This window comes from Pinus tabuliformis, chromosome 9 (assembly GCF_031772625.1).
Source record: "Pinus tabuliformis cultivar Carrire ecotype Pingquan chromosome 9, CPIR1, whole genome shotgun sequence".
Taxonomy (NCBI): Eukaryota; Viridiplantae; Streptophyta; class Pinopsida; order Pinales; family Pinaceae; genus Pinus; species Pinus tabuliformis.
In genome coordinates, this window is record NC_142307.1 from 673066445 (window position 1) to 673138533 (window position 72089).

The window sequence follows — 72089 nt, forward strand, 5'->3', positions numbered from 1 at the left end:
CTTCTCGTGAAAGGTGGCTTTCACAAACTTCCCCAAAGTACACCCCTTGCACTGATCTGACTGCGCAAGTGTGCCTTTAGGAAGCCCTGTAGTGATCTGCTGCAGTATCTTCAAGGCTCCATGGTGAAGGTGACCCAATCTCCTGTGCCACAACTCGCCATCATCCCGGCTCACCAATCCTTCTGCCTTGCCTGCCATTGCTGCGCATCCATCTACATGCAACTGATAAAGGTTCCTCACTCGAACCCCTATCTTCCGGGTCTCACCAGTTGTCTTGCTGCGCAGGAAGGCCTTTCCCTCGCTGAAAACAACATCATACCCCTTGTCTTCTAACATCGCCACTGAGATGGGATTCTTCTTCAATCCCGGAACATGCATGACTTCCTTCAATACAAAGGGTTTACCAGACTCCCTCTCAAAGGAAATGGTACCGATACCGGTCGCACTGTATCTACCATCATCGCCCATCTCGATGTGCACTCCAAGATCTTTGTCCTCCAGATCAGAGAACAAATCTCTATCTCCCGTCATGTGAAAAGACGCACCACTGTCCAGAAACCACACTGATCCCATCACACTTGAAACCAAGCATGCGATCAATGAAAAATCAAGCTCAAACTGAGAAGCTAAAGCCTCTCCCCCTGCAGATCCAGCAGCTTGCTTGTTCTTCTTCTTCTGCGGACAATTTGTGGCATAGTGTCCATGCTGGTGACAGTGAAAACACTTCACCTTGGACATATCCTGCTTCTTGCCTTTCGCACCAAACTGAGAAGCTTTCTTGCTCTTCCCTTTCTTTGCTTTGGCAGCCAAAGCACAATTCTCTTCATCAGCTCCCTTTGACGAAGATCCATTCTCACCTTTATTGTTACTGAGTTTATCCTTGAGCGCCAGGTCGCTCTTGCTTTGGAATAACATTTGCAATCCGTTGAAAGACATTGCTGCGTTGTCACCAAGAAAACACTGCTGCAAACTCGAATTCCACCAGCAACCAACTCAACTGCTTCCGATCAACCCTCGCTTGATATCCTGTAAAAATCTCTTCTACAAATCAAGCTGCTCCGATACCATGTAGAAACTTTTTCTACAAATCATCTAGCTCTGATACCATGTAGAAATTTTGAATAATTTAACACATATTCAATGGAGATTATCCTGATCATGTACTAATGCGGAAAACATACACAATACATAAGCTCCTCTACGTTGATCAAGAATATAGCAGCATCAATAACAATAAAACATCAAGAGCATTCACACATTAACACAGTATGTATCACGGGGAAAGCATCTCGCTAAAAACCCCACACTATCTGTATATTAATGATTGAGTCATGTAACATTACACAGCATAATACTTCTCACAAGTATCTCCACCTCTGTTACACACAATACAGCTCAGATCTGATCTCCAAATCTCTTCCACTGCTTGCCTGCCTCCACTGCTCAATACCTGCTCTGAAAACTGATGAGAATTGCTTCCCAAACTCGATTTTCACCTGCAAAATAGTCACTCACTCTTTGTGGACGTGAGCAAAGGCTAAAATTTGGGCCAAATACGTGAGCAAACTCATTGGCATACTCAATCCTTTGATTGTGCAAGATCTGGTGCACAACTATAGTCACAACTGATAGCAATCTGATTCTCTACCACCTGTCCCTATTGAACTGAACATGCACTGACATGCAACTGAGTTAACTGATGTATTCTTTAGTTGTATTATGAGTTAATAATTAGTTTAACAACTCATCATTAGTCTATCTGCAGTTAGACTAACTACAACCAGTTTAACTAAGTTAAACTGAACACAACTCCATCAACTGTACCTCCAGTCCACTAAACTCAACTCACTCGAGTTCTAACTGAAGTCATGCATGCAACAACTCAACTGACTCATAAGAAAAACGAATTTCCTTCTGACAGCTGCATGTGCCACTTCCGTAGCTCAAACTGAAGTGCTCCAAGAGAATAAGATTAAGTTTATAGTCCAAATATTATTGTGAGATAATAATATTTGACTTTTCTATTTTTGACAGCCAGTCTAAAAATAGACTTGATCACTCACACTGTGATCACTCACACTTTCATCAAAAATAGAAGTCCATCTATTTTCCCAACTTGATCAATCATCCATAAACATAGACATGATCCATATGTCTAAAAATAGACATAGTCTAAAAATAGACTTGCGCCAAAAATAGCCTGCGGGCCCACTTAGTGAAGGCGACTCTTTTCACTAAGCTCCATCATCTTGTTGCAATATCAACACTCCCTCTCAACAAGATATGGATTATCAGCAACCCCTATCCTGCCTCGGTGGTACTCGAATTTGCTCCTAGTGAGAGCCTTCGTCAGAATATCAGCATCCTGATCCTCCGTTGGAATGTACGAAAGTAACATGATCCTCCGCTGCACACAATCTCTGATATGATGGTACCTGATGTCAATATGTTTAGATCTATCATGAAATACAGGATTAGCCGAGAGTTTAATGCAACTCTGGTTATCACAGTAAATCACAGTAGGATCCAAATGAGAACCGAACAAACCAACCAGGATCTTCCTCATCCATATAGCCTCGCATGCAGCCAAACTTGCTGCCATATACTCGGCCTCCGCTGAACTGAGTGCCACAGATCTCTGCTTCCTGCTGTACCAAGAAACTGCTGTCGATCCGATACTGAAGACCCCTCCTGATGTGCTCTTTCTGTCTGTTGGGCTCCCTGCCCAATCTGCATCCGTGAAGCCACATAGCTTCACCTCATCCTCCTGTCTGTACCACAAACCATATCCCGATGTGCCTCTCAAGTAGCGCAATACATGTTTGCCCGCCTTCCAGAAGAGCTTGGTAGGCTTAACCATAGCTTGTGAAAGCTGGTTAACTGCATAGCATATATCAGGTCGTGTATTGACCAAATACATCAGCGACCCCACCAACTGTCGATAAACAGTGGCATCCACTTCTTCTCCCGAAGTGGCATCCTCCTTCCTCCAACCTCCAGGAAGAGGAGTATCAACAGGCTTGCAGCCATGCATGTTGAACTTCTCCAGTATCTCCCGAGCATACTTGCCCTGAGAAACAAACAGTCCACCACTGCGCTGCCATATTTCCAATCCTAGGAAATAGTGAAGGAGGCCCAAGTCCTTCATCTCAAACTCTGTAGCAAGATCCTTCTTGCATGACAGTATCAACAGCTCATCACCCGTTAGAATCAAATCATCAACATATAGTACAATGATAAGCAACTTACCCTCCACCACAATCTGGTATAGGTTCGGATCCGCCTCGCTCTTGGAGAATCCAAGTCCTGTGAAATAGCTGTCTATCCGTGTGTACTAAGCACGTGGTGCTTGCTTCAACCCATACAACGCTCTCTTGAGCCTGCACACATGCGACTCGCTGCTGAAGACTTCAAAGCCTTCGGGTTGCTCAATGTACACCTCCTCCTCAATGACTCCGTTGAGGAACGCAGTCTTCACATCCATCTGATGAATGTGCCATCCCATCTGCGCTGAGAGAGCAAGGATCGTCCGTATGGAAGAATACCTTGCGACAGGTGCAAAGGTCTCCTCATAATCGATCCCCTCAATCTGTGAAAAGCCTCGGGCAACAAATCTTGCCTTGTACTTCTCCACACTCCCGTCAGCTGCCTGCTTAACTTTGTAGATCCATCTCGAACCTACCACTGATTTCCCTTCCGGTCTAGGAACAATCTCCCATGCACTGTTTCTGACAATAGAATCATACTCTTCCACCATGGCGTCTACCCATGCGGGATCCTCCACAGCTTCCTCGAAAGAGGATGGCTCAGTCACAACACACTTGCTCATAAGAGCCATGTATCCAGTGTACCGATCAGGTGATTGTCTCTGCCTGCGTTGGGCTGTAGGTGGTCCTACAACTTTCTCTGCATCTTGAGCCAGTCGCTCAGCTTCTGTCAAGCGCTTTCGCCCTCTGATGGTTGGCGCTGCATGAGTGGTCTCTTCCACTCCATGAACCTCGTCCTGTGGCTGATCCACGTCCTGAAGCTCATCCTTAGGAACTAATAGCTCCTCATCTGCATGCAAGTGTAGCTCCCTCTCAAGCGAACACTTCATGGCTTTCTCCTCCTGAAATTTTATATCCTGTCGCACAACAGTTTTACCACTGTCTGGAAAATACACACGATAGTTGTGGGGCGTATCAGTGTACCCCACAAATATCCCAACCTCTGCAGTCGGCTCCAACTTCTTTCTGGCATCCTTCGTCACATGCATGTAAACGTTAGCACCAAAAATCCTCAAAAGAGAAAGATCAGGCTTCTTACCAGAATAAGCCTCCTCGGGTGTACTCATGCCAAGTATCCTATGAGGACAACGGTTCTGCACATAAACTGATGTATTGCATGCTTCCGCCCACAAGTGAAGGGGTAGGCCCTGATCATGCAACATTGCCCGTGCAGCACCCACAATCGTTCTGTTCTTCCGCTCAGCTACCCCGTTCTGCTGTGGGTTATGGGGAGCTATGAGCTCTCTACGAATCCCTTCTGCCTTGCAGAAATCCTTGAACTCGTCCGAGATGTATTCACCACCATTATCGCTCCTAAGAGCCTTCACCTTCTTCCCCGACTCCTTCTCGACCAGTGCTTTGAATTCACAGAACTTTTAATATGTCTCGCTCTTCTTCTGCATGAAGAAGATCCAGCACTTACGAGAGAAATCATCAACAAAAATCACATAATACCTGTGTTTTGCTGTCGAAGCAACTGAGAAAGGTCCACACACGTCTGTGTGAATTCTCTCAAGGATCGTCGTGGCGCGACTATCCTTCTCGTGAAAGGTGGCTTTCACAAACTTCCCCAAAGTACACCCCTTGCACTGATCTGACTGCGCAAGTGTGCCTTTAGGAAGCCCTGTAGTGATCTGCTGCAGTATCTTCAAGGCTCCATGGTGAAGGTGACCCAATCTCCTGTGCCACAACTCGCCATCATCCCGACTCACCAATCCTTCTGCCTTGCCTGCCATTGCTGCGCATCCATCTACATGCAACTGATAAAGGTTCCTCACTCGAACCCCTATCTTCCGGGTCTCACCAGTTGTCTTGCTGCGCAGGAAGGCCTTTCCCTCGCTGAAAACAACATCATACCCCTTGTCTTCTAACATCGCCACTGAGATGAGATTCTTCTTCAATCCTGGAACATGCATGACTTCCTTCAATACAAAGGGTTTACCAGACTCCCTCTCAAAGGAAATGGTACCGATACCGGTCGCACTGTATCTACCATCATCGCCCATCTCGATGTGCACTCCAAGATCTTTGTCCTCCAGATCAGAGAACAAATCTCTATCTCCCGTCATGTGAAAAGACGCACCACTGTCCAGAAACCACACTGATCCCATCACACTTGAAACCAAGCATGCGATCAATGAAAAATCAAGCTCAAACTGAGAAGCTAAAGCCTCTCCCCCTGCAGATCCAGCAGCTTGCTTGTTCTTCTTCTTCTGCGGACAATTTGTGGCATAGTGTCCATGCTGGTGACAGTGAAAACACTTCACCTTGGACATATCCTGCTTCTTGCCTTTCGCACCAAACTGAGAAGCTTTCTTGCTCTTCCCTTTCTTTGCTTTGGCAGCCAAAGCACAATTCTCTTCATCAGCTCCCTTTGACGAAGATCCATTCTCACCTTTATTGTTACTGAGTTTATCCTTGAGCGCCAGGTCGCTCTTGCTTTGGAATAACATTTGCAATCCGTTGAAAGACATTGCTGCGTTGTCACCAAGAAAACACTGCTGCAAACTCGAATTCCACCAGCAACCAACTCAACTGCTTCCGATCAACCCTCGCTTGATATCCTGTAAAAATCTCTTCTACAAATCAAGCTGCTCCGATACCATGTAGAAACTTTTTCTACAAATCATCTAGCTCTGATACCATGTAGAAATTTTGAATAATTTAACACATATTCAATGGAGATTATCCTGATCATGTACTAATGCGGAAAACATACACAATACATAAGCTCCTCTACGTTGATCAAGAATATAGCAGCATCAATAACAATAAAACATCAAGAGCATTCACACATTAACACAGTATGTATCACGGGGAAAGCATCTCGCTAAAAACCCCACACTATCTGTATATTAATGATTGAGTCATGTAACATTACACAGCATAATACTTCTCACAAGTATCTCCACCTCTGTTACACACAATACAGCTCAGATCTGATCTCCAAATCTCTTCCACTGCTTGCCTGCCTCCACTGCTCAATACCTGCTCTGAAAACTGATGAGAATTGCTTCCCAAACTCGATTTTCACCTGCAAAATAGTCACTCACTCTTTGTGGACGTGAGCAAACTCATTGGCATACTCAATCCTTTGATTGTGCAAGATCTGGTGCACAACTATAGTCACAACTGATAGCAATCTGATTCTCTACCACCTGTCCCTGTTGAACTGAACATGCACTGACATGCAACTGAGTTAACTGATGTATTCTTTAGTTGTATTATGAGTTAATAATTAGTTTAACAACTCATCATTAGTCTATCTGCAGTTAGACTAACTACAACCAGTTTAACTAAGTTAAACTGAACACAACTCCATCAACTGTACCTCCAGTCCACTAAACTCAACTCACTCGAGTTCTAACTGAAGTCATGCATGCAACAACTCAACTGACTCATAAGAAAAACGAATTTCTTTCTGACAGCTGCATGTGCCACTTCCGTAGCTCAAACTGAAGTGCTCCAAGAGAATAAGATTAAGTTTATAGTCCAAATATTATTGTGAGATAATAATATTTGACTTTTCTATTTTTGACAGCCAGTCTAAAAATAGACTTGATCACTCACACTGTGATCACTCACACTTTCATCAAAAATAGAAGTCCATCTATTTTCCCAACTTGATCAATCATCCATAAACATAGACATGATCCATATGTCTAAAAATAGACATAGTCTAAAAATAGACTTGCGCCAAAAATAGCCTGCGGGCCCACTTAGTGAAGGCGACTCTTTTCACTAAGCTCCATCATCTTGTTGCAATCTCAACAAATTGGAGCCGTGGACCTGGCTCAAGGGTGTAGAGAAAGCCGGGTTGCTCAACCTACTCTTGGTGCCACATTATCACTGTGCCCCAGTGACTGTCTTTGTCATCAGGTAGCTACTCTGCTTGGTACATGATGGGTGTTTGTGGCTGGAGGAGCCCATTCCCATCACAGACCACTTGATCCATCAAATCACACAACTACCTTACTTAGGGGAGGATCCAGCCAATATATCAAAAGGAAAAGGTGGTGAGTTGGCCCTCGCAGAAGCTATGAAGAAGAAGTTCAAGTTGGAGAAGAAGAAGCGAGGATATGCCATCTCCAGCATTAACAACCCTGCAGTCAAGGTCGCAACACAAATTTTAGCAAGGGAAGTGATGCAGAAGTGCCGGACGGATTAGGTGCCCGCACTTGTGATTGCACTAGCAGCCGAATGCGCGGAAGGATTCCAGTTCAACTGGGCGAATTATCGATGCGGTGACTTCCTTGTGAACTATAACGAGGCACAGGAGCAGGGAAAAATGTTTCACTATGCTTGGATTCTGTTGTCGATCGTACTGGTGCCATGGGAGCTTCCCGAAGATAGCCAATTCCCTTCGGTCACACTTGACCTTCCAAAGGCAATGAAGTACGCTTCGCTGTGGGCGACCAAGGATGCGTAACGTATAAAAGAAAGCAAGATCTTTTGTATCTTGATGGAGATGAGTAGTCGAATGGGGATAAATTGCAATTCGCGGCTGTCACCCACAGTATATGAAAGTTTGCAAAGCTTTGCAGAGTTCAAAGAAAATTTCCACCATGTATTTATCAGAGCACAGAAGGACCCTAGGAAGACATGGCATAACTTACCATATCTAGCAACTGATGATGTTATTTTCATAGTCCTCGAGTCTTGGCCGCCAGAGTAGCGCGCTCTAGCAGGCTCCGCGGTGGAAACGTACAAGTTTGTTGCGTAGCATAAGAAGGAAGAAACAAAGCTCTGAATGGCATAGCTGGCGGAGAAGCGCAAAAAATAGGAAGCGAAGGCTAAGGCCCAGGCAGTGCGCAACGCTGCCAAATTGGCCAAACAACAGAAGACAGGAGGAGAAGAGTGTGAAGGACAAAAGTCACCTTCACCCAGGGCTGAGGCAGAAATAGAGATAGAGAAAGGTGGCGCGGACCCTTAGACGATGTCCACCCAACTCAAGTGTCCTCGCTTGCAAGAGAAGGTAGCCTCATGGAAGAAAACCAAGGCTTCAAAGACATCCTTGGACCCAATCACCCTCACTGAGGAGGATTTCCACGACAATGGAGAAACGGTGAGGGATGTCACCACGAAGGCCCTCCAACAGTTTGAAGAGAAGAAGCAGTTGGTATCGGGGGCTCTCCGGACAGAGCTACAGGAGTTGCAGGTTCACACTCCATAGGCTGGCACAGTGTCCATCAGCCTCGCGATAGGCACTTCAGCTGCTGAGGATATGTTGTGCACATGGGTAACCAACGTGGTACTGCTACCTGATGGGGCACTCACTACAAAAAATGAGGCTGACAAGCCCATGGTTAGCAGTCTAAAAGGGGTAGGATTGAATATGGTCATGTTCCCTCAGGAGACACTCTACCTCTTGCAAGATGGAGTCACCATAGAACTCAGGGCCCGAGAGAGTCGCGCTCTGCAGGTGATGAGCGAGCAGCGCATCAACATCAAGCAATTGGGCTTGTAACATAATGAGGCAATGGAGTAGAATAAGAAAATAATGTAGGTAGTGGAGAAAGCCTTCCGAATGGTCCCGGAGTTGGACATTCAGGCAGAAGAACCAGTAGAGGCTCGCACCAGCAAGTTGGCCACAGGGGTGTGCGACGCTCGAGCAGAGATGGCCTGGGTTCGGTTGGAGCTGAACCTACAGATCACAGAATTGCAGTTGCAGGCTCAGCCTTCAACTCTGCCAGAAGTTAGGGAACAGCGTACCACCATTGTTACAACAGAAGTAGCAGTGATTGACAGTGCAGTGGCAAACTTCATGCACCTTTTTGAACAGTCATTCGAGGTCCTAACCACCGTACAAGAGGACCTGAATGTAGAGCACCTAGAGATAGAGGTGTGTGAGCTACAACAAAGGTATGACGAGGTCAAAGGGACTACGCAGATGATTTCCCTTATGCAGAGGCTTGCACAGATGCAAGAGCCAAAGGCGATCAAGGAACAGGTGGATGTCACTTAGCACAAAGAATCAGCCTTAAAAGAGCGCCTACAACCATGGATAGACGAGGCATATATGATCATAGCCTCCATTGAAGGAAAGCTCTCACAACTGTAGGCAACTCAACAGAAGATTCAGGGCAGTAGTTCAGCAGCAGTCATCGAGCAGCAAATGGAAGAAGTCCAGTAGGCGGTCGCTCAGTGTGTTGCCGAGGTTGCAGTTATCCAAACGAAGCTGGGAGGCCTTCACGCTAAGATCTCTGCACCTGCTAAGTGACTCGAGGGTGAGTCATAGTGTTTGTGTTGGGGGCCTGTTGGGCACGGGATCCCCCAAGGGTAGTATTGGGGCTAAAAGCCCATATTTTGGTCAAATTTTGTAATCCAAATGTAAAGACTCCGCATTTTGTGGTCACAGAGCACATAGATGTTAAAGAGTCATAGGGTTGTCCGCCCTTATTTTGGAAATGTAATGTCGATTGTAAAATATCTACCCATGGTCTGTAGAGCATGGGATTGTATAAATAGAGCTAAGCTCTAAGTAGTTTAGGAATCAATCAATGAATGGAACATGAAGAAATTATGTATGAGAGATAGCTCTGAAGTAGAAGTCTAAGTCTTGGTTCGTAGCGTAGGTAAAGGCTCTGTAGCTGAGTTCACAGAGGCCCAGAAATCTACAGCTGAGTGCACGGACCCTTGCAGCTAAGTGCACAGGGCAATTTGAGTATGTAATTATCCGGAATTATCATTAAAGAGAAGTATTCTACCATTTTTGCATCTTTATTTCCTGTTTATGAATCCTGATATGTTGGGTATGAATTTCACTTATAATTCTTATATGATGCGCGAATATATGTAATTGTGTTGGTTAAGTGAACGCAAGTAAAAAAAATTATTTACATGAAGCTAACTAAGATCTATTAATAAGATAAGAAAGACGCTTATCCTAGTTTGGGAGATACTACAGTTCGTTTCCCTAGCAGCGTGAAAGTACCTCAATTGTAGGTTAGGGCTACGCGAAAGCCCATTGTACCCTTTTGCAAAGGTACTGAAGGGTGGAACAGAGGGTTGAGCCACCCACGTGAAGGCAGGTATAGTTGGAATAAACCAACATCACAACCATCTCAAGGGTGTGGAAACTTGGTTCCATCATTCCCCCATACTACTTCAAGTGAGACTTCAGTCTACGCTCCGCGGGCTGATGCCGAAAGGGCCAGTAGTGTAGGGATTTGTTTGGAAAACTAACGCTGAACCTAAGTCAGGTCCCCTCAAGCCAACAATATCACTGCCTTAACCTCCTACAATGCTTCATCGATACATTCAAACCCATCCTCAAAGCTTAACATCATCAAAAATCCTTGGCACAAAACATCCCATTCTTCAGTGCCATAGCGGAGTTCTATCTCCAAGTACCAATTTATTGGTATAACATCCAAGGTGTGATAAAATAGATGGACCCACTCCTGCTGAAGCCTTGCTCTATACACTTCACTCCATTTGGCCAAATGGTCGCGCGAATCATTCCTCCCATCATATTTTTCTGTTAGCCACACTTGTGGGTGGCCAAACCGCACTCTCATCATTTTTTTTTATATGTGCCAATCATCAAAATTTTCCTTGTGTGTGCCTCACCATCTCGCAGGTGTAGTGTACAGTGCCCAGTCCAGGGCCTGGAAGAAATGTTTCTCTAGCACTTCTCTCTCAAATGCATCCAGAAAATGATCAACATCAGTTAAACCATCATAGTAAGGCAGATTTCTTACCTCTGATGATACACAGCACAACGACTTGGTCATCATATTACATCGCAGCATAGATACTTCATGTAGTCAATTCTTGTAGTGCTCCATTTCTTCATATGAATTTGATGTACAAGAACTCTCACAGTCCCATGTAATACGTTCGTCTACTGTCAGATTCACCCAATCCTGATCTCATGTCATTATCTTGTAAATCTGGTCCAAATCGTCATCACTTTCATAATCACGAACCAGTTCAGCATAGCATGGTTCTTCTGCAGTATCCAATGGCACCACTATGCAGAATGATTTCTTATCAAATATCATCTTCCGCTTCTTCATATTGATTACCCCATTCATGTCACTGGCCCAATCGATCCCAAGGAGCACGGGATAGGGATTGTTGTCATCCACAATCTCTATCACATCAAAATTAACTGGTGCACTTGCGCCCTCAATCAACCATTACCCCCTGCAACCTCCCCATTGGGATGATTTTCTACTAATTCACCATAACTAACTGAATCAGAGACCATTGTATCGCAGGTCTCCCCATTATCTCCCATGTCTGTTTCAGCAAAACATTTGTGTCTGGCCCCAAATCTAAAATAACTTGATCCATCTCATATTCTCCTATCTGTATAGTAAGCCTCATCTCATGCCCCGTTCTTGTCTTATGCCTGCCAATCTTTCTGACTATGCGTGGTTCGTTAATAACGTTTTCCTTCCTAGCACACCTATTGATCAACTCTTGCAGTCCCTTCACAGCCTTTCTATTGCGTATTAGTTTCATGCAGGTCTCTAAAAACGTGGTAATCATGGACGGGTCCATTCTACAGCCAGCTTCTCGTGACTCCCTGAGGTAGAGGCCTTAGCGAAGCTTTTCTTTGCTTCCATAAACATTTCTTTTGCACATTCTAGATCAAACCTGGTCTCCTTTTCTGGCACTTTGTGGACCCACTCACCTTCTTCAGGCTTCTTCCCCTTATCTTCACCAGTCATTGCTCCACTCCGCAACATAATATTTACCTTAGGATCTTCCTCGCGAGGCTCAGCCCTCATCATCTACAAGTTCTGAGTTGGCTGTTGAGGTTGTGCCCCCTTTTCACGTATCTTAGCTAACAATATAGGGAAATCCTCTGTTGCATGGTCAAACTGAGTACAATAGTGGCATGACAAATGTGTCAGATTCGAGCAGTCTCACGCATAGTGTCCTAGTCCCCCACAATTGTAACAAATAACCTACCCTTAACCTCTACCAGGTCCTCCTCCACCTCGGCCTCGTCTACACCCTTGATACCCGCCTCACGCTCCTCCAGTGCCCTGGTCTGGAGGCCACATTTCTACGTTCACCATGTATGCAGGTGTTCTATCCATCATTAATTCGTAACTATGGAAATTGCGCTCATCATGACCCACTGATTGACAAAAGTTACAGAAGTGTTGTTGTGGTGTTTTTACGAATTTCTGCAACCAACGGCAATTGTCTGTCACATGTTTTCTAGCTACCTGACAGATAGCACACCATAGCGCGAGCCCTGTACTTGGCCCTACTGGAGCTTCCGGCCTCAAATCCCTTGTCCCCCATGCTACAACATAATTTGCGAAAACTGGGCAGTGATCTTTGTCATGCCCCTCGCTTTTTCACTTCAGGCACCAAACTTCTTCGCATGCCTCTGGCCGAGTTGTTCTATCTTTCTTCAAACTCTGCATTTCTAGGCAAAGGTTCTGTAACTACACATGAATCTGCTGAACCCCCAGATTAGCATCTTTCATTGGTGTCTCGTGCAATCTTATCACGATTTCCAGAGCTTCCGCTTGGGTCCCAATCTTCTGTTGTGATAGCGCAACCCTTAGATGAGGTAGGAGAAAAGCCACAAAAAATTCGCGGTAATGCCCATCAATCAAATTCATGTTAGCCTCGCGGATCGTACACTTCAATCTTTGATCTAGATCCCAGGGTGTCTCACCAGGATTCATCATGATCTCTTTGAATCCCACAATTGATTGCGCCTTAGACTTAGGTCTATTGAACACAGGTAGTTTTACAGAGTTCACCATATTGAATGGTAGCAGAGGTGGCGGTGGTGTAGGCGAAAGCATATGTGGCAAAGGTGAAGATGAAGGTAGTGTGGGTGGATGAGGTGTTCATGAGAACCCTTTCTTTATCAACTGAAAAATGCTCTGCGAAGATGCCTATGCTACTTCCTCGTTGTCACTCAAAGGGGGTTCAATTAGTGGGCTATATTCAGGGCCTGTTCTTCCCTTGTTCCTGAACGTCCTCCCACTTCGCATAGCCCTAAACATCAAGGTAGCTACATAACCTTCTTTTCACACAAGAGCATCTTAATCCAAGTATTTAACGATTTTAAATACTTACCTCGTGGCCCCTTAAAGAAGGGTCACTCTGCTTCGTTGTAACTAACCGAGGTATCGACCGTGAACTCAGTCATGAACCCTCCTATGATACGATCGAGCCAATGATTGACAATGCGCATGATCTTATCTTTAGAGGCTTCTAATCTCTGCACTAACTTGGGGTCCAGACTATTGGACTGTCAAGCCTCCACCTTCCTTGGTCATATGCCAATTTCACAATCCACTCATACAACTCCACCGGGAAGGAACAGAAGAAGATTTTGTGTATTTATATGTACAGGTATCAGTCCAACCACTGTTCTTTCATCAACCACGGATTCTTATTTTCTTACGCCGTGAATTCGTGGATATTTCTATCCAACCAGTCTTCGATCTCTTTCTTAGTTGGATTCCAATTATGCGACATCACACAGCTTGTGATGCAGATCCCGGTCCCGACAACGGAATCATTTGTTGGCTCGATGGGTCCTAACCTAGGTTCAGTTTTAATTAGCTAAGCAAATCCCTACAATACTGGCGTTTCGGCATCAATCCGTGGAGCGCGGACTAAAGTCTCACCCAAAGCAATATGGGGGGATGCAGGAACCAAGTTTCCACACCTTGAGATGGTTGTGATGTCAGTTTTATACCCTATCGCTTCCTTAGCGCAAACCTATAATCCCTTTAGGGATTATTAATGTACTTCTCTTATTCGTCCTTGAAGCCTCTGGAAAAGTCTCTGATCGTCATTCACAGACCATAAATAGGCAATTCAGACGCTTACGCACCTCTGTAATTATCCTTACTTCTGTGTCTACCCTCATTAGCTTAAGTATTGGTTAATTTCAACATGAATTACGATTATCTTCACGTAAACAGATATTATTACTTGCATTCATATGAAAAAGTAAAATACATAGATTCCCGCATCAATATAGCATTAAATCATAAACCTTGTATTCAACATAATATAATCGCAACATTCATAACAGAAGTAAAATAAATCATACATAGATATCTCTAGAATAATTCTCTTTATTGATGGTTCAGATCTCCAGTACAAACTCTAACTTTCCTGTGCACATAGCTGCAGGGGTCTACGTGCTTAGCTATGGAATTCTACCCTAGGCCTCTGCGCACTCAGCTGTAGAGCCTCTTCCTATGCTAAGACTCTTCACTCTTATCTCTCACCTATGCTAAGACTCTTCACTTTTAGCTCTCACAGACCCAAAAACATACTTAGAACTCTACCAAAAACTTTCCTTAGACTCTTCTAAGACTCCCTTTTTATACATTCCCATGGCCCGTCGACCAAGGGCGGATCCCATCAAGCCGACATAAACTATCTAAACTAATGGCGGAAACCCTTTTTTACTGTTTACATCTTTGCGCTCCACGACCACAAAATGCGGAGACTTTACATTCTTTATAGAAAACATGGGTATTTAGCCCCAAAACTTGGGCCTTTAACCCCAAAATTGACCCTAGGGGACCCGTTCCCAACAAAGCTCCTGAAGGTTGCGAAAAGAGTTATTGATCTAATACAGGAGTGTGACACCAAATACACAGATGTGCCAGAGAAGCTAGTCAACAATGACAATGTTTCTATAGAAATGGATAAATTACAGTTGTGACTCCATATGTAGAATTACACTGGTCCCAAAGAATAAGAAACTAACACTTTAGCTCCTTACAGTGAATTTCATAGTTGTTTGGAATCCCTAGCACAAAAACATGGGTTGCCTTCAATGGGTCCACTTGGATAAAAAAGAGACAATGATACCAACATGCGGGAAGTAAAGTAGTTTGTCGAGCAGATCAAGCAAGCATAAAAACACCAAGGCTTAAAGAATACAAAGTGTGTTATTCTACAATATGTGATTGCACTTGTTAGCTCTGCTACAGTGTGCAGCATTTGACGGATAAAAATAGGTTTTGAGCAGTGTTGGTTTGGTTGTATAAGGCTGGCAGCAATCTTTCATGTTTCTTCCTTCATTTTCCCGTTTTCCTTATAACTCCCACACCTCTGTTTCCTCCATCCCCTTATATCCCCTTTACTCTCCTTCAAACCCTTTTCAGGCCCCAGGGTTTCCTTTTGCTTAAAACCTTTTAAATCCTATTTAAACATATTATTCAATGTACCCCGACACTATAGTCCTAACCCTTTGTAAAAGCGCACATATAATAAAATCATAACCCTAAGCTTGGATAAAGCCTGGGCCCACGGTTTTCACCTATCATATCACATTTGATAACGTACGATTAAATCCCGCTGTCCGATTGTACCCACCTTGTCATCTGACGCTTTTCACTTCCCCCGCCCCATGAACTTGCATGCCCGTTCGACAGCAGGGAAGGCAGTTTTCCGCCGGACCTATCTGCCACACGACACAATATAATTGCATCACTTCTACTTGTACGTAAACTAGCATTCCCAAAGAGTAGTGCGGGGAAACCACTTACCGCCCCCGCATATGGTCCCCCACTCGTTAACCTGTGTGCAGCTTCTGCTCCCGATAGCCATCCGATCCTGCCCACTGCGATCTAACGGCCCAAATCATTCTCTGCCCGTCTTCCCTGATAGCGCCCTCCGATCCAATCTACACTGTTTGTTTACGCGATCTGACGGATATTATTGATCCATGTGCCTCTGTGTCTTCCATCGCCTCCCGCCATCAGATCTAGGCCGTCCATCTGATTCATCCAACGGCCAGCGTTCTTTCTCGGCTCTTCGTCCATTTTCAAGGCATTTTTCAGTGTTTTTGGCTTGATTCATGCATGCGAAGAAGGAAGAGATGATCCAGTAACCTGCACATTTAATCATTAGCTACCACAATTAAAGAATAGCATAGTCAAGGACAGGAAGGTACAGCCTCGAGCAGTTGAATTCATTCAACAGTGATGGAAATTTATTCATGAAACATTCCACCTATTCAAGGGGTACAACAAAGTACTATAGAATGTCAAATTTGTTAATTAAAACAGTCAGAATGTATCAGAGGCCCATAAGAGTTTGTAAATGTGGTTGGTGGTCAGCTAGGACCCCTCCATGCATAGGTTTGCAAAGCCATTTTGTAGTCAAACTCTATATATACCAAAAAACAGGATGTAATGAGGTTGATGAGTGTTATTCTGTTGTAAGCTTCAACTTCTGGAGACTATAACTACTGTGTAACCTGCAGCTTTTGGTCTGCATTTTCAGCTAATACAAGCTTCTTTTGTTGTTAATTGCTCACTTTCCACTTCTTCTTATTCCAGGTTGTGCCTGTTTTGCATTTATTCATGTGATGTTAATGTTTAGCATTAGAGGGACTTTCATCCCACCTCTGTTTTAGGATTTAGCTGTATCATTGAATTTTTATGTAGGTTTCTATTTTTTTAGTGCCAGAGAGCTGTCACCCTGTCTGTGTATTAGAAAAAAAAATTACAGACCTTTCAACTGGTTGTAGCTGGCCATCACAGGGTCCTGTGCATCTGCTGGTGTGATCAGTCTTCTCCATCATCACATTTTCTTTAAACTATGAGTAATTGGTGGTTAAAAGCCTTGTAGTCTAGGGGTGTTCACCCATGTCTGGGGTCAATCATAGTAGAAGTGGTTATCTGGCTTGAATATACAACATTTTTTTCATTCATCCACCAATTTATCCAACTTTTTGTTGAGTTTGTAATGTTCCCGAGCATCTCTGATATACAACCTAGGAGAGTTTCTTGGGGTGATAACATTAATTGGCGCCGTTGCCGGGGAGAGGAGAATTGAATCTCAACTTCACTGGGAGAATGACATAGCTTCAAGCTTTGATGACAGACAAGGTTTGAACTTAGTTTCTAGTTGTAATCATTTGTCTGGTGACTCCATTGGAGGAAGACCATCATTTGGCGACTCCACATTGAAGTTCTAGCTCAGTTTGTGAGACACACTCGAAGAAATCCATAGAAATTGCCAGCTGAACTTGAGAGAACTATTGAAACGAAGAAAGCTTCACAGAAAGAGGCATCAGGATCAGGTAAGCCTAAGAAATCTTATTCATCTCTGAAAGATAAAGTTGTTGCTGAAGATTTACAGTTTGAAGATTTAGAAATCAGCACTGTTGATAAAGAAATTCCTTCAGAGATAAGTTTAGCCCCTTGTTCAGTTAGTTCCCCTTTGAATCTCAGTCCAAAGAAAGCTTCCCATTTAGTCCAAAACATCCCTTTATCTCTACCATCCATCTCATTACTCCCTACCATTCAATCTGCTAGTATTCTTCAAAATATTCCAATCATGGTAGGACAGCAAGCACCTACAAGGATAGAAAGAATTATAGCCGCCAGATATGGACCTCTGGTATTTCCTGTGCCTCTAAATCCTATGTTGGTGGGAGAATATCAAAAATATATGCCTAAATTCACTGGAACAGAGGGAGTAACAACAGAAGAACACCTTGAAGCTTTTTACAGTTATGCTGACAATTTAGACATAAGTGAAAATGATGTGTGGATGAGAGTTTTTGTCTAGAGCCTTGATGGAGAGGCTAGGAAGTGGTTTAGAGAATTACCTCAGAGATCTATAATAGATATTGAAGCATTAGATGATGCATTTTTGAAGCAATGGGGAGATAAAAAAGACTTGTTGTATTATCATATTGAGTTTAGTAATCTGAAGAGAGAAAATGGGGAATCAATACCTGATTTTAATAAAAGATTCAATCGTATGTATAGTAAGATACCAGCTGAGGTAAAGCCTACTCCTACCTCTACCAAACTGTTAGAAAATTATATATTACGGAGCAATGGAACACATAAAATATTGCAGAAATATAAACACAGAAAATGCACAAAACAAGAGAGACACAGATATACGTGGTTCACCTAGTTTGGGCTACGTCCACCCCGAACAGCCAATCCTTCCTTTCTATTATCCAGCAAAATGAAGAGACACAACCTACAGCAAATCTGTTGTAATATCCTCTGTTTCTCTCACAGTCTCACCTCTTTGTTTCTTGCTCACCGAATACACATGTATCACACAGCCTCAAATACAATACCCTCATTCAAAGAGAGGGGTTGCCTTCTAAGGAAAAAAACCCTAAACTAAACACAAGTTCTACCGTCAAATCATCCGCCTAATGAACGGCCCAGATTGACTAGAAATTTCTATGCTTTTACAAGGAAATTTTACAGCTATTTTTAGCTTCAGGGGCGCTGCCCCCGAAACCCCCCGCCAGGGGGGGCTCCCAAAGTTCGCAGTTGCCCCCCCTAGACCCCCCTGCAGCGAATATTTTACGGGCGGCATTGCCGCCCCCATTTCGAACTGGGGTCCTATGTGGTGATACCTTTGAATATAGAAGATAATCAGGCTCCACACCCAACACAAACTCACTTATGCCAATGCTTTTGACTCTGATTTCTGCCTGCTATTGAGAGAAAAGAGATGTGCTACTCTAGCAGACATGCAAGATGTAACCCTAGAAGTAGAATCTAACATCATGGCTGCAGAGAAGCTTAAAATTCAAGCTGACAGAAGAAGGTAGAGAGGTTAGGCTTCTACTTCTTCTGCATCATCTTCAAAGCCTAAATTAGAAAAAATGACCAAGATGATAGAGTCATTGGCTGCTGAAATTTCTAAGCTGAAAGTTGAACACAGTTCAAGGAAAACAAGGCAGCAAAACACATTTGCTCCAAGAAATCAGAATCCATTCAGAAGAGGAAATGAGCAGTTACAAATAATGCAGAGGGGTGAACAAACAAAAGAAGATTGGAAATTTAAAGCTCCTTTCCAAAATGTAGTCATGGAGGAGGAACAATTTGAAGAAGATGAGGATGAAATTCACGGCATGGAAGATAAAGGCAGCACTGCATTTTTGACATTAGTTGAGTATGAGCAATCATTGCTACAGGAAAAAAATAGTCAGGAATGGGACAAAGAAGTTGTTCTACAAACTACTGAGCAGCAGCAGAGATATAACCTGAGATCGAATGCAAAGAGTGTCAAAGAGAATCCTGTGCAAAGAGCTGTTGTCCAAAAAGAATCACAGAACAGCAGGTAGAAAAGATTAGTAGCTGATCCAGTCATCCTCAAAGCTCCAGTTCAAGAGGTAAAAAGTTCTGATAAATCATCTTCTTCTTTCAGATTTGAGTCAGAAGTTCAGAAATTGAAAATATATGTGCCTCTGGTTGAGTTGGTGAAGAGTGAAGTATTTAGGAAGCCTATCCTTAAAGCCCTTGAGCTAGAAACCACACAAACCTCCACTGACTTTGTCAATTTGCAAGATGACAAGCCTGCCATTGTGCTCAGCCCCATGATTGAACCTGCTGATAATAATTCTCCATCTTTTTATGTCTCATTGACCATTCATGACAAAATCCTCCACAATTTCCTGCTAGACACAGGGGCCAGCCACAATTTAATGCCTAAAGCTGTCATGGAAGAGTTAGGCCTTGATATCACTAGACCCTATCATGATTTATTTTCTTTTGATTCAAGGAAGGTGAAATGTCTTGGATTGATTAAAGATCTGGCCATTACCTTAACTCAGCTGCCTATGAAGAGTATGATGATGGATATTGTGGTAGCATATGTCCCTCCTAAGTTTGGCATGCTGTTATCCAGAGGGTGGATTAAGAGACTAGGTGGGACACTACAAAATGATCTATCTTATGCAATTGTCCCAGTGTTTGGAGGAGAAAGCAGGAGATTGTATAGAGAAGCACAGTTGTCATATATTATCAATGATGAGAAGAATCCTACAAATCATCTTATATATGCAGTGGACACTGATTTTGGAGCATGCATTCTCAAAATAGAAGAGTCTCAGAAGGCCGTAATGCAACTCATGAAACAAACAGTTCAGGCCGAGAAAGAGCAAGGAAATCAGATTTGGGAGTTGTTCTTTGATGGAGCATGTACCAGGGAGACTGCAGGAGCAGGGGTGGTGCTAGTATCTCCACAACAAGAAAGCATTCAACTGTCTTTTAAGCTAGTTTTGCAAGTGACAAACAATATAGCAGAATATGAAGCATTGTTATTAGGCCTTAATGTAGCAAAAGACAGAGGAATCAAGAATCTGAAAGTGTTTGGAGATGTTGATCTGATAATTCAGCAAGTGAATAAAACATTTCAGGCAAAGCACCTAAGGCTGAAAGCATACAGAGATAAGGTATGGAGAATCAGAGATTCCTTTGATTACTTTTGTATTTCATACATTCCTAGAGCCAAAAATTAGCGTGTTTATTCCCTTGGTGTTTCTACTAGTTTATTTATACCTCCCATGCCTCCCAGATTAGTTTATGAAGTCCAAATGAAGTACAGACCTTCCCTGCCTGATAATTTCCACCATTGGAAAGTTTTTGATGATGATGATGAGATAAATAGGTTCTCTCAAGTCATTAATGAGTTCTTTGAAATGCAAATTGACCAAGAAAATGATGTCTTGTTAGAAAACCCCTAGTCCCAGCTTAGAAATAAAATTGGTAAAGACAGCATTGTCCAGCTTCCTAGTAATCATATTCCTAAGGGCATAATTCCTCTTGAAAGACTGTTTGACCAGAATGATGTGCCTTACAAGGATGCCCAAAAAGAAGACCAATCTGCAGTCTGTAAGCATGATATAGGAAGTCCAGGTCAACCTAGGTATGTGAATTTGTCCACTCATTTGTCTGCTGATCAAAGTGCTGAATACTGTAATTTAATGAGGCAATTTGCTGATGTGTTTGCCTGGGAGTATAGTGACCTGAAAACTTATGATAAGAATATAATTCAGCATAAAATCCCTCTGGAAAAATACCTATTCCTTTCAAACAAAAGCTAAGGCCAATAAATCCCATGCTTCTTGCACTGATTGAGAAAGAAATTAAAAAGTTACTGGCTACCAAGATCATTGTTCCTCTCAGGTATTCAAAATGGGTAGCCAATCTAGTGGTGGTGAGGAAGAAGAGTGGAGAAATCAGACTGTGTGTTGATTTCAGAAATTTAAACAAATTCTCCAAGAAATACAACTATCCTCTGTCGAAAATGGAGCACTTGTTGCAAAAGGTCTCAGGAGCCAAAGTCATGTCTTTCTTGGATGGCTTTTTAGGCTTTAATCAGATTTTTGTGCACCCAGATGATCAAGAAAAGACTGCATTCACCACTCCTTGGGGCACTTTTATGTATGCCAAAATGCCATTTGGATTAATGAATGCTGGAGCCACCTTTCAGCGAGCTATGTATATAGCATTTGTGGGAGAGAAGGAAAAATTTGTGCTTATCTACCTTGATGATATAACAGTTTACTCCAGCAGCCATCAAAATCATTTACAACATTTAAAAAAAGTGTTTCTAAAGTGCAGAAGGTTTGGAATATCAGTCAATCCCAAAAAATCTCAATTTTCTTTAAATGAAGGCAAGTTGTTAGGACATATTGTGTTTGCTGCAGGTGTTCAGATTGACCCAGAAAGAGTAAAATCCATACTTACTTTGTCTATCCCAAGATCAAAGAAAGAAATCCAATCCTTTTTGGGCAAAATTAATTTTGTTAGGAGGTTTATTCCAAATTTTGCAGAATTGGTTAAGCATGTGACTTCCATGTTGAAGAAAGGGTCAGAGGTAAGATGGACTGATGCAGCAAGAAAATCATTTGATTCCATCAAAAAAGCTATTATGGGGGCTCCTACTTTAATAAGTCCTAATTTCAGCAAGGAGTTTCATGTGTTTTCATTTGCCTATGAAGACACCATTACAACAGTTTTATTGCAGCAAGACAAAGAAGGTTCAAAACATCCAGTAGCATTTTTCAACAAGAACTTGAGGGATGCTGAACTAAGGTATGATATTATAGAAAAATAGGCATATTCTCTTATTAAATCCTTAAAGGCTTTCAGAGTTTATATCTTGCATTCAAAAATAATTGCATATGTGCCTTCTACTGCAATAAAAGATGTCTTGACACAACTTAATGCTGATGGAAGGAGGGAAAAATGGATTGCAAAAATGATAGAATTTAATATAGAGCTGAAGCCCACTAAGCTGGTCAGAGGTCAAGGTCTTGCCAAGTTATTGGCTGAAGAAAATTGCAGGTCTTTGGGCATTTATTTCCTATATGCAAATGCAAAAGATGGTCAGGCAGAAGAGGAAAAAATAGTTGAAACAGAGAAAAAACAGTCAATGGCCGAGAATTTAGCTTCGTGTGCATGGTATTCTGAAATAATTAATTTTTCGCTGAAGCTAGAAATCCCTTCAGGATTTACTCAAAGTCAAGCTAGAACTTTAAAACTCGGAGCAGCTAAATATTGCATCAATAAAAATCTGCTCTACTGGAAGGATCCATCTAGAATATTTTTGAGGTGTCTGGACAAAGAACAGTCAGAAGAATTTATGCAGCAGTTTCATAACAGCATGTGTGGAGGGCATCACTATTGGAAAACTACAGCCCATAAAATTCTCAGAGCTGGGTACTATTGGCCCACTTTATTTTCTGATGTGTTTGTTTTTGTTAAATCTTGTGACAGGTGCCAAAGATTTGAAGGAAAACAGCAGTTGAAATCCCTGCCCCTAAAACCAATAGTTGCAAAAGGACCTTTTCAGCAGTGGGGTTTGGATTTCATTGGAGAAATCAATCCACATTCCAGTGGCCAGCATAGATGGATATTAGTAGCCACTGACTATTTTACCAAGTGGATTGAAGTAGTTCCTACAAGGAAGGCTGATCATAATGTGGTCATGAAGTTTTTGACAAGAGAATATCTTCAGCAAATTTGGTTGTCCACACAAATTAATCACAGATAATGCAGCAACTTTTAGCGCAAAATAATTGGTGGAAATGTGTGATTCCATGGGTATTAAACTTGTTCATTCCACCTCATATTATCCACAAGGAAATGGTCTGGTAGAATCCTCTAATAAAACTCTGATCAAGATAATTAAGAAGCTATTAAAGGACAATAAAAAGAATTGGGATTCAAAGCTAAAGTATGCACTGTGGGTTGACAGAGTGACCATTAAAAAATCCACAGGGAATTCTCCTTTCAAACTAGTATATGGCACTGAAGTTGTATTCCCTATTTAGTTAACTCTCCCTGTGGCAAAACTCCTTCAAACAGAGCAGGATGAGGAAGAGGAAATGGCACAAAGGATCACTGATTTAGCAGAAATACATCAGATTAGAGAACAACTGGTTGAAAAGGTTGTAGCACATCAGAGAAAGGTTAAGGAATCCTTTGACAAGAAGGAAAAAATAAATAGTTTTCAGGTTGGTGACTTAGTTTTCAAATGGGATGCACTGAAGGAAAAGAAAGGAAATCATGGGAAATTTGATGCTTTTTGGATAGGGCCTTTCATCATTTCACAGGTTCAAGGGAACAACACCTTTATACTGAAAAGTATGGGGGGAGAAGCAGTTTTTGATGGCCTAGTTAATGGGCAATTTTTAAAAGTTTATTTTTTTTAAGGTCTTTGGCCTTAAAGGCTGTAAATATTTTGTTTTTAGCAGTTTTGTGCAGGCAAAGTAGACTCGATTCCCAATGGAACACTAGGAATTTTGGCTAATTTGTTTTCAGCTAGAAAGGCACTGGTCTGCAGGTTCTTGAGACCTCACAAGGAGGATCTCATCCCCAGAAGGAGCCAGTGTTAGCTCTACTATAGTTTGCAGCGTTTGATGGATAAAAATAGGTGTTGAGCAGTGTTGGTTTGGTTGTATAAGGCTGGCAGCAATCTTTCATGTTTCTTCCTTCATTTTCCCTTGTTCCTTATAACTCCCACACCTCCGTTTCCTCCATCCCCTTATATCCCCTTTACTCTCCTTCAAACCCTTTTCGGGCCCCAAGGCTTCTTTTTGATTAAAACCTTTTAAATCTTGTTTAAGCATATTATTCAATTTACCCTGGCACTATAGTCCTAACCATTTGTAAAAGCGCGCATATAATAAAACCATAACCCTAAGCTTTAATAAAGCCTCGGCCCGCAGTTTTCACCTGTCATATCACATCCGATAACTTACGATTAAATCCCGCTATCCGATCGTACCCACCTTGTCATCTGATGCTTTTTGCTTCCCCTGCCTCGTGAACTTGCATGCCCATTAGGCAGCGGGGAAGGCGGTTTCCTGCCAGACCTATCTGCCATGCTGCGCAATATAATTGCATCGCTCCTCCTTCTACGTAAACTACCATTCCTGCAGAGTGATGCAGGGAAACCACTTACCGCCCCCACGTACGATCCCCCGCTCGTTAACCTGTGCGCAGCTTCCGCTCCCGATAGCTGTTCGATCCTGCCCACTACGATCTGACGGCCCAAATCATTCTCCACCTGTCTTCCCTGATAGCGCCCTTTGATCCAATTTTCACCATTCGTTTACGCGATATGGCGGCTGCTATAGATCCCTGCGCCTTTGTGTCTTCCATCGCCTCTCACTATCAGATCTAGGTCGTCCATCTGATTCATCCAACAGCCAGTGTTCTTTCTCAACTCTTCATCCATTTTCAAGGCGTTTTTCAGTGTTTTTGGTTTGATTCATGCACGTGAAGAAGGAAGAGATGATCCAGCAACCCGCACATTTAATCATCAGCTACCACAGTTAAAGAATAGCACAGTCAAGGACGGGAAGGTACTGCCTCGAGCAGTTGAATTCATTCAACAGTTATGGACATTTATTCATGAAACATTCCACCTGTTCAAGGGGTACAACAAAGTACCAGAGAATGTCAAATTTGTTAATTAAAACAGTCAGAATGTATCAGAGGCCCATAATAGTTTGTAAATGCGGTTGGTGGTCAGCTAGGACCCCTCCACGCATAGGTTTGTAGAGCCATTTTGTAGTCAAACTCTATATATACCAAAAAACGGGATGTAATGAGGTTGATGAGTGTTATTCTGTTGTAGGCTTCAATTTCTGGAGACTGTAACTAATGTGTAACCTGCAGCTTATGGTCTGCATTTTCAGCTAATACAAGCTTCTTTTGCTATTAATTTCTCACTTTCCACTTCTTCTTCTTATTCCAGGTTGTGCCTGTTTTGCATTTATTCATGTCCTGTTAATGTTTAGCATTAGAGGGGCTTTCATCCCACCTCTGTGTTAGGATTTAGCTATATCATTGAATTTGTATGTAGGTTTTTGTTATTTTAGTGCCAGAGAGCTGTGATCATGTCTGTGTATTAGAAAACAGATTTACAGACCTTTCAACTGGTTGCAGCTGGCCATCACAGGGTCCTGTGCATCTATTGGTGTGATCAGTCTTCTCCATCATCACATTTTCTTTAAACTGTGAGTAATTGGTGGTTAAAAGCCTTGTAGTCTGGGGGTGTTCACCCATGTCTGGGGTCAATCATAGTCGAAGTGGTTATCTGGCTTGAATATACAACATTTCTTTCATTCATCCGCCAATTTATCCAACTTTTTGTTGAGTTTGTAATGTTCCCGAGCATCTCTAATATACAACCTAGGAGAGTTTCTTGGGGTGATAACAGCACTAACAAAATTTCACATGAAATTTTCAAGGCTATGGAACAACGTATATAAATATATACTAATTTACTAAATCAAAAGAAAAGTGATGTCACTCCAAGTAAGGTGTCATTCGATTCATTTTAATGCAAACCATGACAAGGCAACCATCGTAACTCAATTAAATGAAGAAACATGACAAGGTAGCCACCATTTAACAAAATATATTTTCCTTTCGTAAGCCAGTGGGTGAATGCGTAGAAAGGGAGGAACCTCCACTATTTAAGAAAGGGAGGGGGGTTTTGTGAAAGGGGAATGGAAGGTTATTATTTTCTTTGGAGTCAGAGGAAACAATTTCAAGGAGAGTTATTAATAGAATGAAACTAAGCCTTGGTTGTTCTTGAATTTTTTGGGCACGGGGGCCAGAGTATTGAATTCTCGAGGTATTCTGGAGCAGGGTACCGAGGTCATGCCCAGTTTAGAAGGGAGGAATTAGTCATTTTGGTAACAGGAGAAAAGTTGGAGCTTCAAAAGCTAAGGGTTGACTTCAAACATGGAAAGAAGGTATGTATGAGTGAATTATGTTGATAAATTCTTGTTTAAATTACAGTTGTTAAAACTTGGTAGGATTTAGGAATTAATTCTAGAAATGTCATTACAATGTACAATTTGACTCTAGATCTATATTGACATAAGCATTGGAGGTTAATATGAAATTTGTGGTCAAGCTTCCAATCTGAATCAAAGTCGTAGAAATGGAGTTTAGAGCATGGCATTCATACATCACTAATGAACTCCATGAAGAAACAATTGATTTATCTATTTGAAAGTAGTTTGTCTTATTATGATTTTTGTCTTATATATCCACCATCCTAGATGTATTTTCTCTTTTGTAATAAATTTATTGTAATGGAGTCCAAGAGATACATGTGAAATGTGAAAACACACATGTGGAATGTAAAAGGTCATATATATAATGTGAAGGTTATATGGAAGCCCATAGGTGATAAAAGTTGAAAGTCATGAGGACACTCAAAATTCATTGTCATTTATAATAAACATCTCCTCATAACTCAAGTAATGGAGTCCAACAGACACATTTGAAATAAATGGAGTCCTCATAACTCATTGTCATTTTCTCTTTTGTAATAAATTTAATGTAATGGAGTCCACGAGACACATGTGAAATGTGAAAACACACATGTGGAATGTAAAAGGTCATATATATAATGTGAAAGGTTATATGGAAGCCCATACGTCATAAAAGTTGAAAATCATGAGGAAACTCAAAATTCATTGTCATTTATAATAAACAACTCCTCATAACTCAAGTAAAGGGCTTGGATTCTTAGAGTTCTACCTTGGATTCTCTTGTGTTGCATAGGAGGTAAATCATTCTTTGTAGAAGCATGTTGTGGCTTCATGTTCCACTATTGGATCTAGTGTTTCACTTTTGTAATAGTGTATTTGAAACCTTTCATTAATAATCAAAATATCCTCGAGCAAGCATTTGTTCATGCATGTATCATGAATGTAGTAAGACTATTCTTGATATGTTTGCAATATATGTTGATGTAATACATACTAAGTCTAATGAACTATTTTGTTGCTTAGATATGTATATTGTTCAATAAGTGTTGTTATTCTTTTACGATTATTGTTTATCTTGTGAACTAATTTACAAGTTAATCAACAATTTTGTCTCTTTCGCTCACGGTCTCTCTTAGGATATCACTATTACGTCCCTAATCGAAGGCTCGTCTCTTTTTATAGATGTTGAAGTTCCCTATGCATTCTACATTCAATGTTACACAAAGCTTACGTGCTTGTTTCCCCAAAGATTTTTTATGATATCTTGTGTATGTGACGTAACCAAGGAGCACCTCTAAAACCTTTTGCAATGGTGGCCAAACCATATAGTCAGATGGGACTCCTACACCAAACAATGTGAGGTCTAATTGGGACCTCATATCGGGGAGATCCCCTATGTGTTGGAGGCATCCATCATCGTCAATACCACCATACCTAACATTTAATTAGCTATTATAAACCCCTTATGCCCCCATTACATCATTAATGAGGATCCCACCAAATAGTCTCCTTACTCCAATTTCACCATGTTCTAAGAATACTAAGCTTAGATGTAGATCTAAAATCCAGTATGGGTTCATGTCTCAATAATGGAAACCTATTTATCTATAAAGAATGCACACATAAGAAAGAAGAAGAAGAAGAGTGGATCTTGTAGTTATGGAGCAATTCCATCTTTGAGTTTTCCTAAATGTTTGGGACTACTCATATACCATAAATATGTCATGAATTCCTCCCTCTCTTAGCATTATACTTTTATGACACCTCCTATTTTACCACTCCTTAAGTCCCATTTATCCTACATTCCCCCTCTTTCTTGTTCTCCATTCGCACCCCTTTTTCCTTTTCATATTAGATCATTTTTCCATAACTCACTCTTTACTTTCATTTCTCTCTTATTGTCTTCAAAGTATGGCCTTATCCTAGGAGATGCATTCCTTATTTTCATTATTCCACCCCTCATCATAGCCTCTTCCACCATCCATATAGGAGACAGATATAATACTTTTACTTATATCTCCCTTCCTCCTTCTCCCCTCTCCCGCCACTGGGTCTCTTAACATTCTTTGTGATTTAGTTCCTTAATACCTTGTTATTGTAACTTGTAGTACCTTATGATTGTAGTATGTTTTCTTTTGTCCCGTTATCAATTATTATAGCTCATTTATGATAAATTTTCTAAAACATTATAGCTCTCTTCTTTATTTCAATATTTTGTTGAACTCTCTTTTCATTTTGTTACAATTTTAGGTAGAGAAAATGATTCATTTTGTGCTTGCAACATGCTAAGTTGATGTGATACCACATTCACATAGTAAATTTTAATTAATTTTGTAGGGAATATATAAATTAAGGGAGATCATCAACAATACGATTTATATTATGAAGTGGCATTGTGTAAAAAAAATTCCCAAAAGTGAAAATTTACATGACTTAGGCTATGGATATTATTGACAAAAAAATGTTATGACCTAGTGACAATACAATTACTATTTAAATTGCAATAAAGAGATTGACATTAATTTACATTAAAAATATATATATATTCTCATAAATACATATCAAATTGGTGTTATGAAATATTAAATTTTTAACTCAAAATGATGCATTTCAATATAATAATTACAAAATCTTGATACTCTCACTCTAATAAGAAGCAACAATCAACAAAGCATGGTAAAATATGCTATCAACAATAGAATATTCCCCTAATGTAGATGAAAAATTTACAGCAATCTTATTTTATGATTTTTTTAACTGATAAAAAGTAATTGGTAACGTGACCCCTACCAGGATTTTTATTTCTTATCACTTAAATATCGATATAAAAAACAAAATCAAACTATATTTTTAATAGATGGTCCAGATGTTATATCCACATAGGGTATAGATAGGGAATCCATACCAATTCCCATCAAATAATGCAATTATCCCCATTGTCTTAATATATTCATTTATTCCCATACAAGTTTGACACTCAAGTTATGAGTTTATTCAAGAATCTCTTGATGCACAAGTAACATTAACACCACCAACATTATTCTCATGTCCTTACCTACTCATGTCGTTCACAATATCCGTATGTACTTGATCCTCCTTTTATTAAACATGGTCCCATGAAATTCTTTTGAATAGTTCTCAAGTCTCCATTTCTTGTCCCCACCTTTGGATAACTTCAATATTTGTCTTTTACAAGTAAACACCATCCTTAGAATCTTGAATTAAATATTATTTGAATTAGTTGTCATATTGTCATGTCATACCTAACATGATAGGACTCTAAATGCACTCTACCTTTTAATTTATTAAATGTATATGTCTGGTACATTCGAGGCCTGTGGGAATAATTGATAGATTGATAATTGATAGATTGATAATTGATTATAATAGAATTCAAAGTTTGTAAATCTAGATTTTGTAGTTTTCCCATATTTTATGAGAAAAGTTGCCACACCATTAAAGACAGTTTTCTTTCAATAGTGTAAATTAATATATGAAGAATGTGTACACAAAAATGCGATAACCTATTAACTATTAAATTCCTTAATGGAACATAGGTGTCAAATCAAATATATTATCTATTATCTGGCATATTCCTTTTATTTTAGTGTGCCTTATTGGTATAATATTAACCTCTCATATTCCATGGTAGTGAAATACAACGGGCGATGCTTTTTACATCTATAGGCATTTATACAATTGCTCATTAAAAAAAACAAGACATTAGTCTCGCATACTGATATTTAGGATGAGATTGTAATTCAAATTTACACGGTAGTCTAATTAGCTGGAGGAATTGCTCGTAAAGTTATGGGAATTCTGGTCATATTTAGAGAAAATCTGGCAAGGATTTTTGTAAATCCAAGTTATAGTTGTTAAACTTCAAAATTTTAAGTGTAGTAGAAGTTTTTGATGATGTTGAATCCATTTCCACCATCAAAAACACCATTCAAACACTACCTCTACAAGATTTTTTGAAATTTTTTTAATCTGATTCCAACCACTTTTGGCCATCCAGACAATTCCTCCGCTTCCATAAACAACTCCAAAACTTACATTTAAAAACTCCGTAATTACTTTTTATACATATTAAACCATAAAATCTCCCGTCATTCATACATGTATCTTTTTGACACTTGTCATTTCATCCTAAATATATTACTTAATGTCATCCAGACATGTGATGATTATGAGGTTTATGACATTTGAATAAAATCTAAATAGTAAGAATACTGTATAATTAACATGCGATTTGGATTTGGAATGCAGTGAATTTATGAAAATTGGCTATATATATAATACTGCCTAGTACATGAGAGACATTGTTACGTTAAAAATATATATTGGTTAATATAATGTTGTGCCTGATGTTATTTTAAATAAAATAATAAAATAATGTTATTTAGTAAATAAAATATTTTAATTTTAATTTAATAATAATATGATAGAAATGCCTGATGTTATTTTAAATAAAATAATGTTATTTAGTAAAATGAAATATTAATTTAATAATAATATGATAGAAATATGTAAAGTAAATATTTTAATTTGGTGAAAACAATATAAAATGACAAAACAAAAATAGTTTTATAAAAAAAAAAAAAATAGTCTTGTAAAAATTAAATAAAAATAAAAATGATCAATGGTATTGATCCATAGTTTTAAGAATTTATGGTATTTATGTAAAATATAATTAGGGGAAATTAAACTTGCCTAGATCTATTTTAGTTTGATGTTATATCTAGATACATAATTAGTAGAAAATGATGACATTGAAAACTTTTTCTTTTTTCAATATGTTTGTGCTGGAATTTGTAAAAGTGGGGGAAATATTAAGAAAACTATAAGTATTACATTTCTTTTAATAGTTTAGCCTACCTCCATCCACTTTTATATTTATTACATTTTTTTAATAGTTTAGCCTACCTCCATCCACTTTTACTAGGTTACATTGGGTAAAATATAATATTATAATATTACATTTCACCCAATATTTCCCCTCAACTGGTCCATTTATTGTAATTTTTTTTGTATATATGAAGTTTGAAAGTAGACAAACTCAACTATAAAATTAGCAGGCATGAAGGGAAATATTGAGTAAAATGTAATATTTAGACTAAGGTGTGACGATAAATATTTGGTAAAATATAGTAATATTACATTTTAATTAGTATTCCCCCACCCTAACTATTTTTTATTAGTTGAGGGTGGTAATAAATATTATAATATCATATTTGAGGTTCAGAAGTAAACTTAACTCCTCTGTAAACATTTGATCTATGGTATAGATGTAATCTTTAACATTTTGACTTAGTACAAATAAAATAAAAAACATAAAATTAATAATTTTAATTTTATTAATTATAATTAATAATTAAACCAACCTAGATTCATCTTAATTTCGGATCTACTCAGGGCCAAGAAGGATCAAATTTCTTGAGATGCAAACATTTTTAAAGTGAAAAGAGATATGATAAAATATTTTTTTACAATAAAATGATGAAATTTTAATATTTTATATATTTTTAGAATCTAAGTTTTTAAAATTCAAATTTAAATATATAATAAAAAATTCTTTTATGTGATTTCTACCAAAAAACTTTGCTTAATTCATTACGGATCACAAAAACTTGAATACAAAAAAATAATAAATAAAAATTATAAATTATAAAAAAATAATAATTTATATATATAGATATAATTAAATATTTATTGTGTATATTTTTTTTAAATTTAAAAAATATTTTTTGTTACTGCCATTTAATTTATTATTTAATTTATATTTTCAAAATAAAATTATATAAACATAATTTACATAAAATGATATATATAATTTTTTAAAAATTAAAAAATAAATATTTCAATTGCGCTATAGATACTTGTGTGCTCCCAATACATATTTATCTCATGTTTACATAAAATGAAAAACAAGAATCACCTTTTTCAAGAGGAGCCGACATACTTTTTATAATTTTTTACATTGTTTTTTCTTACGGCCTGTTTGTGTATATTTTAGTAAAGAAGAAAAAGACTCAAAATATAATATGAAATTGAAAATGAGGAAATTATGTCGTTGCATAGAGGATTCAACTCTATTAGGAGTATTGAAAATGAGGAAATTGTGTCGTTGCATAGAGGATTCAACTCTATTAGGAGTTTCACCTCTGGGAAGTTGTAACTTTGTGAAAACATGCAAAAAACGAGGGATTATTCTTGACTTCCAACTTGTTAATTAAGGTTTAAATCTTGATCTAGGGTTTTAAAATATCACAATCAAAGGCTTTAAAATCCCTCCACCAAAGTATTTGAAACCCTTGTTTAAGGTATTGTTGATATAAATAACTATTTTTGGTTTTAAACTCATAGTTAATGTTTTAAGCATTGATTAATGTTTGAAATCTTGAAGACTTAAAGCCTCACTTAAAGTAAAAAATTGATTAAACATGGGTCATTTTCTCATACTTAATTACCAAAATGTATTTTTGAACTTCACAAATGTATTTATTGATTTTTACACTTAAACCTATGGTGGTTTATTAATAGAGTGACTTAATCTTTCTTTATAGAGCACATTTTTGGAGTAAATCCATCCTAAAGGGTGGTCAAAATAATGATAAAATAGAAAATTAGTTTAAAAAGTACCTGGCTATACTAATTTTCTCTTCATGCTATCTTATAGTGATATTTGTGAATGCTCAAACATGGAATAGTTTACTGGATTATTTTGTTATCCCATGTTTTTCTCTTTAGATACTTATCAAATGGTTGAGCCAAATTTCAATTATTGCAAAAGTAGTTGCATTCTACACAACATCACATAATTGGTCAGTGATTGAGAAGAAATACAAACATAAATTATAGAACTCAAAATTGAATCAATGAGCTTGCAAATGGACAAGTACATAAGAAACACAAAATATAAATGAGCGGAAAAAGTATTTATTAATAATGGAGCAAGGAAATGGTGGCCTTCAAATGAGACACTAAAGAGGATGATGTTAGGCTAGGGGATCCTTCTTCAATCCCCTAATAGAAGGTCCTTGTTGATCTGTTATTTCTCTATATCCATATCAAGAAGTGTGCAAGCTCTTTTAATGGAGGAAGCTTTCCAAAAGGTAGTGTGCATGCAAAAAGCTCGAGAGTTGAAGGAACTCTATCAATATTTGGGTAGCATAACACTACTTTTTTTCTCTCTTTCAAATGGTTTCCCAAGGATATTACTTGTAGGCTTTATTCAAGTATTTTGGATGTTGGCTTATGGTGTGAATTGGGATCAAGTCCATTGTGGGATTTCCATGCTTGAGCAAGACATGACAAGGGGATCGAGTTTCCAAAGTACTTATCCTTAAAAAAATTAGATCCTTAAACTAGCATATTCAAACTTGGTACTTTCCATCTAGCAAAATCTACATGTCTTCCCATATTGTTTTTTATGGAGGTATCACTTTTTATGTATTTTCATGTTTGTCAAAAGGAAAATCTTGCAAATCATGAAAAACATACACTATGACTTTCCGTAGATGGAAAGATATTCAGTTTGTAAAGTTTTATAAATTGGTTTTGGGATGTTGATTAATTTACTTAGGTAACCTTGATCTTGGTGATTTAATGACATTTTGTGGTGATCACCTATAAATATGTGTGAGTGATTTTTAAGTGATAACAATGTTGATAGGAGAAAATTCAATAAAAATTAGTCAAGGGACTCAACCTAGAAGAGTAGGCCAAATTAGATTCCCTCTTGTTTGGAATAGTTGAATTCTCCAAATTAATAGCCCAATAGCTAGTATTGATGAGATTTGGTGATTGAAATAAATATAAAATGACTAAAATCTATGAAAACACTACTTTATAAACTATAAAACAAGGATGTTATAATTCATGAAACAACATTGGTCCAAATATGCCAAATAAAAATGTTACAATCTACACTAATTGTAGGGAAAAAAAGAATCAAATGTAAAAAATGTAAACAATATTAAATATGTGGCACCCCTTTTATCACCCCAAATTTGGTAATGTAATTATGAACACATAATATTGGGGTGCCAACATTGATGCTATGATGTTAAACTCTATTATATGATGCAATGTGTGTGTTTTTTAAATAAAAATGCTAGAGATGAATAAAGGGGACAACTAACAGATTATGATGTCTTGAGGAGGGGGAAACCTTTAGTTGAGAGGAGAATACATACCTTGAATTAAGAATTCCCTTAATGTGATGGTTGGGAAGATGAAGGGTCAAGATGCATTTATAAAAATGAAAGAGAAATTCATGTAGGATATTTTTCTTTTCTTATTTTGGTTATGAACATTACTCAATTATTCTTCTCATACACTCGTTTTTTTCCTTCTTTCACTTAGAAATTCAAATTGACATGAGAATTGGTGACTTCTTATGTAACATGAATTGAATGTGTTGTAGTGTTTTTTGTGTGTGACACGGAGAGCATTGAAGAAGGGAGGGCCAAGGGACTATAGACGTTGGAGAATCTAGTAGGGAAGCTAATCAAAAAATTCTCCTTATCCTTGATAAAAGATTTTGAACTTATATTATCGTCTTATTATTGTTTATTATATTCTTTTCATCAAACAATTATCAAGAGCATAAACCATAAAGACAATGGACACATATATAGGCTCCAAGCCAGGGAAAAAACCCTCTAAGGGGAAAACCCAAAATAACTTCTTCTCTTCTTATACAATATATTCAAATTAGACATCCAAGACCCAATCTAGACCAAGACATCCTCAAAGTACCAAGTCATCCCTCCAAGGAATCCTTCCTTAAGCAAGCCAAATTATTCAAAGTCAAAAAGAGTCAACCATTCTTCAATCTGTTCCCAGTCATAGCTTTGAACCTTACCTCAGACCTGCAATCTTGACCTACAATTCTTGGCCTCGCAACAACTACAAAACCCCTAAAATTTTCACATGTGTGGATAGAAATAGGTAGAATTCGGTTCTTCTTCCTTTGCTTGGTCTTTTCTCCTTGCTTTCTAGTTCGTTCACTCTTCTTTTCTTACTTCTCTTGCTAGATATCAAATTGTAGAAGTGTATGTTCAAATGAATCGAATGTCCTTTTATATATATGCCTTTTAGGAGGTCTAATAATCGGATAACCCAACAGAATATTGAACACAAAACACAAAACACTTGCCTCATTCGATTGCCAAGGAGGATTTTTATATACAGTGGAGAAGTTTCTGGAGTTGGTGGCTTCTTCAGGAAGCTATCTAGCTCTCGAGACTTCCGCTGAATTCTCCAGAAGAAGCTAGTCTCTGCATTTAATGTAGGTGGTTGGAATTATTAATGTTTTCCAACACTCCCCCTTAATTCCAACCATATGACAAATATACTATAACACAATACATAAGACACTATAAACATACTCTTAATTGTCATGCCTGCTGGTCTAAGTCTCAGCTAGGCTTACAATATAATCTTGATTTTCTACAACACATAACTTACTTCTACAAAACTCAAATTTTTCCTTCCCAAGAGGCTTAGTGAATATGTTAGCTACATTCTCATTTGTATTACAGTATATTAGAGAAATTTCTTTTGATTGGACCTTTTCTCTTACAAAATGATATTGTGTGTCTATATGTTTTGACCTTGCATGATATATAAGATTGTTCCCTAGTTTGATGGTGCTTTGATTATCACATCTGATCACTGCAGGTTCTTGTTGACCTTCTCCAACATCTTCAAGTATTCTTCTGAGCCATATAGCTTCACAGGTGCCACTACATAATGCTTTATATTCTGCTTCAGTTGATGACAAGGAAACTGTTGCCTGTTTCTTACTGCTCCATGATATAGTTCCCAATCCTATATTGAAGATGTATCCAGTGGTGGATTTCTTGTCATCTGGATTTCTAGCCCAATCAGAATCAGAATGACCTGTCAATTCAATATTACAAGCATTAGTATATTCAATACCAAAATTGATAGTTCCCTTTAAATATCGAAGGACCCTTTTTGCAGCTATCCAATGGCTTTCATGAGGCTTAGCCATGAATTGACTAATTATGCTTACTGCATAAGCGATGTCTGGTCTAGTGGTAGTGAGATAATTCAGACTTCCCACTAATTGTCGATACAATGTTCCATTCACCTCTTTTGTTCCATCATCACTTCTTAATTTGATATTTTGTTCCAATGGAATACTCACTACTTTACATCCATTCATATGAAATCTCTTTAGTACTACATTTGTATATTTTCTTTATGTGATTAAGGTTCTTCCATCATCTCTCCATACTTCAAGACCTAGACAATAGTGCATCTCACCAAGATCCTTCATCTTAAATTCTTGTGATAACTTTATTTTTATATCTGTAATCAATTTATCAGCACTCCATGTTATTATTAGATCATCAACATATATAGAGAGTAATACTATATCCCCATTTATATATGTCTTGACATACAAATTAGGATCATTTTTACTTTTTTTAAATCTTTGCTGAAAGAAGAATTTGTCGATTTTCTCATACCAATATCTAGGGGCCTGTTTTAGTCCATATAAGGCCTTTTTTAACTTGTATACAAGATGTTCTTGACCCTTCTTTACAAATCCTTCTGGTTGAACAAGATAAATCTCTTCTTTTAAGTCACCATTTAGAAAAGATGACTTTACATCTATTTGATGTAGTTTCCAATCATATTTAGTTGCTAATGCTATCATTATTATGATTGTATTCGTTTTTGCAACCGGAGCAAAGGTATCTTCATAATCTATACCTTCTTTTTGTGAATAACCTTTTGCAACCAATCTTGCCTTATACTTGTGTATGCTACCATCTGCATTAAATTTTATCTTGTACAACCATTTTGATCCTATAGGGACTTTATTTTCAAGTAATTCTGTTAATTCCCAAGTTCCATTTTTCATTATAGAGTCATATTCTTCTTTCATAGCTTTCATCCATTCTTTATGATTTTTGGCTTGTTCATAATTTAAGGGCTCAAAAACAGTCATTACTTGAGACATTAAAGCATAATCTTTATACCTGATGGGGGCTTGAATCTGTTGTGTTGACCTTCTTAGAGATTTATTACTTTGTGGAGTACCTTCTCCTTTTCTTCTCTGTGGAGTGCCTTCATCACTTCTTTGTGGACTTTGATTCCTTGATGTGTCTTTTGGAATGTCCATGTGTTCTTGTTCTTGAGTTGATTCCACAACTTCTTCTTCTTCCTTAAAGTTTCATAAGGAGACTACCATATATTATGTTCATCTTCTTCTATTTGTTTATCTACATGCTCATGAAATATAACATCTCTACTTGCAAAGACCTTGTGAGTACTTGGATCATACATCTTATATGCTTTTTGATCAGTGCGATATCCAATAAAAATACATTTGATGGCTTTGGCATCTAACTTTCTCCTATCCTCTTTAGGAATAGGAGCAAAGGCCTTGCATCCAAATATCCTTAAATGACTAAATTTAGGTTTAAAACCATAAAATGCTTCAAATGGTGCTTTGTGCTCAAGATACTTAGTAGGGATTCTATTTTTAAGATATACAACTATATTAATGGCTTCAGCCCAAAAACTATTAGAAAGTCCTTTACTTTTTAACATACTACGAGCACATTCAACTAATGTTCTATTCTTTCTCTCAACTACTCCATTTTGTTGAGGTGTATGTGGTATTGTAAATTGTTGCATAATTCCATTTTGTTTGCAATATTTGATAAAAGCTCCTGAAGTGTACTCACCATCTTTATCTTATTGAAGAATTTTAATGTTATTTCTTGTTTTCTTTTCAACCATACTCTTAGATTCTTTAAAGTATTCAAACACGTCACTTTTGTTTCTTATAAAATACACCCAGGTGTATCTAGTGCTATCATCAATAAATATAAGAAAGTAATATGCTCCACCAAATGACTTAGTTTGCATTGGACCACATACATCAGTATGCACTAGTTAAAGTATTTCATGTTTTCTTCTATTTTCATGCACAGAAAATTCTTCCCTATGTTGTTTTCCTAGTGCACAACCTTCACATTCAAAGTGTTCACCCTTAATAATTGGAAGACCTTCTACCATCAATTTCTTTTGTAGTAACATTAGGTCATTATGATTTAAGTGTCCATACCTTTGATGCCAAAGCTCTATAGTTGACATGCCTGTTGATGCCAAAGCTTGATGCCCATTCTTCATTACATCCAACTTGTATAAGCCTCCAACTCTCATTCCTTTTGCAACAACCTTGTAGTTGTCCTGCACATCCTTTACCAAACAATGTGATTTCACAAATTCAACTTTTAAATGTTGATCTGTGATAGTAGAGACTGAAATTAAGTTCTTCTTTAATCCTGGAACATACACCACATTTTGAATTTGTTTTTCTTGTCCATTAGGCATCATAACACTTATATCACCATATCCTTTAATTTCATGTGATCTATTATCTCCTAAATAGATGTGTCCACCATTATTAATCTCATGATAAGTATCAAACCAATCTCTTTTGCATGACATATGGATTGATGCACCAGAATCTATAAACCAAGCATTATCATCATTAGTTTCTGCTGATAAAGCAGCATTGGACACAAACAATTTAAGATTGCTAAAGTCATGACTAATTGCTTCATCTCTATCAACATAATTTCCTGAATTCCTTCTTTGTTTAAATTGATCAGACCTTCTTTTCATGCAATTCTTAGCAAAATGACCAGGTTTTCCACAGTAATAACACACATCATCTCTACTTGATTTGGAATTTTTCCTTGGTAAAGGTGTACCTTGAAATGATTTTACCTGTGGCTTTTTGCCTTTATTTTTCTCCCACTATTTGCCTTTGAAGGACTGCTTCCCTTTGGCCATCAATGCCAAATATGAATTGGGAGATTTCTGTTTAAGGCTTCTTCTCCGCTCTTCTTCCTACATAAGTATACCTGCCAACTCATCAAAAGTAGGAGCCTTCTCTCTAGCTGAAAGACCAGTGATAAACATTTGATATTCATCAAGCATTCCATTTAATGTCACAGTAACCAAGTCTGTACTAGATATTGATTCACCAATGTCACCTAATTTATCCTTTAGATCTTTAATTCTAGAAATAAAATTACTAACACTTTCATTTTCTTCCATCTTAATTGAAAGAAGCTTACTCTTTAAATACAATATTCGATTTGTAGTCTTCGTCTCATACAAATTTTTGAGAGTGTCCCATGTCTCCTTGGATGTTTTGCACTCTCTAATGTGTGGAATAATGTTTTCCTTAACCGTCATCTGCAAAAGCACCTTTGCTTTGTTTTCCCGTCGCTCCCAATCTTGAATTGCAGCATCTGTGGCTTGAGGGGACACTGGCTTAACTTCAGCTCCAGACACAATCGCCCATGTATTGTTGCCTTCCATCAAAGTCTACAACTTAAACTTCCAATTTGCATAATTTTCACCGTCTAACTTGTTAGACTCAGATAAATAAGACTCTACCATTACATTAGCCATGTTACTTATTTTCACTGTACAAATCACCAAATGTTTTTTTATTAATTTTCACAAATATAAACCCTCAAGCATAAATCATAAAATTTTATCCAATATCATTGGATAATATGGCTACCCGCTTTTTTATTTTATTTTAAAACTAGAAAAACTTCAACTTTGTTTTTCTCATACCAAATTTCTCATACTATTGTGTAGCTGCATTTATAAAATCAACTTTACTAGTGGAATATTAAGTGCCTTGTTCACACAGTTCGTTCCAACGAAGGCTCTTTTGAGCTCCAAACAAAAAATCGTCTCTACTACTCTTTCCGTGGCTGCAACATGAAAATCACATTGAACAGTCTCTTCCACAGGCAGTAACTTCAGCCAATTCGCCCTTCACCAGAGCCTTCACCCCCTACAAACAGATTTTTGTTTTGCAACACAGGAGGAACAGAAAACAACAGCCACCAGCCGAGATTTGGGGCCAAGATTCCACTAGATTAGATAAAAAAAAACGCCAGCAGAATAGTTCTACAAAAAAAAAATAGAGCACCACGCTTGCTTACTTTCAGCAGCCACTCACAACGAACACTCCACGTTCTGTCTCGGCATATTCGCTGAATCTCTCAACTTGGATCAATCAAAGCAACTAAACCCAAACAAGTTGCACAATCTTTCACACCACGCGGCTCCTTAGCAGGCAGCACAATCCTCTCACACAGTCAGCAACAAGACACCAGGTCTTCACACGCTCACCTCTGGTCTTCAATGTGTAACCTGACTTCAAGTAATCACAAGCCACACACAACAGGCACTTTTGGAAGTCTGACCGCACTTCCACAAGCTTCACAAAGCTTCTTTACTATTAACTCCACTACTCTATTTGCACACAACCGAGACTCACTGCCTCGTTTACACGGCTCACCAACACAGAACCCACAATTCACCGAGCCCACAACTCTGGCTCTGAGCTCACAGCTCACCTGAGCTCTGATACCAAATCAGATAACCCAACAGAATACTGAACACAAAACACAGAACACTTGCTCATTTGATTGCCAAAGAGGGTTTTTATATACAGTGGAGAAGTTTCTGGAGTTGGTGGCTTCTTCAGGAAGTTATCTAGCTCTCGAGACTTCCGCCGAATTCTCTAGAAGAAGGTAGTCTCTGCATTTAATGTAGGTGGTTGGAATTATTAATGTTTTCCAACACTAATAGCCCTCTATAGGTTGACTTCTCACCGGTAGGGCCGACTTGTGCTTGGAGGCTTATTTTGACTTTCTAGACTCGAAATAAATTCTTTTACATGTTACAACATGCCCAATAGGGTCTTATACAATTCGTAATGGCTCTCTTGACTCGTGACAATTATTGTTATGACATGACAAACCCTATAAGCATAAATAACATGCTTAACCTAGTTAAACAATCAAAAGAATCATGAAACCCATGTTTGAAAATAATATTTTTTATTTCTTCCTCTGTTTGTTACATAAATTATATATAATGACATGAGTACGCTAAAAATTATGAAGACAAAAACTAGTTACCTTTTCCAACACTCCCTCTTAAGTAGGGAGGTGTTAATAATTGTACAACTGGGACAAGGATATTCACAAACTAGAGGTTGCTCATAAGAAGATTCAAGTTGGTAGGTCATCTTTAAGCATCAACTTCATAACCAACATTATCAATATAGTAAGGACTTAACTTGGCAAGCTCTATTTATATCAAAGCATAATGCTGGGAGGTTTTATGTGAGACACCACACTACCTCTTAAAGGTACATACCCCATTTGAATGTTCAGGAGTTATGTCCTTTTAAGGCTATTCTTATATTGGATTCCAAATCCTCTCAGAACATTATTCCTCTTCGACCACTCTTGCCTTAGATACCTATCCAATCTTCAAAGAGTGTCAGTCAACAAGACTACTTCCTATCTTGGATTTTATATCATCAAGGAGTATTATTTTTATATTCTTATTCAATCCTCCATTTTCCTTCCTAGTGCCTTCACTAAGTCTTCCAATTGTTAGTCCTAGTCTAGCACATGACTCATGGAGAATATGATGTCTTTAACATCACTCCCTCTCAACCTAGAGAGGAGATTGTCATTCCCTCTTTATTGGGGAATAGATCCTTTCTCCTTATCAAAAATTTAGGGAGACTTCTTAATCCCTCTAATTTATAGAGGATATTATTTTACTTCCTTTCAATTGGGAATATTTCTAGTGTATATCTACCAATGCATCAACTACTAGGATTTTATGGAGATCTTTAAGGAGCTACGTTGCTCCTCCTTTTCTTCGCATCCTCATTAAATAGAGCTTGCATATTTCTAAATGTAATGGGGCCAAAAAATGATAGAATTTAGGCCATCAATCTTTCATATTACTTTCCTCTAGTCACCATCAACAAAGGAATTGTATTTAGCCAATCAAAGTATAGCTTAATCATAGCTCTCTTTAGGCATGAAATTTATCTTAATCATTCATATGAACATCAGGTTATCTCTTTGTACTGCTACCTTTTAATCCCAAGATGATGTAAACATATTGACCATAAAATCATTCAAGGATTACCAAAACCATCCACTCAATCCATGTATTCATTCAACAATTGTAGATATACTTTCCTCAATTGCCACTATGTTTTTTTGCAATTTCCTTCCAAGTAGCTTAAATATATATTGACCAGATAACCAAAATTAAGACATCAATATCAAAATGACCTCAATATGATGGCCTCTTTGGATTCTAATTATTTTTTAAATAAATGTCATCGTCTATCTTCATATCTTACCAAAGATCCTTCTCCATGATAATCAATTGTAATCAAAGTTCCCATGGAACAAATTGACCAACAAGATGCAATTATATTCTTCCTTGGAGTTATCATTATTAACTCCCTTTCAGGAAACCATATTCAATAAGTCGGGTTAACTTGTGGAAGAGTCTTGATTCTTAATCATTTCAAACCATGCCAATCTTCTTCTTCCAAGCATCAAGTACGAGCACATTTTTATAACCAACTCCTTTTGAAAGATTCTTGTATATATGAACCCTACATTAGAAGAGTTACTTAAAAACATTCATGCCTTCCATACAACCATCTAGCTATAAATTTGAACGAAATTACTTCCAACCTATAGTCAATGTGATCAACACCCTCTAAAATGTTTCTCACACTTGAATTTTGGAGCCTATTGAGGATTTTACGATATGTCACTCTATGGTTATTCCATGGTCATTGATGTTTTGCAAAGTGTTCAAGTCTTCTTCCTAGTTTCAAACTGTCAAGTCTCTTGCACTCATATGCACAGTTTTTGATGATTTCATGAGATGATCCTAATTGGATAATTATATTTTTTGTCATCCATATAGATGCATTCGAAGTGGAAAAAAGTTGGGAATCAACTCATGGGATAGTTTTTACTGGCGGGACCCAGTTTGGAAAAATGGGGTTTGAAATGTTTTGAGAGTGTTTTAAGGCATCAATAGTTATTTTTTAGGGATAAAAAATTTCCACCATTTCATTTTATTCTACACACAAAGATATTTCCAATGGCACATGAAGCGTGTCAATTGGAGTTTGTATGCAAAAGTTATGACACTCAGAAGTTGACCTTCCTATTTTCACACCTATAATTCAAGAGGATGTCGTGTCAAACCCCATGATTCATGGAAAAGGAGATAGCCACATGTTTGTGATTTAAAATACTCTAGAATATTTTATATTGTAACTCTAGTTAAGAGTTTATGTAGTCAAACTTAACCACTAGTAGGCTATTGGGCTGCGTTATAACCGAGCCACTAGGAGGAAGAGGTTTTCCATTCTTTCGAGAGCATTTTATTCCATAGTTGATAAAAGATAACCAGGAGAGATAGGAGGTAGAGCACACAAAGAGGATATGTGCACTATAATATCCCACAAGCCATAGACATTACTTCTTTGTACCTACAGTCGTATTTTCTAGACAAAGAAATAGAGTGAAACAACCTCATCTTCAAGCTAAGTTTTCTCGCAAAAGGGTTTCCCAGAGCATATCTTGTGTCTTATGTGTGTGTGAGAGCTTATTTTGTCATTCTATAATTTTCTACATAATTTCCATTCACATTCATGCACCAATTATAATTCAATTTACAATTATAGAGGTTTAATAAAATTATAATAGTGTAGAAATTCAAAATTCTTAATATAATATTATTAGATCTATTGTGACGAACTATCCAGTGGAATATCCATGAAAATTTACTGATCATGACAACACTTCCTTTAGAAAGCTCAAATAGGAATAGCACTGTCCATCAAGATAGTTACTATGTGATGTTCAACTCATGTCGGTAGTCATTGTGCACTTTTATTAACAATCCCCCTCATTTTGTTATGTTTGTACTCTTACTTTGGTGAGCTTTCTCAACTATCATCTTTTGCGCATGTTTGCTTTCACAAGTGTTTCTTTCACATTCGTGGCTATCATTTTTTCTTTATTTCACTTTAATAAGTGGCATTTTCATGTTATCCCCACTCTGGCATGTGTCACTTTTAAGGTCATTCACATTTTTCAAGTATCATCTTATGTTTTCCTCATGTCGCAGGTGTCGCTTTCGTGGTTTTCACTCTTGAATGTGTCACACCTTAGAAAATAATTGAAGTCATTTCTAGTGCACTCTTATGAATTATATGATCTTACATATCATTATAATATGCACTAGACACATTCCTACAACTTAGCGCGTAGTTTGGTCACAGTCGTCATAGTTGTTGTAACTTGTGGTCTAAGTGTCGTAATGTGTCATTTCAATTGTCGCACTTAGATATAAGTGTCACTTTTCGGTCGTTTAGAAGTGTGATTTTCATTCATGAGTCCTTTGTATCCTTCTGGATTGTATTGATGTTTTTATGTGTGATCCAAGGTTGAATCATGTCTGGATGTTTTTCCCTCTTTTACTCTGTTGATCCCACACTTAGCCATTTCAGAGCCCTTCTTGGTCCTTTAGCCTAATACAAGTTGTGAAGCCTCTAGCCCTATTATTTAGTGAAAATATCAACCTATCCATAGGCCTCAAAGATGCAATTCTACTTCCAAATTTTGGTGCAATAATTCCCTCTCAAGATTATCCCAAATCTATTGCACATTATGATCCTCCCAAGGGTAGTCACTTAATCCTTCTTTCTCATATTGGCTCACTTCACTAAGTTTTGGTCACCTTTCCCTCACATGATGCATATATAATTCTTATATAATAGCATGGATGTTTTTCACCGCTTTTCATAGGAAAGACATGCAACCCAAAGATCCTCCTATCCTCCCAGTGCAGTGAAAACCCTCCTAGGCTCGGAGGCTTCATCCCTATGGCCTCCCTCAATGAAAAGCGCAATCCAAATGGTCAAGCACCAACTTTTGCGTCAAAATCCACTAGACTAGGATGAAAAGCACACTAAAAAGTAATAGTGACCCCTTTTTGAATAAAATTGTGCCTTCTCTCAAGCCTCCTCTTCCTTTGAGCGCATGGTACACTCTCGAAGGTTGAAGCTTCACCCTTCCCCCTTCCCCAATGCACTTTGCACCCATTATTGGCTTAGCCTCTTCTTCTATAGTGCATGGAATAGTATGGAATTCTAAAGGAAGCCTCCTCTCCACCTTTGACTAGTCGAAATGCACCCTCTTTGAAGCCTCCTTTCCCTTTGAGTGCATAGTGAAATACTGAAGGTTGAACCTTTCACCTTCCCTCCTTCCCAATGCATTAATGCCCCCTAATCCTTCCATTGAATCTTCCTTTGAGCACATGGCACAATAGGGATGGTTGAAGGATGCCTCCCCTCACCCTTGACCAGTAAAATTGTCATCTTATGCTTCCCTCTCTTTTCTTTGGAGCGCATGGCGCAACCTTGAAGGATGAAGCTTTCAACCTTGTCCCATCGACATCCCCCACTACTTTTGACCAAGGATAGATCTTCCTCATAGTTCATGGAAAGGTAAAAATTAATAGTGGACCTATCCTAACCCACTGATGAGTTTGACTGCACCCTCTTAATCAAGCCTTCTTCTTCTAACTCTTTCATAGGCCTATCATAAGCATATCATTCCATGATCTAGGTAGTGATAGAATAGATGTTTTTAAAACTAATATTTCCCCATCATGAATGATTTGCATTGGAAGTATTACCTTCTAAGCATGAAAATATTATACCCAAGAGTATATAGAAAAGAGAAATCATGGAGAAACACCTGCACAAAAGAAGCACTAAGGGAGCTATCATGAAGACATGAAGTAGATCATTGACCGAGACAAAAAGAAGACATTACATGATGACTCAGAGGATTCTGATAGTGATAGAAAACCATTTGGAGGGTGAAGATAAGGAACAAAGTATATCTTCCATGAAGATGAATCATAAATCCTATTTATCATCAATAATAAAAGATGAAGAAATAAGGAAGACAACTTGGCATTGCCACCTCATCATGAAGTCCATGTCATCATTGTCAAGTTGTACTTGTACAAGTATCATCATAATGGTCAATATGTGTCCATATGTCATACCACATCATCATGTGGAATGTAATGATGTATATTCAAGGAAAAGGAAAAAATGTGATGTGTGGAAGTTGAAGAGTTATATGTGGAATAGGAAAAGTCACAGTCATATATGGGCAAGATTATATAGAAGTCCAAAAATCATTTAGAATTTAATAGTTGTTCAAAAGTCTAAAGGACACACTATAAGTTCAAGAGTCATGAGGGTAACCCAAGAGTCATGAGGAAATGAAAGGTCATTTCTCTTTTTATAAAAGCAACCTCATAACTCAAGCAAAGGTATTTTGGAGGCTTATGCTTTGGAGATCTAGTCTTTGCCTCTCTACTTGGCATAGGAGAGAAAACTATTATTTGGATAAGCAAGAAGTTACTTAATGTTCCACTATTGGAACTAGTGTATCATCATTGTAAATATGTACTTGGATCTTTCACCTTATAATTGAAGCTTGATGAGCCAACACATTTTCATACATGTATTATGAATGTCTTAGGACTATTATTTGTATGTTTTCTCTATATGTTTCATTCACATGTACTAAGGAAATTGAACTATTTTGATGGCCTCAGTACTTATCTTATTGAAGGTGTGTTGTATGCGGTTTAATGATAATTGTGTCTAAGTGAAATATCCCATTGGATAACTAACAAATATTTATTTACTTGTGTGTCTCTCTTCGGTTATTTTATTCCTTCCATCTAGAGGCCCAATTTTTGTCTCCCCATCATAAAAGTCTCCTTTTACACATTACATTTTGTGTTTCACAATGTCAACTTACTTTCTTGTTCAAGGGTTTTGTATATAATATCTTATGTTATTCATTGAAACCAAGGTAGACCTTATGGTTACAGTGGTTGGGTCGATACTCTGGATGGGGCTCCTACTCCAAATGGTGTAAGGTCTAATTGGGAATTCACATCAGGGAGACCCCCTGTATGTTTGCAGTATGTAGCATCATCAACACAAACTTATTTAATATAAGTCTTTCCTTTAAGAGGAGAAAGACTTTAATTCTTCCTTTCAAACTGCAATTTGACCATCTGCATACCTTCATCCTGCAAGACTATTGTTTCCATACTAGATGGAATATACTAGTCATAATGCTTCTTCCAAGAACCTTCCTAAATGATGGTTCTTATTGGAGGATCTTAATGATCCTTCTTTGAAATATGACTACCTCTAACATTATGTTAGAAAATTCTTGGATGAACTACAATGTGCAATATGGTCCCAATCTTCTCATTCTTATAAGCTAGATGACTCCTTGAAAAGAAATTTGATTATGTACACTCTACTTCTTCTACCATCATATGATTCCTTCTATAACTTTATGCTTCTCAAAAATCAAGACTTGTTCTAAAGAATCCACATATGCATTCTTACTCTAACTTCTACTTTTTAATAAAGGAAAGAAAAATTGAAGATGAACATGTTAGAGATGGAGCTTCCTTTAATAATAATGATCCTTGGGATCTTCTCCTTTTGTATTCTTCTTAGGTTCTCCCTTTTCTTCAACTATATGAACTTCACTGGTTTCCTTCCTTTTCTTATTTTTCTTGTTCGGAAAGTACCGCTTGAAGTGTCCATACGCATTGCATCCAAAGCATTGTATCTTGGACATATCTTGTTTTCCCTTAGACTTTCCAAAATTCCCTTTCTTCTTCTTCTTGGACTTTACAACAAAAGATTGTTACTTCTCATTTGATTTGGTTTCATCCTTCGCCTTTATCCTTGTTTCTTCCAAGATACATTAAGCACGTAGTTCATAAAAATGAGTAGTATCATTTCTTGAGTAGACACTAGCTACAAAACTACTCCAATCAGGTGGCAAAGCATTTAATACACAAGTAGTAATTTCTAAATCATAAACAACTTCCTCCGTCCCTTGCAAATGGTCCCTTATTTGTGAGATATTCAAAAGATAAGTGGAAATGTATTCATCCTTTGACTTCCTTATTCTATAGTTGATTTCTTAAGGATATATTTTGACATAATGTGCTTATAAGTACAACTTCACCAACTTATCATAGACTACTTTAGATGAGTTCAAATCAATTACAAAGAGAATGAGATGATAATTTATGAATTCAATAAGAATAATTTGTGCCTTCACTTATTGATTTTTGTATATTTCCAATTCTTGATGTTAGCTTCATGTTGTCATTGATGGTAAAAGATGGCAAAGGATAACAAAAGACAAGGTGTCTGCCAGATAAGTAGAGCATGGTGAAATGGTGTAGATACTTTGGAGCCATTTCTTGTACAGAAAATGATGTAAAATATAGTTTAAACCCACTTAGATGGATAGATATCTAAAATATATTTCCATTGGTATGTGGAAGATAAAAAATGGCGTCCTGGTTTGAAAGTTATGGCCAATCAAAGTCAGCAGAGCTAAGTTTTGACCTAATGTGCTTATAAGCACAACTTCACCAACTTATCATAGACTACTTTATATGAATTCAAATCAATTACAAAGCGAATGAGATGATAATTTATGAATTCAATAAGAATAATTTGTTCCTTCACTTAATGATTTTTGTATATTTCCAATTCTTGATGTTAGCTTTATGTTGTCATTGATGGCAAAAGATGGCAAAGGATGACAAAAGACAAGGTGTCTTCCAGATGAGAAGAGCATGGTGAAATGGTGTAGATACTTTGGAGCCATTTCTTGTATAGAAAATAATGTCAAATATAGTTTAAACCCACTTAGATGGATAGATATTTAAAATATATTTCCATTGGTATGTGGAAGATAAAAAATGGCATCTTGGTTTGAAAGTTATGGGCAATCAAAGTCAGCAAAGCTAAGTTTTGTTAGAGGACTCATTGCAGCACGCTATGTTTAGCGGTGTGCCCAAATTGGTGGATTTTTTAGAGAAAGAGGCGACTGTTAAACGTCGTGCATGTTCATTATCTAATCAATCCCCAAACATCCTAGTGGAGCATTGAAGACAATTCCAACTGGTCAACACGCGAAATCATTAATGCACAAGAGGATGTCAGAATGGGTAGATTTACCATATCGCCAATCGTTAAATTGATGGTGGAGGTTTATTCTGACACCCACCCCCCCCCCCCCCCCGCCCAAAATCACAAACCACATGTAAGAGGGTGTCAGAAACTAACAAGAAATAGGGGTTTGATAAGGATAGAACCAGGAAAACATGGCATCAAAGTGCAACAACGGGAATCCTTTTTCATTGGCTCACGGTGTAGCCCATTGACACATTGGCCTAGTAGGAGTACCCTGAAAGGTTTCAAAGGGTGCATGAATGATGAAGCATGGGATAACACCAGTCAGGGATGACACAATCCAAACGAGAGTACCCTAGAAGGTTCCAAATGCGTACATAAGTTAAATTATTAGGATGGATCAGGCGAGCAATGTTGCAGTAATGCAACACAATGTTAAATACATTGATTATACCTTTCTAAAATTAAGGAAATATGCACAAAATAAATGCCTCAAGACCCCTTTCTCTCTCTTATGACGTGGTAGATGGCATTAACATGAAATCAAGTATAGAGACACATAGCATGCAGATTCATGGTTTTTGGGTACCTGAGTGGGCCAAATCTAGGTGGAACGTGGACCACTCACAAAGAACCATGTGGCAGGGATGACATAAGTGTCGCATCATCCTGCAAGCTTGATCCTGAAAGACTTTGAGAATTTCATAAGCCCCAGGTAGCTTCGCAGTATTCACCGCCTGAGAGTTTGTAGAAGCTAGAATCCAGCAAGATCCAGGACATCTTTTACTCCCCCATCCCCCTCCCCCTCCCCCTCCTTCTACCCTTCCTACCCCCCATCCCCCTCCCCTTACTGCTCCCCCTCACCCTCCCCCTCCCCCTCCAAGAAGAAATATGGTTGATGATATTAAGTTGCCTATTTTCAATGGAATTGGATCAGAAGATCCATAAAAATTTTGGCTTTTGTGTTAAGCTGTATGTACCGCGAATCAAATCAACGATGAAAATATAAAGAAAGAATAGCTCATTACGATGCTCTAAGATATAGAATTGACATGGTATATGAAGTATTCAAATAATCAAATTAAAATATTTGCAAATATTAAAGCAGCGCTGATAAGAGAATTTAAGAAGTTGAAGTCTGAGTCACAATGAATCATTGACTTAAATGAAATTGAACAAAAATATACTAAGTCTATTTGGGAATTTGATCAGAGATTTAAGGAATTGCTAGATCAAGTGAGCTTCAAAATAGCTCTGCAGCAACATCAATAATGGTTTATAACTTCGTTGTTACCACATATCAGATTACCATTGATGCAACAAAAGATAACAAGTCAAGCCGAACCTCTGTAGATTGCAATGAAATTGGAAGCTTCACCTATTGGAGATACTAATGCAGGTATGCAACAGATTCAGAGTCAGTTGGTGAACCTAACCCTACATATACAAGATATCAAGAAAAGAAAAGAAGTCAAAGAAGAAGTATGGTGTACAAAGTGCAAATCGGAGGGCCATTCTAAAGAATAATGTCCTATCTTTAGGGATTACATGTCTAGTGGGGCATTGAATCCCTTCAATACAAGATCCAACCTATGGTGCGAGATATGTAAGACCAGAGGCCAACATTGCTCAGAAGATTATTACCTGTTACAGAAATATGTGCAAACTCCAAGGAGCTTATATAGCGAATTATGTAAATCAGTAAGACATGATGAGAATAATTATCCAACTTATGAACTAATGATGGAGCACAGTGTTGACACTTATAGAATGCAAGAAGAAGAACATGGACATGAAGGAATTGGACAACGCGGTGGTCAAGGAGGCTACCAAGGAAGAGGTGGAGGTGGTGGAGTTGATCGAGGATGTGGACAGATTATTTGCTATAATTGAAGCCAGTCAATTCATTTTATGAGAGATTGTCAAAACCCTACTATGACATGTAAGTATTGTAAATACTTTGACCATGTAATTGAAGAATACCCTATAATAATGGAAAAGATGCAAGAAAAAAGGAATCAACAACCAACACAATATATTCAAATGATGATTGTTGAAAGGAGAATCAATGAACCTCGAATTAGTATTGTCAGTAGAAGTGGAGTTTTGACCGAAAGTGAGAAAGCAAATGGAAAGAAAGAATATAAAACTACATGGTTTAGAAAAACTATTAAGAAAGCTCTTGTTTTTTATATTCAGAAGGAAAAGCAGGTGTTTATGGAAGAAAAGCGAATATTTATGGATGATGGAGCTTCGACCTCCAATACGCGGCCAAAGGTCAATCAGAAAAACAACTGCGATGTATCATTAGCTTTGACACAAAATCAAGTTTTGACACAGAATCGAGCTTCGACAAAGGATTGAGCTCCGACAAAGGACCAGGAGTCAGCAAATCAAGGAGGTACTTTAAAGTATTTTTTGCAAACTTGTATGAAATTATTAAGAGATCAAAAGGTTGTAGAAGGGCTTCAATAGTTGATAGATTCTTGTGCATCAAAAGAAACATCGCGAGGTGAGATGCGCGCAGTAAATAATTTGCATCGACAGAAGAGAAATGGAAGAGAAATGAGGCTTAGTGTGCAGATATGAGAATATGAGATGGATCAAGTTATTCTAGATCTAAGATCTTATGCTAATTTTTTGACAAAGTAGACATGGGAATTAATGGGTAAGATGAAGCTACATTGGTCGCCTATTCAGTTAAGGATGGAAAATCAACAAAATATCTTCCCCTTAGGAAGACTACTAGGTGTAACAGTGAATATTGAAGGAGTTCGCACTACTATTGACTTTGAATTAATAGAGATCGTTGATGATAGTAACCCTTATCCTACATTGCTTGGACTTGATTGGGCATTTGATAATATGGCCATAATTAATCTGAAGAAGAGACAAATAATATTTGAAGAAAGCAATATGAGAGTAATATTTCGCTTGGATCTATCAGAAGGAGTAAGATATACAGAACTAGTCAAATAATAGTATTGCACAGCTGATATAGATAATATCTATCAAATGACAACACATGAACAAGATTTGGTTAACCCAACTGTAGAAGGCAGGTTTACTTGGGAGCATGATAGTTCTTGTACCTCAGGCTCAGAAGAAGAATTGGAAAACTAGCAGAATAGGTTGCGTGAAGTATCTACAAGGCAATGTGAAAGTATTACCAAAACAGTTCGTTGTATGACATCTAAGGTATGTAACTTACCTTCTTATGATGGCTTGGGTGATATAAATACTTTTATTGATGATTATGAAGAATAGGCTTGAGAGAATCAAAGGTTGTTAGCTTTAGATATAGCCCTGACAGCTGCCCCTGCTAGATGGTGGGGTGTACACAATAAGAATATAGGAGATTGGTAGGAATGTTGAAGGTTTATGTGGATAAGGTTTGGATAGATATATCAAGAAATAAAGATAAAATACGATGGTCAAACTAATCCTAGGGAGCATATCCAATTATGTACTACAACATGGAAGGAGATTCCACAACAAGAATGGGTACATGGATTCATTCATACATTAGAGATAATCCCTAAGAACTGGTACTTAGAAACATAGCTTCGACATAGTACAACAAATTGAGGAGACATGGTTGATGGCTTCATATTAACATTCAGCTTTGAGGATGATTGTCCATACATAGATTTGGATCTTTAGACAGTTAAGAAGAAGATATTTAAGAATGCAACCTTAGTGACATGGAATCAACCTGATTGGACTACGCAGATAGAAAATGCACTATAATTCTATAACATTACTACAGAAGAAGAAGAAGATCCTCGCAACATCAACATAGCAGAATTAGAAGGATATCGCGAAGTAAATGGACCTGAATTAGAGATACCAGATATAATGAAGCCACTAAAGACTAAGAAGGTGAACATAGGATCAGAGAAGGAGCCCAAGTTTGCAACAATAGGAGATTATTGGGATGAAGAGACAGTCAGTAAAGTTACAAAGTTACTTCATGAATATCAATAACTATTTCCCACAAAGTTTTTAGAAATGAAGGGTATAGTAGGAGATCTAGGAGTTATGAAGATTCCCCTTAAGCCTGATGTGAATCCAGTCAAGAAAAGACCTTATAGATTGAACCCAAAGTATAAGGAGAAAGTGAAGGTAGAGCTTGATAAGATGATATAAGTAGGAATTATTAAACCAGTAGAAGAATCAGAATGGTTGAGTCCTATGGTGGTGTAAGAAAAGAAAATTTGAGAAATCAAGATCTATGCTAATTTGAGAAAGTTGAATGATGCATTCTTAAATGATCCCTTCCCTACCTCTTTCATAGATGAAGTACTAGACAATTTAGGAGGTCAAGAAGCTTACTTATTTACAGATGGATTTTTAGTTTATCATCATATTAGGATTGCACCTGAAAATCGACATAAGACCACATTTGCTACAGAATGGGGCTCATATTAATACATAGTAATTCCTTTTGGATTAAATAATTCCCCTACTCTATTTTATAGAGTGGTGGTTGCAGCTTTTAAAGAATACATCCACAAGTATTTGTAGGTATATTTTGATGACTGGACAATATTTGGGTTGGTAAGCAAACATGTTAGAAGTTTAAGACTTATGCTTGACACATGCAGACAATATCAAATCTCTTTGAACCTAAAGAAGTGCATATTTTGTGTACCTTTTGGCATATTGTTGGAACATATTGTTTGTAAGCAAGGATTAATAGTGTACTCTGCTAAGATTGTTATCATTGTGAATTTGCCTCCACCTAAACCAGTGAGAAAACTTCTCACTACATTGGAACATACAGGATATTATAGGAAGTTTATCAAGGGGTATGCTTAGATTACTGCACCTATGGAGAAATTATTGAAGAAGGAAGTAAATTTTAAGTGGGATGAATAATCTCAAAAGAGCCTCGACATATTGTAAAAAAATATGGTAGCATCACCTATAATAGTGTTCCCCGATTGGAATAAGGAATTTCATGTCCATGTGGATGCCTCTTGTATAGCTTTTGGAGTAGTACTGGAACAACCTGGTGCAAGAGAAATTGATCATTGTATATCTTTTGCAAGTAGGAAGATATCTAAAGCAGAAAAGAATTACACCACTACATAAAGGGAAGGATTGCCCATGGTGTATTCTTTGCATAAGTTTAGACATTATTTACTGGGATCACACTTTAAAATGTTTATAGATCATTATACACTAAAGTATTTGGTTAATAAGTTTGTCCTAGGAGGAAAGATTTCTAGATGGTTATTGTTATTCCAAGAATATACTTTGAAATCAGTTTTAAACTAGTAAGATTTAATGCAGGACCTAACCATCTATCAAGATTGGAAACAGGGGAAGAAACAACTAGCATAGAAGATAATCTCCGCAATGCATAGTTATTTGCAATTAGAATTGTAGATGGCCATTTTGGAGATATCATTTAGTTTTTTACCATAGGGATGGCTCCTTTAGAGTATACTATGAAAAAGGAGAAATAATTAGTGGTCAAGGCAGCTGACTTCTCAATGATAGCAGGACAATTATATAAGATGGGACCAGATGAGATATTGCATAGGTATGTCTTTGAACATGAAAGAAAGATTATTCTAGCAGAAGCTCAGGATGGCGCAGCTAGTGGACACTATGTAGGAAAAGCTACTGCACATAATATTTTGAGAGAAGGATTGTGGTGTCCTACACTACATAACGATGCAAAGGAATATTGCAGAGCATGTGATATGTGTCAAATAACAAGAAAACCTTCAAGAAGAGATGAGATGCCATTGGTACGACAAGTTACATTGTAGACCTTTGTTCAGTGGGCTATTGATTTTGTTGGACCCATCAACCCACCTGGGAAGAAGACTGGTGTGAGGTACACAATCACAGCAACTGACTATTTGACAAGATGGGTCAAAGCACAACCAATAAAGGATTGCAGCACAGAGACTGTTGTGAAGTTTACTTTTGAATACATACTGTCGAGATTTGGATGTCTAAAGATTTTGATGAGTGACCAAGTTTCACACTTCCTGAATAAAACTATTGAAGCATTGACTAAAGAATTCCAATTTTATTATCAAAATAGTACCCCTTATCATCCTGAGAAAAATGGAAGAATCGAAGAATTTAACAAGATTTCGGAGAATGCACTGACTAAGGTATGCAATGTGAATAGAGATGACTGGGATCTCAAAATTCTAGCAGTTTTATGGGCTTACATGACCACATGTAAGAAGTTGATAGGTCAGACACCCTTCATATTAGTTTATGGGAAAGAAGTTGTGATGCCCATGGAATAAATTATGCCTATAATTAGGATTGAAACTTTTATAGATATGCCAGACCTTGATATAATGGAGGAAAGAATGTCACCATTGATTGCTTTTGAAGAAGACAAATTTATAGCAGGATTCCATCAGCAGGTACAAAAATCAAGAGAAAAATCTTGGCATGACAAACATATGAGGTTGAAGAAGTTCAAAGTAGGAGACCTTGTTCTCCTATATGACATTAAGTTTGTGAAATTACCAGGGAAATTCAAGATGCATTGGTTAGGCCCATACATTATCAACCATGTTATTGATGGAGGTGCAATTCAATTAGCAAATATAAATGGAGAATTTATTAAGGGAAGAGTAAATGGAAGTAGGCTGAAGTTGTACAAGGACAACCCTTCCCCTACAAATTCACTCTGAAGAAGAAATGAGAAAATTCTTAGTGCCACTTGCAGTTGAAAGTGGGCACTGGACTATAAATTACGCTGCAGAGAGATTCGACATAAAGAGTTACTTTCCTACAGTCTGAATTATGTCAAAGTAAATAGGAACTATAACGTAAGATGGATGTTAGCTACATTATGGGATGTGTCAAAGTTCACTGGAAAAATATGACCATTAAAATGGAAATTTAACGTTAAAATATGCGAAAATTTGCAAGGACATGTTGGCAATATCTAACGATACATATGAAATTAATGAACACAATTTGAACGAAATCCAGACAAATTTCGATCTAATGATGGGGTTTGAATTTTAGACTTGTTATAAAAGGCCACCTCCCACCCAGATTTGGAACTTTGCTAAATTGAGAGCTCGAGTATTGATAGTGCGAAGAAATTGCAGAGAATTTTCGCATGAACGTCCTGCCAACTGAAGAATTTGTACGTATATTCAACGAGAGAAGATTAGAAGGATTCATGGAAGCAACCATCTCAGCAACCATTGATATGCCCATAGAATTAACTGAGATTCCCACAGTAGAATCAACCGCAGTAGAATTATCACAAAAACAACAGAGATTGTCAAGGAAGAAATCGACCAAGGAAGAGAGAACCAAGAAGAAATAGGATAAGAAACCTGCCAAGCCTCAACAACAACCTGAGCAAGTCATAGATAGTGAAGGAGAAATGGACGAGGTGTAGATGGAAACAGGTTGTGCAATATTTTCACCTCTACCACCATACATTGAGCCAAGGTAACCAAATTCCAAACCAGTGAAAGAATCAAAGGATGTGAAGTATGGTACCTTTACACCCTTGTTTCCGAAAGTAGTACCATTTTCAAGAGAGTTTTAGGGAAAATTCCACAGCTGAAGTTTGCGGATTATGACTTTAATGACAGGAAGAAGTACCCTCAGTTCGCACCAGACTGGTATTTGAAATAGGTGCACTACCCAGACAGCAGAGTGATAAGGCTAGAACCACAGCATTGGGGAAATGGGTTGGATCATTCACGATTATTGAATATGATAAATGTGTCGCACTTCAGTAAAAATCTGGGGAACACAGTGTGTGTGCATCAATTGTTCGTGTTGATGCATGATAAGGGCTTATGGATGGGAAATAAGATCCCTATAGACCCAATGTTGATCTGGAGGATCACGAGACTACCATACAAAGGGCAGATGCCCGCAGAAGAATTTGTTGGAAAGGATCAGGACCGCGCCATAGTGGACAACATGAAGAATAAGTTTGGGCTAGAAAAAGGAAAAAGAGGCTACGACATAAATTCCATCAGTGACCAAGCAGTTTGCTTCACAGTGCACATATTGGCTTGGAAGATCATGAGAAGTGTTGGGCAAATCAATTTCCTGCATCGGTGGTTTCATTAGCCGTGTAGTGCACCAAAGGCGTTCAGTACAACTGGGTCGAATACCTATGCAAGGAATTTCTATATGATTTCCACGAATTCTAGGAGAAGGGTACTACATTCCATTATGTGTGGTTAATTTCGGTTATTGTAATGCTAGCATGGAGAGAGCCAGAGTATTCACATTTCCCCCTGGTAGCATCAGATGTTTGTGAAGCTGGATGGTGTGCCTCACCATTGTTTACCACCCAACCGTCGTGAGAAATGGATAACAAGATGTTCTTCGTGTTGCATCATATGGATTTTCATATGTTAGTGAACCAACACCCTTGCCTATCACCGAGCCTATATGAATAGTATAGTATTGTTGTGAAGTTCAAAGTTGACTTTCAGAAAGTCTATATATAGGCTTGCAGAGATGTAAAGAAGAAATAGCATCCCTTACCATATTTTGTAACAGAAGATGATCTCCTTTCACTAGTACAACAATGGCCAACAGAATGGATGACTATGTTATAGGTAGAGGCAGAAGCAGGAGACAAAAGAGGAGGAAACTTCGTAGCACAGTGAAGCAAGTGGAAAAGATAAGGAAAAATACAAGGATGAGCATGAATCAGAGGAAGAGGAGAAATATGATGAGGGTCACTAGGATCCTCCTGAAGGAGATAAGCAGACTAAGGAGCCTAAAAAGGTAGAAACATAACAAGTTGTCGTAGAAAAGAGAAAAGCACAAGGCGAAGCTGCCACAAAGATCAAGAAAAAGTAGAAGGCAGATAAAATGAAGGATATCACGCCAATGGTCCTTACTGATGGTGACCTAGAGTAGATTAGAGATAGGATTCAGGAGGCAACAACCGAATCCTGGAACAAAGTAGAAGATTGCTATGGTGCACTTCTGACTGGTGTCGAAGAGCGGATCATAGAATTGAATATATTGGTGCAGATGGTCAGATAACCAGTGCAGATAGAGGAAATCGTTGAAGTAGAAAGGAATATAGAGCCTATGCTTGCAGCGAGATTAGAACAGATACCTGCAGGAGCCCAACAGTTCAACTCTGTCGAACTACAACAACATGCTAAGGAATGGAAGCATGTCAATATGAACATCGCAGCAGTGCCATTGCAAAGGTTACATAAGATGCACTTGGAAATTATGGAAGAGTTGAGGATCTGCAAACATCATACCTCATAGCTAAATATTCGTAGAAAAAGAGCAAGTTGCACTTTAGCAGAAGCTCGAGCAAGTGATACAAGAATGGGATCAAGTGGCACAGCAATGCTAGAAGATCAAGGAGGCAATGGAAGCAACGTGTAGATAAATTCTGGACCTTGATATCTGAGAGGAAGAGTCAATAGAAGATAAGGTCTTGAAGCTCAGACTTGCAGTGAAGGGGTACAAGGAAGAAATTGTCGCAATGAAATTCAAGTATGAAATGCAGATCAGTGAGTTGTAAATGAAGTTGTAGCCAACTATGCCACAAGAAGTATGTGATCAGATGGATACTGACCTAAATATTTCAATGGGCAGCATCTTCGCAGTAGTGACACACTGTGGAAAACTCTTGGATGAAAGTCTACAAATTTGGACTTCGTTGTGAGAAGATCCAAATGTATAGAAACTGTAGGAAGAAATGCAACAAAAGAATCAATAGTTAGAAGAAATTAGGGCATATGTGAAGACCTTATCAATCTCGCAAAATCTCATGAAGATTAATGAGTCAAAGGCCCTCCAAAAGAAAATTGATGAACTGAAGAAGGAAGAGAAAGTTTTGGTGGAGACAACTCAACCATGGCAGGATGAGGCTCTTCAGCTATCCCAAACAGTAGATGAGAAGATTCAAGAGATTCAACAAAGGGAGACAACGTTGGTATAGAAGGCTGCAGAACATGTGACAGAGGCACTATTAGAGGAAGTGTGCAGTAAGGAAAAGTGGGTAACAGAGACTCTGCACTAGTTTAACCAGGCCTACAACAACATCATAGCAAAAATCAAAGGCAAAGTAACTGAGTGACTCAGGAAAAGTCACATGTGAGCATTGGGGCCCTATTGGGCACAACCCAACTTGGCCTAGTTTTTTGAAAGAACTCTGCATTTTGTGGAGCGAAGTGCGTAGTGGAGCGCACAACGGAGTACGAAGTGGACAGCGCAATGGAGCAGTTCTGGATATAATGCACAGTATAAGGGCTTTAGGATAGGGTGAATCCCCTTCCTTTTGTAATGTTGTAAAAGATCAATGGTTTTCAGACCATAGTTTCTTGTATTAGGGAGTCCATGGTATGTGGACCATGGTATTGTAATGATGTACCCTCGATGTAATAGTATATATAGGGTAAACTAATAAGAAGAAGAATCATATTTATGGTCCAGATCTATGTTTATGGTCGAATTATTATGATCTATAGTTGGTGGCAAAGGAAATGCTATGCAGCTGAGTGCGCAAAAAACCTGCAGTTATATGCATAAGTCAAGAACTGTTTGTTGTACAAGAATTATTATTATAAGAAACAATTCTTGTGGATGTAGTCCCACATTGGGATGAACCATGGTAAAATTTGTGTCTTCATGTGTATATTTTCTTATTATCTATTGTAGCATAGCATTTTACTACAGTCGCTTCTTATTACAGTGTAGTGATGATTTATGGGTTTATATGACATGTTTATGTGATTAAATGAATGCGGCGAAGTAATTTATGAATGTTAAGAATAAAATATACTATAAAACACCACATTGCATCATCCCTCAAGGTTGCAGAAACCTGGTTCTGTATCCTCCCATAGTCACTTAGGGCGAGACTACGATTTGCTTGTAGGTCGTTGTTGAAAGGGCGAATGATTAAGGGTTTTTTTTTGTGTAGTATAGATCGAACCTAGGTCAGCCCAAAAATACCAACATCTAATCAATAAACCAAATCCTAAGCTACAACAAGCACATGCAAAACAAGATGACTAACACAAATATTCTTCCAAGAAATCATAAACATAATACTTTTGGACTGTGGTTGTAAATCCTTCTATTCATGCTCCCATGAGAGAGATGAGGTAGAGGTTGCAATCACAGATTTTTGATGGATTATTCTCTAATGAAATGCAAGAAACTAATAAGAACTATGAACTAAAAAGAGATACAAATACACAAGAGGGACCTAAGCCATTGGGGTTGGGCCCAAACCCAAGAGCCTCAGCCCTCTGGAACTAACTCAGTGATGAATCAATAAGAAAATTCTCATTATCATTGAATCAATGTCTAATACATCACATAACAGTAAAAAATAACAGTTCCAAGTACTTGAGCTCAATAGCTACCTATCTGAAAACAAAACTCAAATCCTAATGAGGTCTTTTACATGCTTATTTATACAAGATGGTAGCTACTATCAGCTCCCTAGAAAACAGGAATATTTGTATCCCACAACTCGAGAATGGCGGATATTGTTCTTCATTAACTGCACTTGATTGGCTACCAATGACCTCGTCTTTCTTGGCTGCCAATGACCTTGAGATGATGAGAGAGAGTGTTGTGATCTTGGGCTGATTGAGGGAGTTAAAGAGGTGGAAAACCCCCTAGATTATCTCCCTATTGTCTACTCTAAGCCCCTGCATAGAAATCATCTCAAAAATGATCCATTTCCTGCAATTAAACCATATTAGGCCACATGACATAACAAACATATTTTACCCTTCTCACTAAGCATAATATAAAAATAAAATGTAAATAAATGTGGGAAATATATAGTTATAAATCTGGAGGATGGCATCATGGCCCTTATAATGTACCTATTGATGAGCCTCATCACATTATACAAAAGTTAATTATAAAATATCCCATTACATAAAATAATAATAATAATAATAATAAAATCATGTTTTTGACATATGTACTCTTAGAAGGTTCAAATGGTCATGCAATTTCAACCCCTACAAACGATCTTCCATAGTGAAGCAGTGCCATAGTGAAGACCCATATAAAGAAATAACTCTCACACTGATTATAACTTCCTTTGAAAAACAAAGATCATATTTCTTTAAAATCCATGGGCCATCACCTTCTTTGAAATACCAAGAGGGACAAGCCTCTCCTCTAGTTTATTGCCTTGCCCAATGTTTATTTTTTATTTTTGAAGAAATAAGATCTCTCCTAATAGCCAATGTGTCACTTTCTTTCGATGATATGTGCCTCCATAAAGAAGATGAAACATTTTTAAATATATGCATGGGATCTAGTAAGTGGGCAATCTTAAGATGCTCCCAATATGGGAACTCATAAAATACAAATTTCCTTTTCATCCCAATGGGAAATTTCTCAACATAGGTGTTGAAGAATTCAGGATCATCGAACATAAGCTCCCTATTTGAATCAAACATTTCTTGAAACTCCTTATCATTCTCTTTCTCATATGCTCGAAGCCATTCAACTGCCATCATTATTGTAGGCCTTTGGGTTCTCTCTGGTTTACCATTAAAAGAAAATGTTTCTCTTCTATTAGGGTGTTCTTCTGGGAGGAATACCCTGGAGTAGTCATACACTGGCTTTCGTAGGTGGCCAAACCACCTAAGCTTCAAAGAAGCTCCAAAACATTTACATCCATGATACCATTTTTTACAATACGTGTGAAATTATTGTATTTAGGCCGACACGTTAGCGACCATGAAGATTAGAAAAATTGCAACAAATTAAATTAAATATATACGAAACAATATTGTTACATATATAAACAAATCAATAAAAATGTAATTTACCAGAGAAAACTCCTAAGCCTATATAATCATGTATGGTGTAAGCACATATGTCATACAATGTAAAACTCCTCTCTATTGCGATGGGTATTGATACATCGGGCACATGTATCCCTTCCCATAATTCCTTCAATTCATCTACCAATAGTTGTAATTAGACATCCATATTCTTCACTTGTATTCTACTAGGGAATATGAGAGCTAACATAAGATTTTCATTCTTCATGGAAAACCATGGAGGGATATTACTATTGATCACGACTATAGGAAAAACAGAATAGTTGGTGTTTTGGAGGGAATATAGCTTGACGCCATCCATCGCTACATTGATTCGTAGACTTCGTACTTCATCCTTGAATTTTTCAGGCCATGTAGGGACTCTATATGCTTCATGGCTATTGAATCTGTTGGAATTTTCATAACTCCAGGCTCAATTATATGTGAGGCATGCCATATCTGTAATCAGTTAATTATTTGCAGTGAAAGAACCTTTGAATCCTTGGGATTATAGGCATGTGCCTCAATATATTATGATGAGGACCATGTGATTTACCAGTTTTTTTGAAATACAATACTTGTCATTCCCACATTTCAGACATATCTCTTTGTTTACATATTCTCCTCTATCTAGAATACAATAATTTGGATATGCATGATATGATATGTACTCAACACCCAACATTTTCAACAACTGCTTTGCCTCTTTGTAGCTACCCGACAAGACATTATCACTCAGAAGAACTTTATCTTTCAATAACTTATAGTTGGTGGGGAATATAATTGTATAATGTCAATATTTAACATTCGTAAAATCGACCATTTTTAATGGCTTTGATTGTGTGTCAATATTTCTCAAAATATAAGGGACTTGATCGATCATGTAGGTGAATTACCTCAATATTGCCGAGAAACATGCATTTGGCATGCCAATTGTTTCTTTTAAGTTGTACAACAACATCATTGTCCCCAACTAAGTAGACTTTGACTTGCCACCAGGTCGAAAGAGAGGGGTGGTGGAAATAGATTTTAGGTTTTTGAATAAGGTATCATTAATATGAGCATAATTCGCTAGCTCATCATTCTAGAATGCATCTAACAACATTGCATCCATGGAAGTCATATCCCATAAGTAATCATCCATACCAACCTCTATTTGATTTCCTCCATTTCCAACTTATGATGAAGAACTATTATTGTTGTAGTCATAACTAATAGATGAATTGATACATAGTGGGAATTGAATAGGTGGTTGATTCAACCATTCTTTGTATGCTTCCTCTTTGAGTCTTGCTATTAATGCAACCTTCTCTTGAGTTGACGTTGTAGTGGGGTGCACCGGAAGATGGTAGGTGGGTCGCTCATATCACTGGAATCCTAATTTTAAGAAATATTGAACATCATTAGTACAATATCAATGATATTAGTAAGCACTTCAATGCAATTGGTTTGTTGAAATTACATTATACCAAACAATTATTACCAATGTTGATCTAAGATTGCGGCTGGAAAATGCCATGTTCCACTTAGCAGGGTGAAGAGGTTGTCCATTTTCATCTACCAACTGCTTGCGATATGTTGCTCCTGGTAAGAGCTTCCAACATTTTTGAAATGGAGGAATATTTCTTGCATTTGAACTCGATTTTGAATCATGATCTTGTAAATTTGGATGCATTTTTATTCAAATTGGCATGGAATAAAAAAAATCAATTAGATAAACGAAATATAAATAAAATCCGAACTTACTAGAAATGGAAAGGGAGAAATCCGTGAATAACATTGATCAGCAATATCGAATGAGCTAGAATTTAAAGAATTTGCCATTTGATATTATTGAGATTTTGTCCCTGCATTTGGGAAAAATCAGGAATAAATTTTTTTGTACATATCTAAAATTAATCTTTAGAACCATATAACCCAATTTAAATTTCAATATAGTTTTCAAATAATTTTTCAAGAATAAGGTGACTTTAAGCAAAAAATCTATATTATGAACTATTGTAATTCATGTGGATGCATCCTAAAGGATGATTTGAGATTAATATGCTTTTTATGTGAAAATAAAATTTCAGATAGTTTTTAAACTAGACCTACACACTTATAAAAAAAACACATTGATATGTTTAAATAATACCAGTATTGGGGAGTTTAAATAATACTCACAATAGTTTCCGACATTCCAAAAAAAATGTATGTTATTATATGGTTCTCTTGTACAAAAACACACTAATGCATTTAAAAAAACAACAATGTCGGTATGCCATTGTTTCTAGATTTTAGAAAATAAAAATGAATTCAACCAAATCAATGCTTTTATAACAATTGAAACACCTATGCTTGTAAATACAAAATGCACCATTGCATTAAAAAAATTTATCGCATTGTTTCAGGATTTCGAAAAAAATAAATATATTTGTATCATGTCAGTGCGTTGAAAAAAATTGGCGCCCCAACAATGTCGGTGCGCTTTTCTTATAAATGCACTGGTACAATTGACTATTGAATGCACTAATGTTCAGATGAATTGAAAAAATGCAATTTTTTTTCTTTTTTAAAATTCAAAAATGAGTGGCAATTGATTTTTGGAAATCTAATTTCATAAAATCTTTTAAATAGTAAAAAAGTTATTCACTATTTCATTATTTTTCCAAATATTTAAAGGGAGCGATTTGTGAGAGAGACATGCCAAGAGTACTGTGTAGCAACGAAATACTTTGGAGCAACAGAACTATTCAGAAAATTAGAATTTGAAAAGTATGGTGATTCACTCAAAACCCTGCATAGTAAAAATTGTAAATTTTATTGTTTATTTTACTAATAAAAAATTTTACAATTAATGTTAGGGTTTAATTAAAAGATTTATCATTTGCAAGAAAGACATACTGGGACCACTGTGGAGAATCAAAAATATTTTGGAACCGCAGAAAGATCAAAATTTGAATGGTATGGTGATTCACTGAAAACCATGGATAACAAAAATTTAAATTTTTTTCTGTTAAAATTTTTTACAATTTTTGTTACATTTATTCCCAATTCAGATTAAAAAAAAGACCTGTACAATAAAAAATTTACTATTGATTTTACTAGTAAAAATTTTTACAGTCTATGTTCCTATTTAAATTTAATTAAAATTTAGAAAAAAGAAAAATCAATACTTACCTTAAACCCTTGCTTCTTCCTACAAAATTTCACCTTAAGGTTTAACTTCCTCTACCACTTCACAATTAAGGTTTTCATTTTAGGAATTTTAGATTTGATGGGTATGTGTACTTACTATATATAGGGCATTTGACATGTAAAGTAGGGGAATCACTTGCTAAATTATATCCAAACCCTATTGGATTTGTCCGTTTTAAAAAAAAATGGATATATGTTTTGTAGTGCACCTAGTATAATGTAACGCACTGGTGCACCCTTTGTAATAGAATGCACTAGTATATTATAACACTATTGATTATGTCTAGTATGTTCATCATTCTTCTCGGTGTAATATAACGTACCAATGGGCCTCTTCCAAATAACATTGTTAAATCATTGCAATGTGTTTATCCTTACAAATTGCACCGTGATAATTTAAAATTATTTAAAAAAAGTAATTTTCCATGATAGTGTTGAACAATTAAACGCCCGGTGTGTTTAATGGGATAAATGCATCGGTGTGTTTATTCAGATAAACGCATTGGTGCATTTATTCAGATAAACGCACCGGTTACCAGAGCTCATTTTCGCTGAAAATTGTTTTATTTATTTTTGAAATATATTTAATGGCTTTTGTATTAAATGGTACATGTTGTATATTGATAAAAAAATGTCTGAAAATGTGTCAAGTAACAAAAATATTGATCGACACAATGATATCACATCAAAAAAAGCGTAGAAGACAAGTTATTTGTAAAATCTTTACAAAATTAATATATTTGAACTATATATAAGTTTAACTAATATGAATTGGTTGGTGTGTTCCATGCAGAGCCACATCTAGCAATTTTTGTAATTCTTGTTTTACTATATCCCTAAGACATGGATTTAACCTTCTATGGGGTTTTTGAATAGCACAGACATCTTTCTCTATATAAATATGATGTGTACACAATTGCAGGTCAATGCTCTTTATATCCAAATATTCCTAGTAAAAATCCTATTTATATGTGTGAAGAATGTGGATCAGTTTTTCTTGTTGTTGGTCATCCAAATTGACATTATTATTGAGCGTCTTACCAGGTTTAATTTCAATTGAGATGTTATTATGGACAACAGGCATGGGTATATGATCGTTATTTGGAATTTCTAACAGAGCCCCCTAGGCTTCATTATCGAGTATATCTTTCAACATTTGACATGTTGGATTCCCTATGGTAGATGGTTTGTTAATGAAGCCATTAATTATATCATCTTCTGTCTGATTTTTAAATTCAAGGGCTTCATCTAATGTGAGAGGAGAGCGCAAATTTTCCTCCTGATATCTATGCAGGCATGGATGATAATTTTCAATAGGCGGGTTGGGTTTAGCAAGCGGATATAAGATAAGGTTTTTGATGGCATTTCCTTTGGTAATTGTCATGTTTCCTATCCGGCATCCTATATATGTGTCTGTTGTTGCCAACCATGGCCTTCCTAATATCAGAGGGTGCCCATCCAGTCTATTCCTTGGGCTAATAACCAAAAAGTCTACCGGGTATTCCCAGGAGTCCACATAGACAATAATGTCTTCCAGAGTACCTTCTGGTCTGACTACTGATCTATCAGCTAACTCTAATAAGGTTGAAGTTGGTTTCAAAGCTGTAATACCCAAAATACCACAGGTTTCATGAGTTAAAATATTTATAGTTGCCCCTAAGTCCACCAAGGTATTTGGAAAGTTGTGATCCTGAATTTGGATAGTTACTACTAATTTCCAGAGTCATCATACTTGATAGGTATCTATTTTCCTAAAATGAGTTTGGATAATGTCCCTAAAACGTGGACTGTTGGTGGGTCTTTAGGTTTCCTCCCAAGCTTTTTACCACACAACTCTTTAATTGTTTTATCATAAATTGGAACGTCTCGTATAGCCTAGAGGAGTAGAATTTTTATACATAAATTCTATAATTCCCCTACAAGATAAAAATCAAAATGAATAATTTGTTTAATTACTGTGAGTCTTTCGGGGCACGGGGGAGAAGCAGCTATAATTTTATCAGAGCCTTGTTGCTTGGTCACTCCATCGGTTAGTTCTGTTTCAGAAATGATTACTTTTGGAGGAATATGTTTTGCTACAGGCTGCTCCTCAATATGAGTTTCATTATCTTCTTGTTCTTGATTAACTTTGTCACCTTCAGGGAAGATAACTCATCCAAATCTCAACCATAGTTCATTACATTCAAGAGGATTTATTTCATAATCCAAACTTTCAACAATTTGTAAATATTGAATAGGTCTATTGTTCAGATTAGGATTCAGTTGAGCGGGAAATTGTGGGCGTATCAGGGGTTGGGGGTTTGAGGGTAATTGAAATGGGGCTTGCAACAATGGTTGAGACAGGGAAGAGTCCTGATAGGCAAATTAATTGGTCTTGTAGGGAGCTGCTAGTTTTGAGGCCACATTGAGTTTTGTATAGATGAATTGGTCCATTGTGAAGGATAGGGGTTATTGGTTGAATTTTTCCATGAAGGAGTAAAATATTGTTGATTTGGCCATACAAGCCTAGTAAATGGTTGATTTGGCAAAGGCGGTGCGGCATAAGGCTGGGATTGCCAAGTGGAATTAAAAGATGGTTGTCCCTACCATGTAGATCTAGGAACTTGTTGTTGAACATATTGTCCAGAATAAAACAGAGATGGATCATGCATCATACTTGAAGGACGAGCCTACCATTATCGTCATTGTGTCATAAGATATGTTGGTTCTGGGTCTTCCTCAACTTCTTTGAACACAACCTTTAATCCTGGGAGTGATGGACATCGTTTGTCGAATGATCTTTAGTGCAGATAACACATGTTTTGACCATATCTAGTGGACATTCCCTTTGGCTATGTTTCTTTTGACAACGAGGACAAAATATGGCCAGAGCTCATTCTACCTCGGCTTGTTTCTTCTTGGCCTGTAATAAATCCAGTTGTGTAGTTAATGTGCCCAAAATATCAGTTTTAAAATATTCTAAAAGATTACCAATTTCTGCTCGAGTTACACCTCCACCTGGGGTTTTGTTGGTTCTAGTAAGAGAATCCCGAATTCCAGATCTGGTTTGTGTACTTCCTCGTGAGCACCTGATACATAATTTAATAATATCATCATATTCCTCTGGGAAATATCACCTTGCCCCATCAAATTAAGTGTTTCTATCCATTCATCTTTCATGCCTTTAATTAAATCAGTCTTTAGTACTTCCTTTGGTAGAGTGGTGTAAGGTGATCTTTGTAGGTTGTACTAAAATATCTCAATGTATTCCTCTAAGGTTTCACCATCCTTTGTCGTCATTTTAAAGATTTCATATTTTAAGTCCCTAGATCGGAAATAATCTTGATATTTGGTAAGAAAATCATTTTTCATTCCATCCCAGGAATCTATAGTACCTCCTCCTAATCCCATAAACCACCGTAAAGCTGCTCCCTTCAAAGTAGAAGGAAACAATTTCAAATTCTGCGAATCAGTAGTGTAATCATACCCTCTACATAGAACATCGAACTCGAACAAGAATGCATCGGGATCTTCTGAAGTCATTCCATGAAAAGTTGGGATACTTTGTAATGGGATGGCTTTCATCGGAGCATTAGCCAATGGATCGACTATAGGATATTCTATGGTTGAGGTCTGAGCTTGTGACACTTGGTTTTCCATTTGGTCAAAAATTTGCCAATAGTTTTCAAGGATTTCGTGATCAGGAGGTATTATTTGAGCAAGGGGATTTTGGTTGATGTTCAACCCTTGAGGGGGCTTCACAACACTACTTAGATCAGGAATTTCAGATGATTTTCTCTCAACAGGGATTGCAAGGGGTCCAAGTCTGGGAGTTTGCAGATCTGTCTCAACAGATCGTGGTTCTACTCCACTTATTTCTCCCTCCCCTTCTTTCAAGTTACAAGAATTCCCCTCATATCTATTAGAAGGACTAAAGTGTTTGATAGGTGTATCTTGAAATATTTGTTCAAATCCTTTAGTTTTGTTGTGAATCTTAGCGTGAGCTACAATTGATGACTCTGTTACTCGAGGGGCAATGGTAGAGCCCTTCCCAAATATTGTTTGGGGACCTATTGATGCTTGAGATTTAGATCTCTGAATGATTTCATCTATGAAGGTCGATCTTCCAAGGCCAACCTGACCTTGGGTTTTTGTGGCTTTTGATAGATATTTTTGTTCTATAGCTACCTGGTTTCTATTCTTCTTCCTAGTCATACACACCTACATAATTTAAATGTATCAACCAAAGGTGGGCACTGGCACAAGCTCTTTACTTAGTGCATGTGTAGGTTCTTACCTTTTGTCTTCAATACCCGACCCTCTAGAAATACAATCTATCACTCTTTTGACAACCTCCCCGGCAACAATGCCAAAATGTTGGGTACTAAGTTTCTCCTAAAAAATCAACTTAATTCTTTATCCATTAATTTATCAACCTGGGATTTGTCTTTTTGTTACAAGGTTGTTGGCACAATCTATGCAGGGATAGTGCTTTAAATTACTGGGGCATATGTAATACTAATATAAAGCAAAGGATATGAAGGAATACTTTTAGAAAATACTAGGTCTTATCAAGCTATAAACATGAATAAATCGCTATGCAAAAATCATAGAACTGTTTAGCTATTTCTTCGGAAAAAGATATTAAATTCCACCAAACCAACAATCCTCATTACAATGTGAAATTTCATAATAATGTATAACACTCTTCAAAGGAAATTCACTCTTAATCACTAATTACTATAATCACTCGTAAATGATAACAGTAAAGCATGGTAATGGAAATTCACTCAGTTACAAAGTAAATCTGAAGATGCACACAACTGAATAATAAAATCTGAGAACTCATCCAACGAAATAGTAAATCTAAGCATTTAGGCAACTGAATCGTAAGTATAAATATTTACATAGCTGAATAGTAAATACTAAGAATTCACACAGGGAACAACAAGTCCTTCAAGTCAAAAGTAATAAAAGGTAATAATATAAGGAAGATAGCGATCGTTCCAATGACTAGGCCCACGTCTCTGGAAGTAACTGTCTTAGAGAAAATTCAATATACTAGATTAAAGCTGAACCATTTGAACTTTCATTGATATCAAAATGAATTACAAAAATATGTGTAAAACTTTAAGGCAATTATGTTGTTCAATCACCTTTTACAGTTGGTGAGAATAATCAAAATCATCCCTGGTTTACTGAAGTTTAATTGCATTTATATATTACAATGTATTTCTAATGTTGGAATAGTAAAGTTATCCTGAGAATCGGAAGATTCTCAGGATTTCTTATTTAAACTATAAAATCTCTGAGATAACATATTGTATCCTCTCCTTGATTGTCTCATGCACATAGGCGTGAATCCTTAATCAACATGCCACAATTAGCCCAATGGTTCTTCCATAACTTGGTTCCTCTTCAATGATTTAAGGGAACAACAATCGTCCATCAAATATCTCCTGTACATAAATTAACCCAAATTGTGAATTTATGATATCTTAAGTATTCAAATTAACTCATTAACAAGGTAGAATACTAAGATGTTATTAACTACTTTCTAGAGCTTCTATCTCTCAAATTATTATAAACTGAACTTAAAGAACTTGAAAAATGAATCATTAACTGAAGAAACAAAGGGAAGAAGCATACCAATTCCACAACCCAACAATGCACACCATTCAATACTTCAGAAATAAATTTAAATAACCATACAAAAGATTAATGTCAACAATCACAATGGAACACACAAGCACAAGTAACTTTTAGAATTGCCCATCAATTCATTCATAGGGCAAGCTACAACTTACAATTACAATGTTCTGGCTACAACCAGCAAGAAGCTAAAACTCCCTGATTTATCAGCTACAACTGACTAGAGCTACAACCAAAATTATTCTCCAAAACCCACTGGAAGGAGCACCGACCCCTGATCAGCAAGCTACAACGCTATGACACTCATTGTTCCATTTTCATCCATTTTCATACTAGGATCAATGATTGCCTTCTCTTTTTTTAAAAAACAATTTGTCTCAGTCACCACTCAAAAACACCAACAACAATCGTTGATTATTGTGACCACCATACAAAAACTTTGTTGCACCAGAAGCTCTGTCTCAAAAACTTGTATTCATTCTTCTTAATCAAACCTATTTTTTATAGATTTTCCTTTTGCTAACTTTGGCTTTGTTTATTCTTGAATTAATGCCTCAAGCATTTATTATTTTCTTTTTTCCTATTTAGATTAATCCTCTGAACTTGTTCTCCAAGTTATCTAACCTCAACAACAATTCTTGGCAAGTTAAACTGGGTTTTTTTGCTTGTTTTAGTCAATCTTCCTTCTTACACGATTTAGCAATCTGTCTGCTATTTTTATCTATCATTAAGTTGGTTTAACTGCCAATTACACTGTCAAAACTGACAGTTTTGATATTCTAAGCCTAAGACCCCTTCATTGGCTCCTTGTCCTACTTCGTAGCCATAAGACTAGGTCTTTGCAACCATTGGCTTAGGCCCTAGTCACTAATCCCTTTTCAATCATGTTGGGGGCTATCTACCGAGCTGAAAAATGTCTTGTGGGGGCCACCCCATGCTTTCTTTATTGTTTGTCACTCTGCCACTATGGCCTGGTCCCTTTTGCCCAATACCACCTCTATGTGCACCACTAACAAACTATCGGGCTCCTGCTAGCGAGATGACATCACAATGTCATCACTCCTGCCATGTGTCGACCTCTGAGTGGTAACACATGTCACTCGGAAATGGGCCCTTTGGGTGCCCAAACACCTTGAATCTACCTGCCACATATCCATACTGATATCATCCTCTAATATTGTCTCGGCCAGTTACGAGTTGCTACCTATCTTTCT